Raw genomic sequence first — 72,089 nt, forward strand, 5'->3', positions numbered from 1 at the left:
AACGAATTAAAGTAATTCGATAAGTTAATTCGTCAAGGTAATTCGTTAAGTTAAAGGTAACGAATTAAGGTAATTCGTTAATGTGTATGACGAAGTGTGGAAATCTTAACAAATTGAAGGCCATTCGTGTAACTGTTATAACGAATGAGGATTGTTATAACAAATTAGAGTTGGTAATTTATAACGAACTGATTGGTTGACGAATGAGTTAACGAATGGAGAGCACGAACTAGGTTAACGAATGGAATGGATATTTATAACTAATGGAGAGGTGATTCGTTAAAGTTAAAAAAAAGTAATTTGGTAGGAAAATTTTTCTTGAACGCTTTTTTCCTGGATACTCCTCGTAAGTGAGACGTCATTCATGAAAATTTTGGCGATAATATTTATTTTTCGATAATTTTCGGTGGTTTTTTTGCAGAAAAATCGAAAAAAAATTTCTTCAACGAAATTTTTCTGGGATATTCCTAATGTATTGGGTACTCTTCTCTCAAATTTTGGTAATATATTTTTCGGCCGACTTTTTATGCTTTTCGACTGGCCAAGGGGGAGACCAAGTGTAATTTAAGGAGTTTGTTTGAGATTTGTGAAGACCTTGCTTATTTTGTCAAGAAAAAGGGGAGATAAAACTTTCATTTGAGTTTATTTAGCATGTATGTTCCTACATTTATAAGGTTTCTTGAAAAATTACTGCAAATCGGGTGGTAATTCATAACTGCGAAGCTACGTTTGACTGAGTTCAAGACTGCAATTGTTTTTCGATTGGTGATTGATTTGTTCAAGATTGAAACCTGACTATGTGGGATACGAGTTTCTGTCTGTTTACTTCTTTTTAAGGGGCTTTGATCCTGACTATGTTGGCTACGAGTATGCGGCGTATTACTTATGTTTAGGGGGGACGATTCTCAAACGGGTTGATCTTATTGCAGAATATACGAGTCTTGTCATTGGATTGAAGAATTTGATAATTAGAGGTTTATTAATGGAGGTTGGAACTCTGAATCATATGCCCAAACATTAGTGCATCTTTGAGAATTGGATGTGGAAGAGCTTCAAAGAGTTATTTGGGATACACGTTATCAAGAGAGGAAAAACCAAAGTGAAAGATGTTGAATGATCAAGTTGTTCATGAAGATGTGTGACGAGATTAAACGTAAAGATATGTTTTTCTTTACTAGTGCTGACAGATAGCTGATGACTTGTTGCTGATTGTTGAAAGATTGAACCATGTCATACGCCAGTGGATGATCGGGATGATCTCCAAGAGTTGCTCAGTTTGAGGGGGATATCAGATATAAAAAGCTACAAGTTATTGGTTTGCTGAGAAGACTTAAAGATTTGTCCGTCTGCACAAGCCCAAGAATCATCAGTCAAGGGGGAGTCTGTTAGTACATGGTTTGTGACTGGTGATTTGCAGTTAAAGTATTCAAGAGCTACGGAAAAGGGGGAGTCTGTTAGTGCACGGTTTTGATGTCTGTAGCAATCGAATAAGTTATAGGGTTGTCTAGTCTTTATATTTAATGTATACTTAATGTAAAATGGCCCATTTGATATGGATCGTATAGTGAATGAGGTTCGTTCGTTATAGACTAGACTGTTAGTTAAGTTTATAAGCCCATTCGTTATGTATCATAACGAATGAAGGCTGGTTCGTGAAGTTATTACCATTCGTTATGGAATCATAACAAATGGTGGCTAATTCGTTATGAAGATATTACGAATTAGACTTAACTTAACGAAATGGAGCTTTGGCCTATAAATAGGTTGATCCATGCTTATTTTTAGGTTATCACACACGCGAGAGATGTGAGATCCAAATCTAAGTTATTTTCTCTCCATAAGTTATTTCAACACCATAATGTATTCATCCATAATTATATATCAATAAAGTATTTATTTAATGTATCTATCGATCTCGTGTTGATGTATCGTATTTGCGGTTAGATCGTAGCTCTAGGACGTTTCATCAAGAGCAGCCATCTGATCAACCCATGAGAACTGTTGAGCAACCAAACCCCTTTCACCATCACCTGAGCTACCCCCAGCTTCTCCTCTAGCATTACCCATGGGAACCAGCACCCTTTCCATATTTCCTTCCTTGGCTGGATTAGTGCACTCACGAGCAAAATGACCCGGCTCATGACAGTTGTAACACCTTAGAGTGTCCTTGTTAAAACACACCTTCTGATTATTCGGCATGTTCCAATTGTTTCTTCTGGTTCTTTTAGTAAATTGTTTGGCCCTAAACACTGCCATGGTGATTTGCCAAGTGATATCCATTTCCTCTACATCAGGATGAATTTGATCGAGTTCAGCAGCCACTACAGGTTGGACCAAATCTCCCGCAAGAAAAGCATTGTAACAGTTCATGAATCTCGCCATTAGAGCGATGTTCTCTTGAGTTTCTTTTGAAATATTGGGAGTCTGACTGGAACTCGGACTAGGAGGGACTCCAGACAGTTGAGGCTGAGCATTAACATTAGAGGATTGACCAGGTTTGGCAAAGAACCTAGTGCAGGTTGTGGTGAAACATGAGAATATTGACCCCGACCCTGAGTGGACTTAAACATTGAGAAGTTGGCTTGAGGTTGAAAGTTCTGTTGTCCCTGAGTAGCCTTGAACATGGAGAAGTTGTCTTGTGAGATGAGTGCAATATTGGAAGCCGCATTGTAACCAGCTGCATTGTCGGAATTTGCATGATTTATGGCACGTTGTTTGTCGTCCATGTCACATGCTTTGATGATAGCCATAACCTCAGACAGTGTTAAGTTGTTGAGATCCTTCATCTTCTTAATGACAGCGACATTCATGTCCCAACTTTGAGGTAAGAGTTCACCAACTTATTTTTTGTCTCAGCAGCTATTAAGTTGATGCAAGCAGATCTCATCTCAGTCACAAGAGCTATGAACCTCTGAAGCTGAGTTTCTAACGACTCTCCTAAAACATGATTAAACATATTGAATTTTTGTCGTAGAAAATCTTGACGACTTCTCTTCATGTCTTCATTTCCTTCATACACCTCAATCAATGCTTCCCACAGTTCCTTAGCAGATTACAATTCTCTAAAACCCAAGGCAATCTCAGGTGAGTGTGCCATAATCAAGGTTGAGAGAGCCTTTTCATCCTCTTCCATTTTAGCAATATCATCATCATCATCATACATAGCAATTGGCTTCACAGCAATTTTAGTAGAGTTCTCCTTCTAGTAAGTAATGACTTGGGGACCCCTAACTATGCTTCTCCATAATTTGGCATCTTTCATCTTGACATACTTCTCGAATCGAAACTTCCACTCGCTAAACCCCTCATGAGACAGCAGACGAGGCACGCGAGTAGTGGTCCCCATTATGGAGTCCGGTTCTTAATAAAGTGAGGCATTGGATGACCCATTACTATTCATTAATTGATCCATTTAACTTATCTAGTCCAAAAATAGTCTAAGTCCAAAGATCCAATTAAACCAGTACATCAGGCCCAAAATTTATTGATCAGACCCAAATATCTCTGACCGAGATCTATAGAAGTTGACTGAGAACCACAGGAGTTGACTGAGAACCACTAAATTTGACCGAAAACCAAGGAACGTTGACCGAAACCAAAACTGTTGACCGAGAACACTAGTCTTTGGCCGAAAACACTAGATCTTAAGCCGAGAACAAGCAAACTTGGCTGAAAACACTGATTTTAAGCCGAAAACACTTGGTCAATGGCCGAGAACTATTTAATGCAGCCGAGAAAACCCAAATCTACCCGAGAACTGGATTGATTGATTAAGATTTGAAACCAACTGAATCCCGTAAATTATGGGATTCAAATTTTTTTCCAAATTGACCAAATCTTTAACCAAAATAAATCCTTATATTCTTCTCCGATTAAAAACTCACCGGAAAGCAACAAAACCACCAAACCATTATATCTTGAATATGTTGATATCACAATAACGAGCCTAAATAGGTCTAAGGCTCTGATACCAATTGTAAGTCCTGTAGAAGGATCTTTCAGTATGATACAAAGTATCTTGATGTTAGTGCGGAAATCTAACACAAGATGATTCAAGACAGTAAGCAAGAACATGTAAAACACACAATGAAAAGCTTCAAAACACACGTTATTATTAACGTCAGGTGCTTAAGCACTTTGCTTAAAATACTCGTTCACCAAACAAACTGAACGGCCAACACTTCGAATGGACAACCAACCCAAACCCTATACAATATGATCTATATATAGGATAGCCAACACCCAAGCCCAAAAAACAGCCCAAAGCCCACTGAGATCCATAAAGGATCTCAGTTTACATATAAAACCCCAAAACTAAGACCAACTAAGTACAAACCACCAAGTATTGACCCAACAATATCTAGTCGCGATCAAGAAGAGGATCCAAGACCCGAAACCAAGGTAGATATTGATAGATCTTGGGTATACAAACAAGATACAAGATTATTGTTGAATATCAAAGCTAACCGTAACATAAAATGCATGAAGGCATGTTCTTTAATCTTAAAGGTTATGTTTTTATGAACGGTTTGCCTTAAAACTTAACCCTAGAGAAGATCGGGTCTAAATGAACCTTAAAGTTACAAACTTAATGTTTAAAATGGACTTAACGAACTTGTTGATGTATACGATTCATGTTAGAAACCCTAGATCTAGTAAAAATGGAAATTTAAGAAATAAAGGTTGAAAATTTATGGATACACAACCTAGGTCTAGCCTAAAACAGGGTTGAAAACGATAAAGGTTCAAGCTTTATGGGTGAACGGGCTAGACCTTAACCGAAAATGGAAATGGGAACATTTATGGGATGAAACCAAACCGTAATATGTGTTAAGGTCATGAGATGTAATGATAACGGCAATAAAAAGACCAAGTTGTTACAGCTCGTTCGCATGCAATGTTCATATTCGATTACAATGTTCCCATTCGAATACATTGGGAAATTCGATTACAATGTTCTCATTCGATTGGGAAATTCGATTACAATGTTCTCATTCGTATACATTGGGAAATTCGATTACAATGTTCCCATTCGAATACATGGGGAAATTCGATTACAATGGTCCCATTCGAATACAATGTACAATTCGATTACAATGGGCTAATCGAATACAACGCTCAGATTCAAATACAATATACAAATTCAATTTTCATGACTCATTCAATTACAATGACTCATTCAATTACAATGGACTCATTCAATTACAATGAACCATTCAATTACAATGAATCATTAAATTACAATGGACTCATTAGAATACATTGAAAGATTAGAATACAATGTAATCATTAGAATACAATGCGATCATTAGAATACAATATGATCATTAGAATACAATGTGATCATTAGAATACAAATGTATTCTAGTCATATACCATTCGAATAAAAAGTTATTCTAATACAAGTTGAATGCTAACACAAATGTATTCTAATTACATGTCATTAGAATACAAATGTATGCTAACACAAATGTATTCTAATACCATTCAAATACAAGATATTCAAATACAATGCTATTAGATTAGACCAGACTTAACCATTTCTGGTGCAACCTAAAGAAAGACAATAGGATGATGAAATTGATATGTGTAATTGATATACACTTAGCCGTGCTCAATTGAAGAAGGGAATCACTATTAACCCAGAAAGAGACCGGATACAGGTGAGTTTCTAGCCCCACTTCCTTATTATGTTTTTGGGGTTATGTGAACGTTAACACACTTACCTTTAATGGTAAGTGTATGCTATGATGAATTATGTGATAGTATGTATGAATGTTATGAATGAATGCTTGTCGGTGCGTGAACGATCTTCGGATATTGCACGTATCGTCAAGGAGTATGGTTGTTAGATGAATGATGTGAAGAAAGCCTAGAGTGTTCGTATGCTACGATGTAATTATCATATATGTGAGGTATGTGTAAGCAGGTACATGAATGGTATGTGAGATCTATGTCTGGTATAGTAAGTTATGATGGAAAATCCCTCTAACTACTATGGGACGTAGACTCGATATGTGATAGCGTAAATAAGGATTGTGAACCTTATTAGTGTTCCTTATACGGATATTATATAATTGAGCATGTGTTCCTTCTATGGAGTACCTTCTATGAACAATGTATATGGTTCCTTCTATGGATCAGGTATAGAGTTCCTTATATGGATAAAGTATAGTGGTCCTTTTATGGAAAGTATATAGGGTCCCTTATATGGGTATCGTTAAGGATCCTTCTATGGATAATATTTAGGGATCCTTTTATGGATAGTTTATATAGACCCTTCTATAGGTGATTCAAGTTGTTACTTCTATGAATGATAGTAATTGTTCTTCTAATAGATATTATGCAATGGTCCTCTTACAGATAATTATAAAATGTCAGGAATGAAGTTCGGTTAATTCGGAATATGTATCTTCGGATACGTATACGTGAATGTATGAGAATGTATTGTATGTTGCCTGCTTAAACTAGAACTCACTCAGCGTAGCTGATTGTTAGTATGCACGCATGTAATTATGTTTCACAAGCTGGCATGAGGATGACACATGGCATGGATTGAACGGCTGGCATATGAAGATGGAAGAAATTACGTTTTCAATATGATGTTGTGTGTTATGTTTTAAAGAAAAGATCGAATGTTTTGTATGGAATGATTGAAGTTAGCGTTTCCGCGAAAGTTTTAATTAACTTTGATTTGTAAGAACTGTGTTTATGAGTAAATTTAACATCCAAAGTAGGACACCGGGACCAAGGCCTATTCAGGCGGTGCTAAGTTGTGTCTCACCGGTGAGGATAACCGGAAACACTCCGAACGTATGCCTCTCTCAAATTCATACATGTGTCTACTTTTATGTTTTCTTATATATAGAATTGTTGTTTCAGTCGGGTCAAAGTAGGAAAAATTTAGCACACAAGAGGATATATCAAATGGGCCAAACGGGTTGGTTGTATTTAATTTGCATGCAGCGTCATATTTTTTCTCTCAACTAAGTCAATTTTCTTCTAATAATAATTATTTTGTTTTTGGTGATTGTCGGACATCGCTATGGCATCCTCTGGGCCGCCGAAGCAATCACAATTGGTTCCTCTGGTGCACTTGCATGCTTTGTTACTTTCCTTTTATTTTCATGAATGCTTATGCTTCTGTTCATTTTAATTATAAATCTCGTGGAATACACGTTTCCATTTGTGCAGTTATCACATAAATTTATCATTTCTTTCCAAACTAAAATAACTTCAAAGCTTTTTATATTTTTTTTAATTGTAGCATGTCCTCGTATCATCATTCCCGGGTTGTGTATAAAAGTTTATTAGTTACAAAAACCCAGACATGTACAAGTTTAAAAGTAGGTGCCTTCATGTTAAAAATTATCATGAGAGGATCAATGGTGAGAGTGTAAAACATTGTAAAAATACTAAACCCAAGTGTAATGTAGTTGGGTTTTACACCCGTCGCGAAGTGCGGGCTCCCATGCTAGTAACTTATAACCCATAAGTTATAAATTATAATGAGCTAAAATAAGGAATCCCAAACACCCCCTAAATGTTACCACTTGAAGCCATGCTCCCAACTTGACTTTCCGGCCACCAAGAACACTATGGTTCAGTTTTGAGATACAACCACCAAAACCACCGCCACCGTTGTTTAACACCACCACCGAACCATCATCGTCTTGCTTGCTAAATCAGTTAATTGTGACAAATTTTGTGATTTGAGACAGCCTTGTTCGTCGATTAAAACCCTCAATCTCAAACAAAAATCAACAAACTTCGATTACTTTAGACACCGCTCAATCTTCAATCCGACTGAAAACCTATAAAAAGAAGACGATGACGACAAGAATTAAGAATGGATGACCCAGTCGACACGTATACCGGTTCGTTGATCGTCACGGATCCGTCAGACCAAGCACCTTTGAGGACGATTTTGAGATCTGATGTCGTCATGGCGGACAGGATGGTGGTGACGGACACCGACGGCAGGGATGGATTTAGATCCAATGAAAGTAGTATTTGTTATAATATTAGCTCTAATTATAACATGATTATTGAAGTAATAATTGAACTTAGTAACAAAGAAACAATAAAGTAAAATGAAATGTGAGAATTGCAATTTTACTGGATACATCTCTTCTTTACTAACACATGGTATTTATAATACCAAATAACTATTCAAAAACACTATGTAGGAGACAAACATCTATAATTGGTTTGAAAATTTCATCAACCACTTGCAAGTGTCTTACCGACACTCTTATAACACTCCCCCTTGGATGACACATTTTCAAACTTCAGGGTCTTGAAGTACTGCCTCATTAAAAACCTTGCTAAAGAAAAACCCAATGGGAAAAAGCTTTAGCTAAGGGAAAAAGAGTGCAGCATATAGCTCCCCCTCAAGTTGCAGGTCGTTACATCGTTCGTACATGGCGCATGCCAATATCATGGACATGTTTTCTGAATGTTGCTGTGGGAAGTGCTTTTGTGAAAAGATCAGCTGAGTTGTTGTTGGATTGGACATATCTCATCTCAACCTGATTGTCTTTAATAAGGTCCCGAGTATACTCAAAGTATCTTGGTGGTATATGCTTTGTTCTGTCACTTTTGATATACCCTTCCTTCATTTGCGAGACACAAGCTGCATTATCTTCATAGATAGGAGTTGGGATTCGATCTTTCTCTAGACCACAAGAAATCAATATGTGTCGTGACATAGATCTTAACCATACACATTCTCTTGAAGCTTCATGCAATGCAATGACTTCAGCATGATTTGAAGATGTTGCGATGAGTGTTTGTTTCTGAGAACGCCATGAAATCGCAGTTCCTCCATTATTAAATACGTATCCAGTTTGAGATTTTGATTTATGGGGATCAGATAAATAACCTGCATCTGCATAACCAACTAACCCTTCTTTTGAATCGTTAGGATAAAATAAACCTAAATCAACAGTTCCTTTTAAATACCGAAAAATATGTTTAATGCCATTCCAATGTCTTTTAGTAGGGGATGAACTGAATCTTGCCAATAAATTAACTGCGAAAGAAATGTCAAGTCTTGTACAGTTAGTAAGATACATAAGTGCTCCAATTGCACTGAGGTATGGTACTTCGGGACCAAGAATCTCTTCATTATCTTCGCAAGGACGAAATGGATCATTGTCAACATTGAGTGATCTAACAACCATCGGTGTGCTTAAAGGATTTGCTTTGTCCATATTGAAACGTTTTAAGAGTTTCTCAGTATAAGTTGACCGATGCACAAGTATCCCATTATGCATATGCTCAATTTGTAAACCAAGACAATATTTGGTTTTTCCAAGGTCTTTCATTTCGAATTCTTTCTTTAAAAGAGCAATTGCTTCATTAATTTCTTTTTGTGTCCCAATTAAATTTAGATCGTCAACATACACAGCTATGATCACATATCCTGATGTTGTCTTCTTGATGAAGACACATGGACAAATAAGATTATTTGTGTATCCTTTATTTATCAAATAATCACTCAAACGATTGTACCACATCCTTCCAGATTGTTTCAGTCCATACAAGGATCTTTGTAATTTGATGGAATACATTTCCTTAGGCTTTGAGCTTATTGCATCGGGGAGTTTAAATCCTTCGGGAATTTTCATATAGATGTCACTATCTAGTGATCCATACAAGTAAGCTGTGACAACATCCATAAGACGCATCTCTAACTTTTTAGAGACTGCTAAGCTGATTAAATATCTAAACGTAATAGCATCCATAACAGGAGAATACGTTTCTTCATAGTCAATTCCTGGCCTCTGAGAAAAACCTTGAGCTACAAGTCTTGCTTTATATCTTGTAACTTCATTTTTCTCATTTCGTTTTCTCACAAAAACCCATTTATATCCTACATGTTTCATTGACTTTGGTGTAATGACAATAGGTCCAAAAACCTTTCGATTGTTTAGTGAGTTTAATTCAGCTTGCATAGCATCTTTCCATTTGTTCCAATCTTATCGATTTTTACAATCATCTACAGATTTTGGTTCAAGGTCATCATTTTCTTCCATGATATCGCTTGCCACAGAATAAGAAAATATATCATCAATATTTTCCATTTCATCTCGATCCCACATTATATGTGATTTACCATAGTTTATTGACAATTCTTTATTGGAATCATTTATTTCTTCCTGAGGAAATGTTATATCATTTATTCTTTCCTGAGGGAAGGTTTTGTCAATCATTCCTTCCTCAGGGTCAGTATCCTTCTCAGAACCCTTTCTTTTTCGAGGATTTTTATCCTTTAAACCGATTGGCCTTCCACGTTTTAAACGTTTTTGAGATTCATGAGGTGCATTATTATGGTTTTGCTTGCTTGGAATCTCAACTCGAGCTGGAGCATTAGCAGCTGGTATATGAAATTTAGTGACCCTGTTTATATCAGTAAATGCATCAGGTAACTGATTTGCTATTTCTTGTAGATGTATTATTTTTTGAACCTCTGTCTCACTTTGTTTTGATCTTGGGTCTAGGTGTAAAAATGATGGCACACACCATGATATATCTCTTTCATGCTTTTTCATTTCTCCCCCTAATGTCGGGAACATTGTCTCGTTAAAATGACAATCAGCCAAACGTGCTGTAAATATATCACCTGTTAAAGGTTCAAGGTATCTTATGATGGAAGATGTTTCATATCCAACATATATTCCCAACCTTCTTTGGGGACCCATTTTTATGCGTTGTGGTGGTGCAATAGGAACATACACAGCACAACCAAAAATTCTAAGACGAGAGATATTTGGCTCATTTCCAGAAACAAGTTGTGTGGGAGAGTATTTATGATTTGCACTTGGTCTCACGCGGATTAATGATCCAGCATGCATAATTGCATGACCACAAATAGAAACAGGGAGTTTTGTCCTCATTATTAATGGTCTAGCTATTAGCTGTAGGCGTTTGATTAACAACTCGGCTAAGCCATTTTGTGTGTGTACATGAGCAACAGGGTGTTCTACAACAATCCCCACAGACATGCAATAATCATCAAAAGCATGTGATGTAAATTCTCCCGCATTATCAAGCCTTACTCTTTTAATGGTATAATCCGGAAAATGTGCACATAATTTGATAATTTGAGCAAGAAATTTTGCAAAAGCAACATTACGAGTCGATAATAAAGAGATATTAGACCATCTGTTGGATGCGTCTATTAAGACCATGAAGTATCTAAATGGTCCACATGGTGGATGAATTGGTCCACATATGTCACCTTGAATTCTTTCAAGAAACATTGGTGTTTCTTTATCGACTTTTAATGGCGAAGGCCTTGTAATTTATTTTCAAAGAGAACAAGATGTACATTGAGGCATTTTATCTATTTTGTGGATCTTTTGACCTTTCAGTGGATGCCCATGTGTAATTTCAGTGATCATTTTCATCATTGTGGATCCTGGATGGCCTAATCTGTCATGCCATAAGTTTATGATACCAGAATCGCAACAATTTTCTTTGACTGCCATATGTGCTTGAGGCACATTTATATATGTATAATGCAAACCACAATGGACCATTGGCAATTTTTCCAATATTTGATCTTTGATTATGATATGCAAATATTTTTCATTACTAATAGTCCTTGACTGAGTATCATATCTATTATGATATATGTTTCTGAAACTCAACAAATTTCTTGTTGATTTTGGGGAAAATAAAGCATTTTCTATTTTGAGTTTTGTACCATTTGGTAATGCTAAATTAGCTTTTCCCACTCCTTCTATCAAGTTTGTAGGACCTGATATTGTATTGATGATCCCTTTTGTTGGTTTCAGTTTATAAAAATATTTTTTAGATCTAAGTATAGTATGCGTGGCTCCACTATCCGCTATACATATATCTTCTTCATTTGTTTGATCTTGTGCTCCGGTGATTTTCATTTTAAATCTTGAAAAATATTAAGAAAAAAAATAAGTTTATAACGAAGACATATGATATTTTAATAAGAACTTTATTTAATTGAAACACAAGTAGTACATGAAAGAGAAACTACATAATTAAAGATAATGAGAACACACTTAATAATTGCATCTAATTATAGTAGTCAAGCAACTTTGTTTCAAAGTTCCACCCCAAAGTCTTCGACGCTCAGCTCAGCATTGATATTATTAAGTTATCAACATGGTTCACTTCTTTCTCTTTTCATTTTAGAGAGGCTTGGTACAGTTCACACAGATGTGGAGCTGTGCGACAAGCCTTTGCCCAGTGGTTTGTACTTCCACATATAAAACATGAAGTGCCATTGTTTTCGGACCTACCAGCTTCATTCCATTTATTTTGGTGGTTGGAATTGGTATTGTGTGGGACATGATAATTATTGGCTCTCTGGTTACGACCACGGCCACGACCACGACCGTAAGAATTATTGTTCCATTTGAATGAAAGCTTACGATCATTAAAATGTCTTTTGTCAAAATGACCACGGCCACGTCCACGGCCTCGTCCTCGACTTTGTTCCCATTTATGACCAAAATTTTTATGAGAACTTTTGGGAGCAACATGTGCTTCTGGTATTGCTAATGAACCCATGGGACGAGATTGATGATTTTTCATCAATAATTCATTATTTTTCTCTGCTACAAGGAGCAATGCATTTAGATCAGAGTATCTCCTAAAATTCTGCAAACGATAATGTGTTTGCAAGTTTATGTTTGATGCATGAAACGTGGAGAAAGTTTTCTCTAACTTTTCTTCCTCTGTTACGGGATACCCACAAAATTCTAGCTTTGAGCAAATTCGGTATAAAGCAGAGGTGTAATCATTTACCCTCTTAAAATCTTGGAACCTAAGACTGTTCCATTCATCTCTAGAAGTATGAAGTAAAACTTCTCTTAGATGACCGAATCTGCTTTTCAAATCTTTCCATATCATATATGGGTTATCATAATTAAAATACTCATGCTGTAGTAATTCATCAATATGTTTATGGATGAAAACATCAGCTCTTGCTTTATCCTGGTCAGAGCAATCATTGTATTCTTGGATTGTTTCTAACACTTCCATAAATTTTAAATGTCTTTTGACATTTGCTGTCCAAGACATATAATTTTCTCCAGAAATGTTGAGTGCAGGGAATTCGAGTTTTGCTATATTTGACATTTTGTTGCTAAACATAATAGAGAAAATAATAAGATAAATATTAGAATCTATATATATCAATCAACAATGAGATACAATACATTGGTAGAGCTATAAACATATAAAAGAAAAAGAAAATGCCGAAATCTTCAGATGGGAGATTAAAAATTAGAATGAGAAGTAGTATAAGCATTATAGTGACCAACAGCAAAACCGGGTGAATCATTTTGAGAACTTTATCTTGGATAAATTTAATAACAAGAATGTTTGTTGTAAATGAAATGGGGTTAATGATTGGTTATTTATAGTGAAAATTTATAACCTTTTTTACAACGGTTACATTACCGTTTATAACGGTAACATTACTGTTTGTGTGTGTGTGTGTGTGTGTATATAAAATATATAATATTAATTATTTAAAGTAAGATAATAAATAAGATATTAAATACAGTTTATTTTATAAAATATATAATTAGTATACACAATAATAGAATAGAATTGTTAGTGTAAATAAATCTAACTTCTAAATGAGATATTAGTGTGCATATATAAATAAAAGTTAGAATAGTTATCAAATTTTAATAACAATGTTTATACACATTATTGCTATTACTTAGTATATTAGTTAGTATATGTATACGCATAGATATATATCTAATGTACATAATTAAAGAAGTGTTTATGATACTTATGTAGATACCTTTGTGTCTATTACCTTTCTTGGTTAGGATATAAGCGGCTCGTGCTGATAACGTGTTATAATATTAGCTTTAATTATAACAAGATTATTGAAGTAATAATTGAACTTAGTAACAAATAAACAATAAAGTAAAATGAAATGTGAGAATTGCAATTTTACTGGATACATCTCTTCTTTACTAACACATGGTATTTATAATACCAAATAACTATTCAAAAACACTATGTAGGAGACAAACATCTATAATTGGTTTGAAAATTTCACCCACCACTTGCAAGTGTCTTACCGACACTCTTATAACAGTATTATATATTGTATAGATGTTATATATATTAGTTTATAATGTAACTTAATTATAGTGTATGTATCATTTTGAATTGTTATTTTAAATACTAAAACCACCAATAAAATAAACTAATAGGTAAAAGGACCAAAGTATCCTTGACTTAACGTTAAAATCCTAATAAAGTTAATAATTTGTACGTAATTTGCAAGAATGTGAAACGTGAGTGGTCCAGTTGCACAATAAAACCTTTTTGGATCAAATTCGCATAATTAACCAAACCTCAGAGACAATTTTAACACTTTACTCAAAAATATATTTGTTATATTCAATACGCATCCTATACTACCCATTATGTATTTTTCCTACTTTTTATTGATAAAAAATTTATAAAACACTTTCTGAATTTTTGAATAGAACATAAGATATAGTTCAATATAAGTACCAGTATGCTATAAAGACATCAGTTCATCACATATTAAATTGTATATTTAATTGTTTAGTAAAGATGCCACAAATAATATACAAGTAAAATAGATACATTATTTATATTAACAGGGGCGGACCCAGTGCCAAGGCACGGGTGTCGGCCGTTCTCTGTAAAATTTTAATTTTCTTTGTTATACATATGATAACATCTCGTTCGATTCTTGTAAAATCTTGACATCGACCCCTGTAAGATTATGAAAAGGAAAGAAAGAAAAACAATAAACCAAAAAATGCCAAAAATTGTATTATTGGAAAAAATTTCCGACTGGTTATGGGTGGAAGATGAGAACAAGAAACTAGGAGGAAGAAGATGTTCTCTTTTAGTTTGTTTGTTAAAGTAGGGCTAATTTAGTAATTAAACCATAAAGCACATGTTTCATGACACCCTATTTTTTAACTTACCTTCTCTTGTAATAAATTTTATTCATTTAGGAACTACTTTTACCTATTTGCCTGTTTATTATTGTTCGTATTCAATTAATGAACAAAGACTTTAGATTCTTATTTTGTTTTTATTGTTGTATATCATTACTACATTTAATAATTTATATCAATAAAGAGATTATCATGTCGGTAGGACTACTAAGTTATAATTTGTGTAGACTATAACAAACTAATTAACTTCTTTTGATATAAGACCAAGTGTAGTGGGGCGATGAAAAGGGCGAAAAGAGGCGAAATCTTGGTGGAACACCGCCCCTCTGGCGATTTTTAGGCGAAAAGGGCGGGGGCGGATTGTTTTTGTCGCCGTGGAAGAAGAATAAATATTATTATTTTATTTTGTTTGTGTGTGGGGTATGTATATATATATGTATATATATAACATATATATATATATATATATATATATATATATTATAATACTATTTGTAGCCCCTACACTATTATAGAAATTCTCATTCCTTGCTGACTGGGCGCCACACGGCGCAATTCGCCCCCATTTGTATCCCCTCCACTACGCATAGCCTATAGATTGTTATTTGTTTTTCATTTCTTAAAAATAAAAACATAAAACTAAATGTTTTAATTTCTTAGAACTTTAGCATTTTCCCTTTTCTTATCTTAATATAAAAATGATAACTTTTTAGTTATAATGTTTTATCTTGATTTCTCTCGGGTTTATAAATAACAATGATTAATAAATAATTATATTTATCTGTTTATATAATATGTAGCTTATCTTTTTTTATATGTATACTAGTTCATATTTTATTTTGTGCATAGGAATGTCGTATTAATAATTTTTTTATACACAAAGCTTATTTATATATTAAATTTATATATAGAGCTTATGAATATTATATCGCATAAGTAAATTTATGTGTTATTGCCACTTGGCCCGTGACACATTGTCTGTCGTGATCAATATAATTTTGTTGTGTTTCTATAATCTGATTTAGTTTTATCGTTTTATTATGTAATCCGACCCGACCCGACTGGACACAAATGGACTTAAAACAAAATAATATATAGCGATCAATAACCAACCTGAAAAACTTCTGACCGCTGTGAAAATAAATCATAGATCCACCACTGTTTATATATCTGTACTTTAATAAATTATTACAATAAATTGAACATGGCTCAATAATAGAGCACTCATTTTACTAGTGAGTAGTATGGGTTTAAACCTCATTATCACCAATTTATATGGAAGACATGAGGGATGACTCTTGCTTGTCAGGGTTCGAGTCCTGATCTCACCCGGTTTTACCGGCTTCTCGTTGTCGTGCCGTTTGGCGGGCGTGGGGGTAGGGTTTTATTCAGGGAATCCCTCAATAGGTGGACCGCTAGGGGTTCTGTACGTCCGGACTCGTGACCGGCTCAGGCTATCTTTAGCCAATGGGGTCGCGTACAGAGTACCCAGCGTTACTTAATTAGTCGATCCAAAAAATAAAATGATTGCAAAATGTGAACACGTGTCACCTCTGGTTCAATCATACCTTGACGGTCAAAGATTCTAGCTTTGTATCAAGCTGATAATGTCCCAAATTGTTCTCGTCTTAGTAACGTCGCACTCTGTTTTAACAAAATAATAATACAACATTCGTAACACTTAACATAACTTGAATGTCTTACATGCTTCAAAGAAATAAAGAGGTGCTTGAAAGGGAAAACCCAAGTAAGCACTTTATTAGGTGTATATTTTTTGACGAAGTTTTAACTTCTAATAAAGTGATTATGTGTGGACTCCTTTATGAATATGTACAAATTATTAATGTATTTATGGCTGGATTAAAGTGTTGTTATCATAACGGTAAAGTACAATTTAAAACTTTGATCGCATTGCCACTGTCTTTACTCTGTTGTATGATAAAGTTGATAAGGCAATTAATAGCATGGGTTATAGACTTATAGGGACATAACCATTTACAAAGCCACAAAGATATGGCAACAATATGTAAGATGCCTTGTAGTTTCTAAGTCCGCTTCGTAGCTTGAAGATGATGCAAATTTGAAGTTATTAGGAGGATGGGGAGACTCAATTCTCTTTAAAAAAAAAGGCGATAAATTGGAGGTGTAGGCCCCACATTTTTTTAATTTAGTTATAAGATTGTATGCTTTGTTTTAGCTAGTTAAATTGTCACGTCACTTATGTGTACCTTTTAACAAGTGAATTGTAGTTTAGCTAGATATTAAAAATATGTGATTGGCTAAAATTGTATGCTTTGATAAGGCAATTAATAGCATGGGTTATAGACTTATAGGGACATAACCATTTACAAAGCCACAAAGATATGGCAACAATAAGTAATATACCTTGTAGTTTCTAAATCCGCTTCGTAGCTTGTAGATGATGCAAATTTGAAGTTATTAGGAGGATGGGGAGATTCAATTCTCTTTAAAAAAAAGGAGATAAATTGGAGGTGTAGGCCCCACATTTTTTTTAATTTAGTTATAAGATTGTATGCTCTATTTTGGCTAGTTAAATTGTCACATCACTTATGCATACCTTTTAACAAGTGAATTGTAGTTTAGCTAGATATTAAAAAAATGTGATTGGCTAAAATGGAATGAACCCCACCTTTTTTAGCCCTCTTAGGTGTTAAGGGAATGGCGAGAGGAGAGCGGCTAGTTTGGCACCTCTGGGTTATGCCGTTAAGCAATATATAAATGTCTTTTATGCCGTTAAGCAATTTATAAATGTCTGTAAACCATTTTTTGAAAATGGGTTTATAGACATTTATAAACCCATTTTCAAAAAATGGTTTACAGACATTTATAAATTGCTTAACGACATAAAAGACATTTATATTTTTAATTTAGTTATAAGATTGTATGCTCTGTTTTGGATAGTTAAATTGTCACGTTACTTATGCGTACCTTTTAGCAAGTGAATTGTAGTTTAGCTAGATATTAGAAAAATGTGATTAGCTAAAATGGAATGAACCCCACCTTTTTTAGCCCTCTTAGGTGTTAAGGGAATGGCGAGAGGAGGGCGGCTAGTTTGGCGCCAGCATGTTGTTGTGGTTGGCAATTGGTCAAAAGCTTAAGTGGATGACGCAAGTCGCCACCCCATTTGGTGCACCCATAATATTGAGCCTAATGCAACACTAGTCATGCTCTCATCTTTTGATAAGATAAAACCCTCACTGTAAGATTAAATATATAACATATATATTTATATATATTTATGTATAACCATCATAATCATTTATATTATAATAGATCAAAATATTAATTATACCTTATTATATATTAGTTTGGTAATTGTTGATGGAGCGTATTACCCAAATAAAGGGTTTCCCCTTGGGTGTATATATAGAGAGATAAATATTAACATCATAACTTAATCACACACACATAACAATTTTGTGTGCCTCCTTTCTCCTAAAACCAGGTTCCTCTCAAGAACCCTAATATCATCCTTAACTATACATCCTTAAGGGGAACTCGATCAAGTTGACAACCATGTCGTCTACATCCTTCTCTGTTGCGGTTACTACTCTCACTGATGTAACAGGTTCGTAGGTTTAATATTTATCATGTTTTCCATTGGCTTACATGAAGAACTGATCAACATGTGGTATCAGAGCGATGTTGATTAATCAGTCGATCATGTTTTCCCTAAAATCTGGAATTGAGTCAAAAGACATAGACTAAAACTTGATAAAACCTAATTTTATCGGTTTCTTTTTTCATGTTCTATTATGAAAAACAATATATGAAACTGTTTAAAATCGCTAAAATTCATATTTACTTAACCCTAGTATTTTCAAAATCTGTTAAAATTATGTTTAAAGATTTCGATTCCAGTTTTTGTATATGTTTAATAATTAAAATTTTTGACGATGTTCTTCGTGTTCATCTTAATTTTTGAAAATTATAACATATTTTGGTTCAAATCTGGATTAAAATATGTTAAAGTTAATTTAGGGATATAATTTTTCAAATCTTGAATAAGTTATATTTTGGGTATTTTCTTAAAAGATTTGAATCCCACTAAAATATGAAATAGATATAATTGTTAATCCTTAAAATATTTGAACCAAATCTTATAATTATCCTTTTAGTTTTTAAAATCTGTTTAGGGATCAACGAGTTTACAGAATTAATTTTATGGGTTTTATTAGTTTTTGTGTTTTCAGTTTAAATAGGATAATATTAATTTTTTGGATTTTAGAGTTCTCGGAATTTAAACTTTATGGCCTTATACAGGTTTTTTTGGAATAGTTTTTCAATCTTTTTCCCGCAAACACGCTAATTTTCCGAAAACTCCTTACATTACCCGAAAACCAATAATACTCGAAAACCTTTAAACCAAGAACCCATATCATCCGAAAACTATAGTTTATCCGAAAACGTCATTTCTCGAAATCCTTAATTTTACCTAGAAAGTTTTTGCTATTAACTCGTTAAAATGTTTTGTAAATACCTAAATATTATAAAATTTTACAAAACATAAAGGTTTAACTTGATTGAACTTTTGATGTATCACTTATGCCCAAAGGTGATGGGTTACATTTACCATATCATTCAAGTCTAAGTGAAAGCTTTTGTTAGTTTTTGCATAACATGATACAAATGTCTCAATTTTGCTCAAAGGTGATGTGTTACATTTTTATCTAGCGAAACTAACCCGTGCATAATTAAAATAGTTGTCTCACTTCTGCCCAAAGGTGATGTGTTACAATTGCTTTGCATACATACTTAAATAAATTTTAATTCTGCCAAAATGTGATTTATTTGTTGTTTAAGTAGAATTTTTAATTATAGTCTATTAGTTTATGTTAATAATAGATATATCACATCTTCAATAAAATTTAATAATCCTCACATTAATTATCATTCATTAATCTAATGATCATAAATTTTAATTTGTATTCTTTTAATCTTACTCACTATAACATTCTTCTATAAATAACGATTTCATCCAAATTATCCACTCTAATCTCAAAACACAATTGAATTTTGTCTCATATAGAGTTTTATTAACATTTAGCTCTTCTCGTTTGAATTTTCCCTCAAGACATGATATGACAATCATTCCGTTCTTTCTAATAAAAAACATTATATTGAAAATTAGAGCACAGCAAATGGAATATGTGTAACACAATGTTTCTTATGATAATCAAGAACTCATTTAAATAAATGCTATCACTAGAGTTATTCTAGATTTAGATTTTCCTAAGACTAATCAAAATAACTCATAAGATTCATGGACTCCTTAAAAATTCTAACTATAAGGTTAAATGGCAATAATGAATACATCATAATGTACAATATCATGACCCGTAAAATTAAGGGTTCACATATGAAAATTAGTACAACCTTATAGTACATTACATACTAAAATTTTTCAGTAGTACAATTTGGTGCTTTAAGAATCAACTATAACACTCATAAGTAACAAAGGAAAATGAGTGTGTTGATCAGCAACATATGTACAAGAAAATAAATGTCTGGTACTGGAAATAAGATGTTATTCAACTCACATCACTAAAACCTAAAAGAGGATAATTCTAAGGTTCATAGACAAAATACAAGTACTACTTCCGGCTTTAAGTTCTCTAAGGAAAAGTCGTATTGCAAAAATATGCCATTAGATTAGACATATGCATTACAAGACTATCCATAATTTAAAAGAACAACTAACTTAAATTGATAGTTGTATATTAATCATATTTAAGTCTACTAATCCTAATATTCTCATTAACACATGATTGGTTGAGTCTAGTTCTATATGTTTACCCGAAATCAACAAAAAACCAACACGAATGTTAGTGACAAATTTAAATGTTAAGGTTATTAGAACCACGATAAACTGTCTTCTAATTATGGTTTATGATACCTTACATATTCTAGAGATTAATCAGAATTCGGTATCAATACTTAAGCTATATTTTGACAGTTATGAGGTTTACATAGCCAATATAAAGTCACTCTTACCTTAAAATCTCATATTATTTTTTATCAATATTTGGATTGAAACATTTTTAAAATAGAACAAGATGATACTATATACTTTCATAACTTTTGTTATCATGCAAATAAAAACAAAATTAGCAAAAGTCAAATGATACGTATAAATTCATCCATTAAAACCAAATATCATGAGAAATCATGATATCGTTGATAAGGGTGATTTTTTATATAATCTTATTCTTAGTGATTTTAAATCATGTGTTAGATGCCCTAAACATTATTTTGCTTAAAAAATAAGTATGAGTCCACCAGAAGTTATATTTCACTTATATCCGTGGAACTTATTCTAATGGAATATTCAGACATATTTCTTTTATCCTTTAAAAAGTTATATACTCGTATTTAATCTGACTTCTATGGTTCATGGTTTTAAAGAGATCCATTCATATATACCTAATACGATTTTTTCTAAATATGTCCCTAAGTTTATTATGACATCTGGATGTTAATGAAATCAAATCAAATATAACATATATATGAGAAATTCCCACATCATGTACCTCATTGAAACTCCTTATGTAGTTTTTCTAGAGATATTAAATATCAGTGGGAGCCTTAAGTATCTCAATCATAACTTACAAGGTTTGCAAGAGGTGTGTGAGTAAAAACTTGATATTATCTCAATTACACCTCTTGTACAAGACACTGCTCCATCACAACACTATTTCATCAAAACTTATCTTTTTAGAATTTACTACTACTACTCTTACCAAAGTTTCATTTGGCTTAAACGTGGGCCAATTCAGATTTCTTACTAAACTAATCCTTACCAAGAGAAACTGCAACAACTTACATCATTAACTTGTTTCTCTATTAGAATCTATTGGTATTTAAATATTGACCATAAGCATGCTAATTTCCTAAGGGTTTCTAAGGTCAGTGGGAGCAATAAAAGTCCTTATAATGAATTGTTAAAAGTACAAGAGGCGGGGCGAGAGAGTCATTAAATTTTACTCCAAATTTAACTCCAATTACACCTCTTGTACACCATACTGCACCAACTCTTACACACTTAGAATCCTGAAAATGATAGCAACCTAACTAAGAGCTACCATAAAACTGAGACTTTTAAAATTACCCAATAATCAACTCAGGAGGCCATCTAGGTTTTAAAACCTACTAACATTGATGATTATGTAACCTCCATAACTAAAGTTGAAATGGATACTGGAAAGTTTAATGATCCTATCCCTTATAATTAAATCATTAGCATCAATCACAATTGACTCCATAAGTCAGCCTAACGTTCTGAGATTTGGTTAAATCACCTAAAGGTGTTCATGACTAAACTAAATTCTAATACAAACGTTAAGACACTAAGAAGCATAATTGATCATTAAAGGTATTATTCAAGAGGGAATAAATCATCAAGATTCTTATAACCTATATTATAAAACTTTTCATTGAGGACCATCACTGTTCAAGTAGCCTATAATAGTTAAAGAGCTACGTTAGAAGAACATTGACGCGAGGTCGAAGATTCACTAAAAAATAAACCGATTACAACTAATTAGATAGCGTTAAGCGGGTATCGAACACAAAGAGTTTGTGGAAAATGTGTTACTAAGTAGCTATGAAATTTATCTATATTAAACTAAGTGCAAAAATTAAATTCAATGATTTGATTTGGTTGTTTGATTTTTATAACAAAAAGAACTAAAGCAAATAAACGAGTTTTAAACAATATGAGAAGCAATGCTCTCCCCCGATTTTAGGTTTTCAATATTGATAATGCTAACGTGTACTTTTAGGATGAACTACATAGACATAGTTCGTGAGATTGTGTTTGAAAGTGATTAAGGAGGACTAAGTACTTGGATTATAAAAATGCAAGGTTGTCACTCGATAACCAGTTTAATATATTTAACCCTAATTCTCTTCTAATAAATCTCGATTTCCTATGGCACAAAGAACGGATAGTCAAGAACATGAATTTATACTATATTAACAATTACAAAACAAACTCACAATCACCAGAGAAATACAATCATATGATCAAATTACTATCCCACAAATAACATAAACGATTCACAAATAGTCAATTGAAACCTTACAATTCAGAAGAGAACATAAAGAGGATTAGCCAAGCATCATTAGGTTCATCATCCTTTCGATTAAAGTAATTAAATGAATCACAAAACCAAACTAATGATTACATTCCACCAACTATTGTTCTTGCACTCTCAAAATCGTCCTTAAGGTGTTCTAGCATGAGAGACATGTGAAAAGACACCAAAAAACGGAATAAAAACCACTTGAAATCGGCAGTTACGGCTCGGACCGTGGCCCACGGTTCACACCGTGGGTCACGGTGATGTTCTTGAAAAGTTGAACCGTGGCCCACGGTTCACACCGTGGGCCATGGTGGCCTCAACGGTGCTCTTTCTGCCACGGCACGGTCCTTTCTGTTAAGTTTGTGAGCCATGGTGGACTTCAGCTACATACTTCATTTTTTTCCTTCTTTTCGACCTTCTTGACTTGCCGGTTCGTTTGGTTTCTTTGTTATACACCATAATGACTCCGGAACTTCCTTTAAGCCCGAAATTAACCACAAAACAGTAGTTATCCATTTCCCATGAAATTAACACTTGATGAATGGAATTTTATCTTGATTAAGCACACTTACGGGTCATCCTCCGATGCACTCGTCACATTCCCACACTTAACCGTTTCTTGCCCCCAAGCAACACCTCAAAAATTATTTTTATCATTTTTAACTTATAACCACCAATCTTACCACAATTCCGGTTCGGTCAAGGTCCCAAGTCATACCTATTCCCTCATTTCTATCGGTTTGCACTAGTATACTTGATTTTCTAATTAAACCATAGAGTTCTTGTAACATCCTACTTTTGATTATAATAATAAATGAAATTTCCTTATTTGATAGTGTGTCGTTTATTGGTTTAGACAATTAACTAACAGAAGACGGGCTTGGACTTTAGAAGTTGGAATAAGAGATGGAATGGGCCTTAGGTCCATGGGCTTAAGGGAGTATAAATACCCCTTAAACCCTAACCTTTCCATTTTATCCATCTCTACACCATAGTCTACACCTTGGAAAACACACACAAACATTATCCTTTAACAATGCAAATCGTTTATTTAGGTTCAACTCGTCTAAGGTACGTTTATAATCTGAAATCATTTATTTAGGTTCGAATTCATCTAGGAAATATTAGATCTGTATGCATATGGTAAAAACGAATCCAACAATGCAAATCCTACTGAAATTCGTTAACGTTTGCTAGGTTAATTGTCAACCTATAGAACCCGTAACAAAGATGCACAAATCGCACCCTTTAAACACGAATGTATGGCTTATTGGACACCTAGGGTTTGTAGGCGATGTGATTGCGAGTTCAATGATACCAAATCATGTTATTTCACTAAGAATCGGGGGTTTAATCGCATATATGAGGTCTGTTAACTGTTATTGTTCTTGACGATTTTGGGTCAAAGTCTGGATAAGAACTGTTGATGATTCGTTAGGGTTGGGTGATTCGTTACCCGGTCATAACGAATGGGACTCATTTGTGTGACTTGATAACGAATCAGCCCTTAATTCGTTAACTACCCATTCGTTAAATAAGATAACGAATCTGGTGATTCGTTATAGGCTCATTCGTTAAATAAGATAACGAATCTAGTGATTCGCTATAGGCTCATTCGCTATGCTGAGATAACGAATCAAGTCATGTTCAGATAACGAATTGGAATGACGAATCAGATGGTAATAAGGGACAAATCTGGATAAGGAACTAAGGAAGGTTATATAACGAATTAGGCTTAATTCGTTATAGAAAATGAGTTAGCAAATTAGATAATAAATTAAAATCCAAATGGAAAATGTGTTAAGGCAGTTAATGAAAATAAATTTTTTCCAAACTGACCTGACAGCATAACCCCAGCCAGGGGCTCTGCCCCTTAGACCCCGCTAGGGCCTGTCGCCCCTAGAACCCCGCTGCCAGGGGCGCTGCCCCGGACCCCCGTTCGTTGTGGGTTATAATTAAACTAGACACATGATATAGATAGTAATAGTTAATTGATATATGTAATTGTTATACAGTTAGTCGTGCACAACTCAAGAAAGGAATAACTATAAATGGTGAACGTAACCGCATTCAGGTGAGTTTCTAGCCCCACTTCCTTGTTATGTTTTCGGGGCTGTGTGCATACTTGATGTGATTAGTTAATACACTTACCTTAAGTAGTAAGTGTATGTCTTATATGATTAATGTGTGAATGAATGCTTGATGATGCATGAACGATCTTCGGATATTGCATGTCTCATCAAGGGATAGTTTAAAGATATGATTGATATATATATATATATATATGATATACAAATGATGTATGTACGTATGGAAGTTATAATTACGAATGTAGAGGAATGTACGGTTAGAAAGGGAACAGACCCTAATAATATCCGCGAATGAAGGGAACGGACCCTAATAATATTCGCGAATGCAGGGGATGGACCCTAATAATATCCGCGAATGCAGGGAACGGACCCTAATAATATCCGCGAATGTAGGGAACATATCCTAATAATATATGCGAATGTTCGAGGACGGGGTATATGTATATGTGTATGTATAAAAGGAAAGAAAGAAGGTATGATAGTTTGAACGTACGAAGGAAGGTAAAGAACTATGTATGTATATGTACCTTCGGGTGCGTATATATGAATGTGTATGGACGTATTGTATGTTACCTGATTAACTAGAACTCACTCAGCGTAGCTGACTTTTAATATGCACGCAGGTGAGTAGAATGAGGCAGCTGGCTTGAGGGGGGCACATGGCGGAAGAATAAGAGTCTGGCATCTGAAGACTTGTTATGTTATGTTTTAATTTTGAAAGACAAGATGAATGTTTTAAGACATGTTATGACTTAGTATTGGAATGTTATGAAAGTTTTAATATTTCGTGAATGTTTTAATTAACTCTGATGTTTAGAACTGTGTTTATGAGTAAATCCAACGTCCAAATGTGAGGCACCAGTAACGGGGCCTTACAGTTCTAACCGAACCTAACATGCTTTCAGTTTTTACCCATACATAACACACATTTACACATTAAGCCTCTTCTTGGTGATCATACTTACATTTTCATAAATAATCAATTCTCCTCACATACGCTTGTACAATCGTCAAATCTCCACCTATGTAAATGCTTTGACATAAATGCAAATCAAGAGGGCTTAAAACAGGTTATAATGGGGCCAGGTGTAAGGGTATGGAAGAGAATATTTAAAGTAGCTCAAATGATCCGATCCGACTTATTACAAAGCAACTAAGTAAATAATGAAATAACCAACTATATACAACACTAACTTCTCTCTCTTTTTTTTTCACTATATAAGACTTGAACATTGCATACTTGAACATTGAAAACACAAATTTATTTTTTATTTATTTTTTGTAAGCATAAAAAACATAATGCTTAATACATCCTATTGATAAATACTAAAACAATTACAAATAAAACTATTAAGTCGGATCGTCTCGCAATATAACACCGGGGTTGATTGAATGAAAAAATAGGCACAACAAAGTTTTCTAAAGGAACCAACCCCATGCCCCTCTCATTATCCACGTTCATATATGTAATGTATGAGGCTCAACCCCCAAAACCGACACTTGAACACATCCAGACGATGCTTAACTTAAGTGCCCCTATCACTTTTGCACTCATGCCAAGCTAAGATCTCGAAATGGATTAATTGTACAAGTTCTATGGGAGAATATCAACCTTCTCACCAATCATTACTTTCTCAATTTACAAGTTTAAACAAACATGTTATGCAAGTTATTACACAGAAAGCATGCTAACTTTGATTAGAAAACTACATAATCTCCTTTTAAAAACAATTAGGCACATGTTATTTAGGGAATTGTGACCATAATAAGGGACCAAAACCTTACCCCGCCATCTTACCACTTTCCGGTTTCTTTAAAAAAAATTTTAATTTTTCATATTTGTTTTTATTATTATTATTATTATTATTATTATTATTATTATTATTATTATTATTATTAGATCAAACGATAATTTTCAAACAGACGAAATTTTACTCATCCCCACACATGTAATACATTGTCCCCAATGTACGGTTTTAAGAAAAATGAAAACAAACTACATCTTAAAAATAACCTTCTTTTTAACACAACCCATAATACTTAATCATAAGTATTCCGTCCTCCACACATCCACCCAAAAATAAATAAAAACAAAAATGATAACAACTATACAGAAATATACAGAACGATGTTCACCTGGTAAGACGAGACTCAATCAAGAGTAAGGCGGTTGGGCCGGCCCGTAGATGGACGTCATGAAGTCCGAAAACTGCCCAAAGTCAAACGCCCCATCGCCGCCGCTACTGCCTTCTCCTTGCAGTGGTGTTGGTGCCATTGATTGCATAGGATTTACTTACATTGAGTGATGAAGAGGTGGTTCGGCATAGCATACAAAGCCATCATACGGTGGTAAAGTCGTGTAATCCACAACTGGTGGATCCGGTAGAACTGGTTCCCCTGCATGCCATTGTTCATGCATCTGTCGATTCTTATCATCCAAATATCGCATGTTTATCTCGTGCTCCCACCCGTAAGCTTGAGCACGGTTCCACATCTCCATTCTCCCATGTCTCTCCTCTTCGGCCCGCTCAACATAGGCCCCCATGAAGGTCTGATGGTCAAATAATGCACGCTACTCATCCGAATTTTCATACGTTGAAGCTTATGCCTTTCCACCACTTCGTTCATTGACCCCACATGGGCCCAATTATTACTATACGAGTCATAACCAACCGAATAATCCCAACCCCCGTGTTAAGAACTGCTACCACCACCCACATCCATGAAATCTGGCTCACCTACTTCCTCCACTTCTTCCACATCCTCATCTACCTCAGCTTCTACATCTTCTCTTATCACTCTCCACCTCACATTATCACCCACAAGCTCGTGATGTCTATCAGTTTGTGTGTATACCCACCCCGGTAAATCCGACAACTTGAACTCTTTGAACTCCTTGGTCATTCCCACCGAATCCTCATTTATCACACCATGATTCTTTAATAATGTCATGATCAGTCAACAATGCGGTATTAACTTCCGCTTGTTGCTTTCCCGGCCGATCCAAATGTTGTGCATTATTAAATATCGGAAAGAAGTGAGAGGCTTCCCGAACATTAACGCGTACAACACGGGAATATCACTGTTCCTTACTACCGAAATGTCCCCCCGACGGGGCTCCACATTGTATAAACAAATAGACATCAACAATTTTGCCTCAACCTTTAGGTCCTTTCTCCTAATCTGAGTACTCAAACCTCGACCTCCTTTAAGAACCTTTTCTAGCATGTTGTGCCATTGTGGATGCTTTTCGGGACTTTCAAACAAATCTTTGACATAAGGGTACACATATGAGTTGCTTGGTTTATTGTCAAATAGAGCGATCTGATTGAGCGTGTCAAAGGACATCACAACTTCATGTCCACCCACCGTTCCATTCAATCTCATGTCGGACCCCTTCTTGTATGCGGGACATCTCAACGTGGACACCCACTCTTCAATTTCTCTATCATACAAAGTGTTACTCTCTCCATCGTAACACTTAAGAGTTGCTTCCCAACCTAAGTCCTTAAATCTTTCAACTAACCCGAATGCCTCAAACCCGGGATCCGTTACCTCTTTCTCGCACATGTACCCCTCGATTCGATTTTTCAAAGTGGCCATTTTATCAGTGAATAACTCCACTTGTCATTCCAACGCGTAATTTGAAAACACCCCACCTCTCCAAGTGGGTTTTTCCGTTGGTACATGTACTCGTGCTTGTTCTTCATGTAGTTTTTGCCTCTTTGCTTGGGTTGCTCGACCGCTAGAAGATGATGCCTTCCCCTTTCCCTTATCCGAGGTTCTACCCATCTACACACAACAAACAACCCAAACAAGCCAAGTTAAGTCAACATATACCTCCCCACACTTGCTTGTTACTATGATTGTGGATAATCACTCGTTAATCAATTTACCAAAAATTTCAAGAATTACTTCAACACATGATTTCCAACTTATCAATATAACAACCATATGTTTGCAACATTTATCCACTATCTACAACCATAATGTACAACCATTATAATAATTACTCAAACAAGCAAGTGGGTATATAGTTCAAATCAAATCTACCTTAACAATTTTTCAATATGTACAAGAAAATTGACCAAGAACATACCTTGAGAGTTGAATAAGATGAACACTAACTCTTTCTTCACACAACAACAAAAACCCCCAAAATTTCTTAAGAAATTTGTCAAACCTTTTCCTCAACAAACGGATTAACACTTAACAATGAGTGGAATTAGTCTTGTTATTGTTAATCCTCACGAAAATCCAATGAAAATAGGGTCAAAAATCATTGAGTTTGGTGGTGATATGAAGAAGTTAAGATGTTGAGAGTTAGGGTTTGTAGAGATGAATTGGGAAGAAGATGGGTTGAGATGGTGATAATAGAAGTAAACAATGTAAGTTAGGTGGAATATGTGTGTAGATTGGTTTAAAATTAAATTTTTATCTTGTTTTTTTAATCTCAAACCCGGCTCTATGATGCAGTCCCGCCGAACCGTGGTCCACGGTGTGCCAGACTCTGTTTTTCCGTCTCAGGTGGACCGTGACCCATGGTTCACACCATAGGTCACAATGTGATTATGTCAAAACGAACATATGGCACCGTACCGTGGTACGAGCCTTCACCGTGCCTCATGGTTAACCACCGTGGGCCACGGTCTACACCGTGGTCCACCGTTCACTTAAATTTTTTTTATATCCAGAAAAAGAACCAAAAATAACAAAAATGATCAAAAAAATTACTTACCAAATCAAAATCTAAAAATTAAAATTAAAATTACCCTACTCCCCATGAAAAACCTGTGTTGTCCCCAACACGGTAAAGAAATTCATAAAAACTTCCCCACACTTGATTTGGACAAACTCCAAAGTGAGAAATGTAATTTTTAAAACCAAAGTTGACAAAAAGCAAGACTAAAATGTACAACATGCATGGACCTTTACTAAGTAGAAGCATCCGGTGAGCTTAGGAAAAAACTCACCTTGTTATCTTCAAAGCATATTGAGATCTTTACCTTCTAAGTATGGTTTGAGTCGATGTCCATTCACAACTTGTTTGACTTGATTTTGCATATCTTCAATCTCCACATCACCAAACTTCCCTACTCTTGTGATGATATACGGACCCATCCACTTACTTTTTAGCTTCCTGGGAAACAATTTGAGTCGCGAATTGTACAACCATACTTTTTGCCCAACTTCAAATGTTCTCTTCCTTATCTTAGCATCATGCTCCCTTTTAAACTTTTCTTTATACGTCGAGGCACATTCATACGCTTCATCCCGGATTTCCTCTAGTTCACTCAACTTCAACTTCCTCAACTTTCCGGCTTCATGATAATCCATATTAACACTCTTAAGTGCCTATAATGCCTGGTGAGCCAACTCCATTGGTAAATGGCACCCCTTTCCATACACCAACCGATAAGGAGTGGTACCAATCGGTGTCTTGTAAGTGGTTCGATATGCCCATAACGCATCATCCAACTTAACCGACCAATCTTTCCTATCCACCCAAACCGTTTTCAACGGCGCCAAAATTTGATGTGAGGTCGAAGACTCACTCAAAAATAAACCGATTACAACTAATTAGATAGCGGTAAGCGGGTATCGAACATAGAGAGTTTGTGAAAAATGTGTTACTAAGTAGCCATGAAATTTATCTATATTAAACTAAGTGCAAAAATTAAGTTCAGTGATTTGATTGTTTGATTTTTATAACAAAAAGAACTAAAGCAAATAAACGAGTTTTAAACAATATGAGAAGCAATTCTCCCCCCCCCTCCCCCCCCCCCCCCCCCCCCCCGATTTCTGGTTTTCAATATTAATAATGCTAACATTTACTTTTAGGATGAATACTTAGACATAGTTCGTGAGAGTGTGTTTGAAAGAGACAAAGGAGGACTAAGTACTTGGATTATTAAAATGCAAGGTTGTCACTCGATAACCAGTTTAATATATTTAACCCTAATTCTCTTCTAATAAATCTCGATTGCCTATGGAACCAAGGACGGATATTCAAGAACACGAATTTATACTATATTAACAATTACAAAACAAACTCACAATCACGATAGCAATACAAACATATGATCAAATTACTATCCCACAAATAACATAAACGATTCACAAATAGTCAATTGAAACCTTACAATTCGGGAGAGAACATAAAGAGGATTAGCCAAGCATCATTAGGTTCATCATCCTTTCGATTAAAGTAATTATATGAATCACAAAACCAAACTAACGATTACAATCCACCAACTATTGTTCTTGCACTCTCAAAATCGTCCTTAAGGTGTTTTAACATGAGAGATATGTGAAAAAACACCAAAAAACCGGAATAAAAACCACTTGAAATCGGCAGTTACGGCTCGGACCATCCACGGTTCACACCGTGGGTCACGGTGATGTTCTTGAATATTTGAACTGTGGCCCACGGTGGCCTCTACGGTGCTGTTTTTGCCACAGTACGGTCCTTTTTGTTGACTTTTGGTTAATTGGACCGTGGACCGTGAGCCACGGTGGACTTCAGCCACACACTTCATTTTTTTCCTTAATTTTTAACCTTCTTGACTTGCCGGTACGTTTGGTTTATTCGTTATACTCCATAATGACTCCAGAACTTCCTTTAAGCCTGTAAGTAACCACAAAACAGTAGTTATCCATTTCCCACGAAATTAACACTTAATGAATGGATTTTTATATTGATTAAGCACACTTAAGTGTCATCCTCCGATGCTCCCGTCAAACATTAAAACAACTTTCCCTAAAAATCAGCTTACATATTTATATTTTCATAAAACAACCTAAAAGTTATTAACTGAAGGTCAAATAACATTTATTCTATAGGTCAATAAAATCCATATATGGGTTAATACAAACATCAAAATGTGATGAAATCTTATACAATTATTTTCATAAAAAAACAAGTGGATTAATGTACCTACCTTAAAATGAGTGGGAGCAACTAAAAAAACTTGTCCTTATAAAGATGACATTTTTCTGACAAGTATATATTACATAAGTCAAAGCATTGTTCACACACTTTGATATTATAGATCTCAGAGATATTCCTTACACATGTAACAATCAATACTGCTTTACTTTAGAGGATAATAGGAACACATAGATTATTTCCTTATGCTTCATTAAGTAGAAGCCTTATATAAGTTCAAGTCTATACTCGTTTAGATATTACTCAAATTTGCAACACACTAGATATGTCTAGAATAATGTGAAGCATCTAAAAGAGTACTAAGATATCTTTAAAAGAAACGAAAGACTATAATTTAAAAAGAGGAAGTGATAATTCAAACCGGTAAATTACTCTAAACTTTGTCATATTCAGAGATAAGAAAATGTATTTTTCAGGATATATTCTTATGTCAGTATATAAATCTATCTCATGGAGGAGTCATAATGAACTGATAACAACAATCTAAGTTATAATGACATAATATGTTGATTAATCACAACACAATTAGCAATAAATGTTATTGAAACTTTATCAGTGGACTCATAAGTTTATTAACTCCATATAAATAATATATTGAAGATTTACTGTGATAAAGTCAACTAGCATGTTTTCTTAAATAGTAACAGTTTGAGAAGTGCTGCATTAAAATTTCGATATGAAATTAATTATTCGTTTATGAGAGAATTGAGGAATCTAAATTTTCGTATCGAATACATTCATGATATGCTTAAGGATCCAATAACTAAAAGTCCCACCCATAATATTATGAAAGCGCTTATAATAATGACGGATTATTGATGACTATGCGCAACTGCAAATCATACTATGAATGATTAACTATTAAATTTCCTCATCGGTTTTGATTTTATACGTCTCTTAATATGTTCTGCATGCATAAGACATATAGACGAATTAATATACAAATCAAACCATCTGAAGTGCTTACTTGAAAATTTTGATCATAACTACTTAGGTTTTAAAAAAGGACTGCAGTATGATTAATGGGGGTCTTGAGCTGATGTTCAATTTAATGACTGTATTTTTCTGCTCCAGTAAGTTTAAAGCTAAAATGAGTGTTAGTTCCTGATCGGGCTTATCTAATATTTATAATAAATGATTACTCGGCCAATTGAGAGAATGTAAGATTAAATATATAACATATATATATTTATATATGACCATTATAATCATTTATATTATAAGAGATCAAAATATTAATTATACCTTATTATATATTAGTTTGGTAATTGTTGATCGGTCATATTACCCTTACTAACTAATAAAGGGTTTCCCCTTGGGTGTATATATAGAGAGATATATATTAACATCTTAACCTAATCACACACACATGAGAATTTTGTGTGCTTCCTCTCTCCTAAAACCGGGTTCCTCTCAAGAACCCTAACACCATCCTTAACTATACATCCTTAAGGGGAACTCGATCAAGCTAACAACCATGTCATCTACATCCTTCTCTGTTGCTGTTACTACTCTCACTGTTGTAACATGTTCGTATGTTTAATATTTATCATGTTTTCCATTGTTTACATGAAGAACTAATCAACACTCACATGATTGATGTAACAAACAAAAACCAGATCACTAAGGATTTATGTATCTCGTGACTATAGATATACATGTTCGAGTGATTACTGTTCTAATATCCTCTTCTCGAAATTTGATAGCATTCTTCTTATGTTTTCTTTCTCCTTTTTCATAAACGTTAAAATAACTTAAACTTATCCAACAAGTTTTTTTTCGCTTATTCGGTGGAACAACCAACATCAAACGCATTTTTGTATGCTAAAGGATAAAGTATTTTTTTCCCCTTTTCTTCTGAATTATTGGGTCGAAGAAACAAATTTTAAGAAACATAAAATAAAATTTATTAGAATGAGAACCGAACGTGTAACATTAACGCCTTCTTGGATTTTAGACCCATTGCATATGCATAACTGTAATTAAAAGGAGAGTTATTGGAAAACTTAATATCAAAAAGTGATAAAAACTAGTATCCAAAGAGAAACACCCTTAATCATGTTAGCATCCTAAATTATAGGCATCATGTCTACACATACAACGCCCTGCTTGAGGTGCGCGCATATTATTTATATATGTGTAATCCCTCGGGTGAGCAAAAGTGAAATTGCATTAATTTTGACGTTATTTTACTAATCTCGTGAAAATAACGTTAAAAGTGGCGGAAGGTTAATCAGGCATCATGTGGTGGCGTTGATAGCCGAAAGACGAGGGTACATGCACCAATCAGCCGGTATCCCGATGATTGAGTGCTATGTGCTTTATATCCAAGGCTTGATGCAAAACTACTATCGAGCCGGGGGTCTCACCGGAAGCAGCCTCTCTATCCCTATGGGGTAGAGGTAAGGCTGTCTACATCTTACCCTCCTCGGACCCTAACATAGCTTTGCTATTGGTGGGATATACTGAGTACGATGATGATGATGATGATGATGATGATGATGATTGATGATGATGATGATGTCTACACATACAATTCTTCTCTTTTGTCAAAGCCGTGCTTATTAACGTATAATTTTATACCAATATTAATAGACACGCTTATTAATTATAAAACACCCTCTTTTACACCATTAGCATGTTTGAATCGTAACATGTATAAACCCTAATAAACAAACCATCAATAAGTTCCTAGATATTTAATCACAAGGAGTGTTATGAGGTAAGGCTAAGGTAAGCAATGACAATGGTAGAGACATGAGGAAGATATGAACAAGGCGTGCAAAGGTAAGTGACAGCTAATGATGATCGTTTTAAGCATATAAGTAAGTTTGTAAGTAAAAAAAGGAGATAGTGAAAGACTGAGTGAAGTCAGAGGGCTTATCATGTAATTTTCAAAAGTTGTGTTTGTGTGAGAGAGAAAGAGACAAAGTCTGACTCTGGATCACCACCCGACAAGCCATCTTAAAATGCCGCTTTCTTGTCTCCCTTTATCAGTTTTCCCATGTCATCACTTCCAACCCCTCTTATAATATACGCAAGCCCTATTCACCCCCTTCAACTTTTCTCTTATAATTTCTATCTGATACTTTGAATGTAATAAATAAAATGGTTATATAACCGTCGCATTTTCTCTGCCCCACTACTTCAATTATCTTTCTTTTTGGAACGGTAAATTTTATTACGAGTCGCTAGAAACCAGGACACAACCGACAAACAATTACAATTTCATAAGTGTATTGCATGGTTTCTCGTATTTCTCAACATATATATATATAGTTCTTAATTAAACATGGCCTCTAGGTTCGTCAATCTAAAAGTCGCTCAAAACGTGTCAAAGTGGGTAGTATTTTCTAATTTTTATTTTTTTAAATATAGCATTATTATTTATTACTTCGTGGATACAATATAATAGCTATTTTCTTAAAAACAATCTTGTTTTTGGTTATAAAGTTATTCGTCATATATGTTTTAAGGTGTTTTCTTTAGAATTAATTTGAGGAATGCTGCCTTTCTTGTTGAAACCTCCAAAACCACAAGTTGCATAAACAATTAGAAAAGTAAAAACAAGTCACTATAGCAAAATATCTATAAGAGTTAGATGGAGATTCGGATAAGAATAGAAATAAGAGAAATTTATAAAATTTGAAGACGAAGAAGGATATAAATACTCCAATGTGATTGCTCTAAGGAAGCATTCCACATATAAATTCCTCTCTAAGGATTCTTTCACCTCAAGTTCCTACTAATTCCATTCATGAATTCCCTTCTGATTATTGCAACTTTCATAACACAGTTTCAAGTATCGGTATTGCGTTCATTGCAGCTCTAGATAGGTTGTTGTGCATCTCTCACATGCTAGTACGCGAACCCAAATAAAAAAAATATATTAATAAGAGCATTTTCATCCCACTACTCATCCCTATCTCTATAATTACACTAAAAAACATTATATTTCTCTCTCATGTTTAATTAAATAATATTTTTTATACCTTTATCAAATTATCATTACAGTTTTCTCTATCCTCTACTCACAACCAATCCAACAAATATTAAAAAAATAAATATGGGCAAACAATGTTCCCCAAATATTTCCCAAAATTTACAGAAAATCACTACATTTATTTTTCCACCCTATAATTTACACTTACAACCCCACCCTATAATTTACAAACTTCTCACAAAATAAGAATGTTCTAACAGTTATGTATAATTATTTGTGCCGATAGTTGGTGAAACACATTTTCACCTAGTGACTGACTCATTTTTCAGCCAACTTTCAGAAAAGTAGAATAATCTATTTAAAACTACGAAACACAAAACAACTCTAATATCTTGCAAGAGTATACAGAACAAATATAAACACTTTCACTTTCTTTTATCAACGGCCCAATTCTTTAAATGTTATAGTATTTACGTATATAAAAACCATCAAACTAATTTATTCATATAGGTTTTTATTCTCTATCACTTACCTACATGAATGTAAGTTAGATTACTTATTTACTTTGCCCTTGAACATGTTTGGCAAATCTAGCTGGTAGCTGTTAACTGAAGGTTGGAAGCTGGTAGCTGTTAGCTGTAGCTTTTAAATATTTAGGTGTTTGGCAGAGTAGCAGAAGCTTTTAATAAAACTAGCTAGGTTCCTGCGTAGTGCGGCGGAATGGGCGAACAACCTAACATCAACCGCATAATCAGTGTCGGTACATGATTCACCTGATGACAGTGCATACATAACCTGAATGTAGACGTGTATCATGAAAAAGCAGTAAGCTTGTAAATGATGTCAAAAATCAACAAACAAAGCTGAAATATACAGTAATTTCAAATAAATAATTTTTTAAACCAACATATTTTGATATGAATCCCTTTCTGAACATGCACTGTTCTAATCTGAAACATGTTATGATCCCTTTCGACTCAAAAGCGCACCAACACGAATCGAACTAATTTAACCCTTTTTGTATAGACTCGTTCTGACCCTAATTTGGTCTTACACGTGACTCAAGTTCGTCTGACTCGACTCCTAATTTGGTCTCGAGCTCACCTAACTCGACTTTTTACCGATCCTACCCGATAATCACGTAGTATGTTAATTTTTTAAAGTTAAAGAAGTATAACAATATCATATTTAAATTAAAGAGAATAAAATGCCCGTTTTTATGATGTAATTTGTTTAAAAAATATTGACGTGTGAAAAAGTTAAAGCTCTCTCACCTGTAAAAAAGGGTGAAGTTTGTCACCCTTTTTTATTGCTCATCATAATTCGTAACGATCAGTACATATAAGACTATAAGTATAATAATGATTTAACTTATTTAAAATAAGCTTGATCAAGAAATAGTTATTATATATCCCTGATTTGTTTTATATTTATTATTAATGATAGAAATAGTTATTATCATTGATATATTAAATAAATTGTATTGATTTGTTCTTTATGTATATAATAGAAAACATGAATATTATAATAAACATATGAATAAAACATACTTGTCATAGCAGAGAGAGAAGCTACAGCTGATGAGAAAGATCCATACGACATGATGGTCAGCTTTGTCGAGTTCCCCTCTAGGATGTATATTAGTGATGAGGATTAGGGTTTTTGAAAAACAGAATAATATAGAGGGAGAGAGGGTGACGAATTTCTAAGTCATGTTTAGGGTTACGTTGCATGATGTTAATTAGCTTGTCCATATATTTATATACACCCAAGGGGAAACCCTTGATTAGCAAGAAATGGTAATTTGGTCCATCAACAATTACATAGCTAATATAATAATAAGGTATAATTAATTAATTTTGATCTATTATTATATAAATGATCATGATGACTGTATATAAATATACATATCAACATATTTATTCTTACATTCTCCCACTTGCCGAATAATCATTTATTATGAGCATTAGATTAGTCTGCAGATTTTAACACTCATTTTAGCTTTATACTCAAACCGATGCAGAGAAATACAGTCATTGAATTGAACATCAGCTCAAGACCTCCATTAATCATACTACAGTCCTTGTTTAAAACCTAAGTAGTTATGATCAAAATTTTCTAAGTAAGTCCTTCAAATATTTGATTTGTATAATAATTTGTCTATATGTCATTACGCATGCAGAACATATTAAATGACATACAAAATCAAAACTGAGGAAATTTAATAAAATGTAAATAAGTACAATATGCAATTAAATAAGGTCTTCAGTAAATCACATATTAGCAACATGGTCTTCAAAAACTTTAGGTGGGAGACCTTTAGTCATCGGATCCGCTAGCATATTATGTGTACTAATATACTCAATATAAAGTTTATTTTCCTCAACTCGTTCACGCACGAACAAATACTTTGTATCAAGATATAAACCAGCTCCAGTTGAACTGTTACTATTCGAGAAATTAACGGCAGCTGAATTATCACAATAAAGCTTCAACGGTCTAGAAATGGAATTGACTATTTTGAGTCCAAAGATCAGATTTTTAAGCAACATGCCATGACATGTAGCATTATAAATTATATATCCTGCCATCATAGTGGAAGTTGTCGTCAACTGTTGTTTATGACTCCTCTATAAAATGGGCCCGCCTGCTAACATAAAGATATACCCCAAAGTGAACTTCTTGTCATCTTTGCATTTAACAAAGTCAGAATCAGAATAACCTGCCACTTCCAAATTATCACTTTTTCTATAAGTCAATTTGTAGTCTTTCGTCATTTGAAGATATCGAAGCACATTCTTAGCCGCTTTCCAGTGTTCAAGGCCAGGATTAGTCTGATAACAGCCTAATATTCCCGAAATATAAGCAATGTTTGGGCGAGCACAAACCTGAGCATACATACGGCTCCCGACTGCTAATGCATGAGGCATCAATCTCATTTGCTCCTTTTCAACATCTGTTTTCGGACGTTGGAATGCCCCGAAAACGTCTCCTTTAATTACTGGAGCTGCAGTTAGGTTACAATGTTGCATTTTGTAACGAATAAGGACATGATCAATTTAGGCCCTTTGAGAAAATCCCAAGATTCCTTTGTGTCTGTTTTGGTGAATTTGATGCCAATAACATAAGAAGCATCTCCGAGATGCTTCATGTCAAAGTTATGTGAGAGTAATCACTTCGACTCTTGCAACATGTCTAAACTATTACTTTCCAATAATATATCATTTATGTAAAGGACAAGTATAGTAAACTCCCACTCATCTTGAGGTAGGTGCATTGATCCACTTGATTCTTTGCAAAACCTTGTTTCTTCATGACTTCATCAAACTTTAGGTACCATTGGCGTGATGCTTGTTTCAACCCATATATTGACTTTTTGAGCTTAGAGACTAGATGTTCTTTACCTTCAGGTTTAAAACCTTCAGGTTGTTTCATGTACACTTCTTCGTCTAAATTGCCGTTAAGGAAAACGGTTTTCACGATCATCTGATGCAACTCTAAATCAAAATGAGCTACTAGGGCCATAACGATCCTTAATAAATCTTTTGGAGAGACAGGTGAAAAGTCTCTTGATAGTCAATTCCCTCTTTTTGAGTGTAGCCTTTTGCAACCAATCTCGCTTTATAGCATTCAATGTTCCCATTTGGATCAAGTTTTGTTTTAAACACCCATTTACATCCTACGGGTTTGACACCGTTGGGCAATTCTACCAAATCCCAAACGTCATTTTTCCTCATGGAGTCAAGCTCATCAATCATCGATTATATCACTGCTTAGGGCTTCGTTATAAGAGATAGGATCAATAAGCTTTCCAGCGTTAGCTTCAGTCAGGTAGACATAATCATCAAAATTAGTAGGTCTTCTGGACCTGGATGACCTCTTGAGTTGATTAGCAAGTTCAGCACTGTCTTGGTTTGAGTGTTTGATGTGCCTACATTTTTTGTTATAACGGGCTTTAAGTGTGGAAAAGTTGGTGCAGTAGGTTCAATTGCATGGGGTACAAGAGGAATAACCGGAGTTACAATAATCGACGAGTCTTCCCCCGCATCTTGTAGTTCTTTCAATTCTTCATAAGGGTTAGTACTGCTCCCACTGATCTTGTAATCCTCCAGGAACACGACACGCTTGGTTTATATAATACGAGTGACATGGGAAGGACAATAGAAACGATAACCCTTTGAATTTTCAGGATACTCGATAAAGAAGCATGTAACAGTTTTAGGAACAAGTTTTTTTGGGAAAGAGATATAAAGTTTTGCTTAAGCAATACAGCCCCATACTTTCATATAATTAAGGCTTGGTTTCGTTCATGTCCAAATTTCATAAGGAGTTTTAGGGGCAGACTTAGAAGGAACTCTATTGAGTATATGAACGACTGCTTTTAAGCTTCAGTCCAGAGAAATAGAGGTAAATTGGTGTTGGCTAACATACTGCGTACCATATCCATAAGGGTTTGATTTCTCCGTTCAGCGACACCATTTTGCTGAGGAGTACCTGGCATGGTATATTAGTTCACGATCCCATGGCCCTTACCAAACTCATAAAATGGACCAGGGGCCTGACCCACATCAGTATGTCTTCCATAATATTCACATCCTCTATCTGACCTGACAACTTTTATTTGACGATCTAATTGTTTTTCAACTTAAGTTTTATGATCTTTAAAAGTTGTAACAGATTCAGGTTTTTCCTTAATGAGACACAAGTACATATAGCGGGAATAATCATTAATGAAAGTGATAAATGAAGTATGTCGAATTATGCCAGCAACGGAGTAAGGACCACTAATATCAATATGAATGAGTTCTAATAAATTAGAGCTCCAAGTGGCAAATTTCTTATTTGTTAATGTCATTTTACGTTTAAGGCATTTGACATGTGTTCCAAAATCGGTGAAATTGAGATGTGGTAAGGTATCATAAAGTTTAATACATAAACCAGTTTTCATTATTAATTGTAAAGTTTCCATAACCTTGACTTCAAGTTATTTATCATTCCCCAGTCTTAGTGTTCTTTGGTTTCTTTCTAGCTTCCGGATTGAAAGGAATCCCTGAGTAGAATTGGTCACATGAACCATAGGACCAGAATCAAACCACCATGTATTAGTAGGAACAATTAAATTATAGGACACAAATATCATAAAGAGATCATTACCTTTCTTAGCCAGCCACTCCTTAAAGTCTGAGCAGTCCTTTTGCTTATGAATATACTTCTTACAGAACTTGCAGAAAGGCTTTCTGATGTGTTTCAAAACACAAAGCGTTTTATCATGTTTTTTTGTTGTTTTGTGTGTAAACCTTTAACGAATATAACTTGTTCTTGTATGAAATTAAATGTTTGTGTTAGGGCTGTCACTTTTACCGAAACCCGAAACCCAACCCGAAAAAACACGTACCCGAACCCGAACTAACCCGACCCGAAAAACCCGAACCCGAGAAAAGGCTAACCCGAACCCGAACCGAAGTAATTCGGGTTGGTTCTCGGGTTTTATTTATAAGTTTCGGGTAAACCCGAATAACTCGAATAAACTATTAGAATTGAAATTAAATATATTTTTAGGTATAATTGGCTTAGTCTTAGCCACAATAAGCGGAGGAAAAGAAACTTACAAGGATTCCCTTAGTAACGGCGAGCGAACCGGGAACAGCCCAGCTTGTAAATCGGCGGCTTCGTCGTTCGAATTGTAGCCTGGAGAAGCGTCCGCAGCGGCGGACCGGGCCCAAGTCCCCTGGAAGGGGGTGCCGGAGAGGGTGAGAGCCCCGGTCGTGCCCGGGCCCTGTCGCACCACAAGGCGCTGTCTACGCATTATCAGAATCTGGACCTAATCGATTGTTGTCATTAAAACTATTAAAGATCGATTGTTTATTGTTAATTTATGTTTTTCGTTTATTTTAACAGCAACAGTAACCAAAAAACCAAATCACGCCCGATTGAAGATTATTATGGTTCGCGTTAATTTTACTCTTCTTTAAGATTGTTTAATCAAGTTATGTTGGTTTTTTATTTGATTATTTGTTTACGAGCAAAACATAATAGTTGTTTTAATTTTAGCATTATAGTTTTTTTATTTTATTTTTGTTTTTTTGTTTTGTTTTCTCGGATACTCGAAACCCGATTAACCCAACCCGAAAAAACCTGAACCCGAATTACCCGAACCCGAAAAACCCGTGAGAGATTTGGGTTGGGTTTCGGGTCAAGATTTAAAACTTTGAAACCCGAATAACCCGACCCGAAAAACCCGAAACCTGAAAAAGGAACCCAAAGAACACCCCTAGTTTGTGTATATGATAGGTCCCATGTTGAAGAGAGCGAAAAAATGAGATTAATGAAGAAAGAATCGGCTCAAACGGGAGTCGGATGAAGTCGGTATGTGCGTTTGTAGATAAACGAGTCAGAAAACGAAGAAACGAGTACCCAGGACCTGGCTGCGCTACACGACCAGGTCAGGCATCCAGGCCCATGCTACACGGCATCCCACATGTCCCCAAGGTTGCCAAGAATATTCAAGAATCAGCTACCCCGTCTATTTTGTCTTCTAGTGGGCCTTGTGGGCTTGTTTTGACCTATTTTATATTAGGAAGGAGATTTTTAAATATATATAAACCCTAAAACCCTATGAACGATTTTTATTCAAATTTTCAGCCACCACACCTGCTCTAGAGGAGAAACCAAGGAGGACAAGCTTACGGTTCTATCTTTTATCCTTCGGTTGTCGGTTTTGACTATTTATATCTATTTTATCTACTGTTCATTGATTATGGTTGGCTAAACCTCTTTGTTCTACCTAGGTTAGATGATTATTATTCGGTTTTGATGAACTAAATGGATTGTTTTATTAATATGACTTGAATTGCTATTGAAAGTTTGGTTTAATGATGAATTAGGTTGTGTTTAGTGGCTGTGATTTTATTGGTTTTATCTCATAATCTCGTGCTTCGGTTAATTGAATTGGTTTTGATTGATTGTTGCATGTTTAATTCTGTACTTTGTGTTTAGAGGTTGTTTGCGGTAGGTACAACCGTAGAGTTTGGTTGAGATTGTTAATTGATTGAATTCAGCGGGTAAGCAGCTTCTTATAGATCGAGAGGTGATAGGAAGTAAAGTCGTCTCATTGCTTTTACTTGTAAGGATTAGGATCGCGCGAGCGGGTTCGGTTCTTGTCGGGTTTGGGTTTGTGAGCGATTAGTTGGTCTAGTTTAAGTTAAACCAAATGTTCCTCTATCCTTGGTTGCGTAGTATTCGTTTCCATTAGGGTCGTGTGTCGGTGAGACCGAGAGGAGAGTCGACATTAGAGCACCTTAGCATTCGTTTCCCGGTTTATTCTTAAAATCAATTAAGTGTAAGTTAGAGTTTGTTGTTGAGACCGAGAGGTGATCTAGCTTTCTTGAGAGAACCTTAGTAGTGTCATCTTTAGATACCGGTGTCATGAGATCATTCAATCCATTAGCTCGTTAGACCGTCAATTTGATTCTTACCTAGGTAGAAGTTTTCTCCATTTGCAGTTAAGGTTCTAAGTTTCATTAAGTGTTTCGTTAAGTTAAGTTTATTAATTTAGTTAAAGTAAGTTAGGTCAAGTAGTTTAATTAAATTAAAAATCAAATAAAATATTGTTCTTAGGTGAGTCTTAGTTAGGGTTTAGTATTAAGATCGTTCTCTCGTGTCCTTGTGTTCGATACTCGGACTTCCTTAGGCTATACTATTTACGATCGGTACACTTGCTGGTTGTGTGAATTTTAGGTTTTTCGTTTATATAAATTTAAAGCTTAAGTTGCGGGTTTTGGTTTAATTATATATATATATATATATATTTTCGCACATCACTTTCTAGTGGAGTTCTAAGAGCAGGATGAAGCACCTGTATTAGTCCTATAAACTATAGCAAACTCCTTACTTGGATTAGTGCCCTTCCTCTTCTTGGAACTGGTGGCAAGGTAAGCAACTTCAGGTTTATCCTTCTTCATACGCTCTTCCTCTTGCACGCGCATAGCAATCAGCTCACTCATAGTCCATTTGTCGTTCAGGGTGTTGTAAATGATCTTGAAAGCTTCATAGGTGTAACAACTCGGATTTTCCAATTTACATTACCCAACTCGCTTTTATGTTTGGGAAATTTTATCAAGTCATTTCTATTATTTTAATATTTGGTTTTAAATATTTATATAATTATTAAAATACTTTGAGTTATCCTAGACTAAAACTTTAACCCATATCTGTTTCCACCTCATTAGTACAGGGACCAATCTGCAAAATCTTTATAATTTTATATCAAAACCCATATACCCGGTTACCTTTATCCAAACCCATGACCCATATCGCATACCAATATACCTAACTTGATTCCTTGAGCCATAATACTCGTCATAATCATGGAAATTGGATCGATAACCTTATACTTCTTACTTAATTCGACCTTGCTAACACTATAGATTAGGAAAGTGGATCAAGTTGATGCGTATTGTCTTATTTTAAGAACCGTCATTTGCATACGTGTGGATATAGTATATAGAGATCACAAAAATTCAATTAGACATTCATACACCATCTCATTCACCCTGCGATCAAAAGCCCTAGCTTTAATTGCGTTATTACAGCCGTTTGCTCTGTGTTATTGATTCTTCTTTGCCGTCGGCTTTATCTTTCAATTAAATAGCAAGTCTGGCATCGTTAAAGGTAATAAATTGGTGTAACGAGTTCGTCTTTTGACCATTAATCTATAACCCTAACGTTAACCAAATTAATAGTTAACAGATTGATCAATTGATTAATCTAGGGTTTTTTTTTGTAAATATGGTTCGTTGTTCGTCTAATTTATATTTTATCTATTTGTGGATGTATTCAATTAGCACCCCAGCGCAGCTGGAGGTGCGCGTTTTTGATGATTTGGATCGACTAGGTTGCACGGATTCGAGTCCCGGCAGCCCTGTTTTGAGGTTTTTATTTTTGGAATTTTTTTACTAATCGTATTAAAAGAATTAAATAATATTATTAATATTATAAAAACCTGTAAATAATTTATATTTTTATAAAACCGACATCCTAACTAATCTCGTTTCCAAATCTTGGTTAACATAATATACATACATATATATTATTTTTAAAAGGTTGATAAAGGTTTTTTAAGGTTAAAAAAAGATTGTTTATTTAAAAATATAATTAAATATATATTATACCTTATTGTAATTGTTTAAGTTAAGTACTTTATAAAAAATCACATTTTATATAAATATTACATATATTATTATTTATTATCTACTGTTTATTATTTACAATATTAATATAAAAGAAATCTTATTTAATAATAAAAATATATACTAAAGGTATTTTAGTAAGATAAATATTTTAAAGCAATCTCTTGATATAATCGATTCAAAAAATACAAATATTTATTTAGTTAAGTTTTTTATTTATAAATAATTTTATATAATTAAATATATATTATTTAAAACTTGTTAAGTTAAGGTAATATTATAGCATATAAAGTAAAACTATTAATATTTAACTTTCGTTAGAATACACCTAATCATCGAATCTTTATCTAATCTTAGTTCCGTTATTCAAATTATATTTATTTCCGCAAATATTCTTTATTATGATTTCTCGTCGGTGTTTTCCCGAATAGCTTGATCTACCTTTATCTTTCTTATTGAACCATTCCCTCTTGCTTATTTACTAAGGTGAGTATCTCACTCCCCTTTTTACTTATTTTAAATCTTTTGGGGACATATGCGTATTTACATTATTTATCTATTATCTAGTATTCAAAACCGCAATTGTTTAATCCTTGTGTGTATATCAGTTTATGCCTAACTTGCTATTTTCTTACTTGGTTTATTTGAACGCATTTTGGTGAAGGTCCTTATTATAGTATGATCATACGACTATATTTGGCAACCGATGCCCATTTTTATGGCAACGATTTAGTCCTTGTTTGGTAACCATTGTCCATTTATATGGAATTGGTTGAGCCCTCTCTTTATGGTTTGATTGATTGTGTATGTGCTATGGCTTAACTGTTTTTTCTCACATGAACAGTTTGCATCTTTCTTTATTTATTATATATTATTATTGTTGTGTCTTAAACTGGTGTTTTACTCACTCAACGTGTGTTGTTGACAAACCTTTCTATTTTATACGCATATGCAGGTTATTGAACTAGATGCAAGATTTGGTGAAGACTTAGTGAAGAATTTAAGTTAGAAAAATTTTAATCAAGATCATTTGTGATATATATTATATTGTTGTATGATTATGGATTTTTGTACTCTGTAGTTGAATTATTTTAATCATTTATTCGAATTAAATAGATATTGTCACTTTTAAATATTGCATAATAGTACCTTGAGAGTTGTGAACAATCAGCTCACGCCCCGACATTTCCGCCTTAGGTTAGGGTGTGACAGATTGACATCAGAGCCGAAGGTTTAAGATAGGTTGTTAATGATGCTTTAGTAACATGCTTAGGAGCTTCATACGTACTTCTCTATTTACCTTATGTGTTTATTTAATTGTTTACAGCTTTCCTATATAATTAATTATTTATTATTATATTGTTATGCGCACACACACAACTTCAAGGCTATGCCTCAACCTTCAAAGAAATTTTTTAAAAAATTATTTTAAATCAAAGTAGATTGTCTTTTATTTTTAGGAAATTCCTTAAGAATTCCCTACTTTTGTTTTTACTCTTCACCTTAAGGCAAGGTAGTGTGACAAGTTCATGTCGTAACCTGGAAGGGGGGGAGTACCATGAGTTGAGCCTTGGCAAACCGGTTTCGAGAACCCAAGGTAAGACGATATTCCTTACCTGGAGGATATCTTGTCCATAGTACTCAAGCTTATAGCCCAAAACGGGAACACAACTGTTATACGACCGACACCTTAGGTTATTTTAAACAGAATTCACGGCCGTTCGTGGCTAAATTCGGTTTTTTCGATTATTGTGTTTTATTATTTAAATGAAACTTGGTTTTAAATAATCCAAACTATGGCCTATTGGTAAATATCCATCCCAACTTTACACTTGCCTACTGGCAGTACCAACTACTTGTGCATTTGTTTTTAACGGGCCGCGACTAACGGATGTTAACTCCGTTAGTCTTTTTCTGACGTGGCCAACCCAGTTGGCAAAAACTTGATTACGTGGAACATGACGTGGCGGCTGACTGTGTGTTAGCAGACCAGTCATAATAATAATAATAATAATAATAACAACAACAACAACAACAACAACAAGAATAATAATAATAATAATAATAATAATAATAATAATAATAATAATAATAATAATAATAATAATAATAATAATAATAAAAACCCTAACTCCCCACCCATTTCTTTCCCACCCCAACCATCGTCTTCTTCAATCAAATGCCAAAGGGCTACCATTATAATTACAGTTACAATCTCATCTCATTTCTCGCAAAATTGTCCGTCAAAACCCAAATTCCGACTTCAATTGGATTATTATGAAGCACGTTAAGAAGCCGTTGCAAAATCCGATCCTACGGGAGAACGATACGCCGTCGCCAAACCCTAGCCCTAGCAAGCAGGTGAAGCATTCGAGTCGGAAACAGAAGCTGTTGAAGGAGAATGATCCGCCGTGTGAGATTACAGATGCGCCAGGTTCGCCTTGTGTTGGAAAAGTGAAGTCACCGCTTCCGCCGATGGCTAATGTGTTGAAGCGGAAGCTGAGTAATGATTTTATGGTGGAGAGTGGTGTGGCTAGAGCTGATACTGGAGTGAAGGTAAGTCGAGATCTGAAGGGAAGCCGTCGAGATCTGGAGACCATTGATGATCTTAATCATCGTCTTCTTCGTGGAGATGAAGATGAAGATCCGCCATTGATGGAAGAAGATTTGGGGGATCGTAAAGGTTTGTTCTAGTCTACAGCATTGAATCAAAAAATTTGATCATTTAACAAAGACTGGATTTGATTGAAGAAGACGATGGTTGGGGTGGGAAAGAAATGGGTGGGGGAGTTAGGGTTATTATTATTATTATTATTATTATTATTATGACTGGTCTGCTAATACACATTCAGGCGCCACGTCATGTTCCACGTAATCAAGTTTTTGCCAACTGGGTTGGCCACGTCAGAAAAAGACTAACGGAGTTAACATCCGTTAGTCGCGGCCCGTTAAAAACAAATGCACAAGTAGTTGGTACTGCCAGCAGGCAAGTGTAAAGTTGGGATGGATATTTACCAATAGGCTATAGTTGGGATTATTTAAAACCAATTTTCCTTATTTAAATGGTTAGTTGGGTGAAAAATTCATGGAACCCATGGGCACTGCTATTATCCATTTCTCACTTTGTTTATATTTTGTTGGAGTTCATCATACGTGGTGGTTCACGGGATCTCCAACTACTCTGAATTTTCTCTCGTTTATTCGTTATTTAGTTTGGTCGGTTAAATCATCATGTAACGCTCATGGGCTGACAACTCTATTGTATTGCTAATTCGTTAATTAGTTGTGATAATCAAAATGTCATGTAACGCTCATGGGATGTCCAACTCAGTTCCTTTATTCGTTAGTTTTGTTGGGCCATTCAAACAGCCATGGAAAGCTCATGGGAGGGCAACACACAAATTATTTTACGCTAGTTTGTTGTTAAGCTTACTTAATCTAATAAAAATTAACTTTTAAACTGACCTCATCTCCTCGTGTAGTTATCGCACATTAATCATATTGACTACATCGACTCCTAAGTATTTGCGCTATGTACCCCGTATCTTATAATCTTTTACTTTAATTCCTCACGATGCGACGCAAATACCCAATTTCCTTAAAATCAAGGTTATTATAAGTTATCTAAGACAATTAAACTTTTAATATTTAATTAGTTTCCTCAACTTATCCTTCATCTTATAAATCTTTATTTTGGTCCTCATAGAATGTCTTACCTAAGAAACCACTGTCGTCCTTGACATTGATAGTCTGGTTCTCATGACCACCACGTGTATAGCCAAGGAATTAACTGTTGCAACCTCGAAAATATAAAATTAAATTCAAAACATTAATACAACTAATTCAAATTTGTCCATTAACTTCCTTGATTGAAATTATAATTCATTTACCCCTACTCACCCTCGCAACAACAACAACGACAACAACAAGCGCAAGTCTAATAATAAAAACTATGTTGTTAATCAAATCAATCATCAACCTCGACAAAATCAAAGTATCCCAAGAAAGAAACTCTCCATCGGTATTCACTCGTTATGCCCCACTAGTAACTTTCATCATTTGACTCAATCCTCATGTCGTGTTTGCACCCAATTTAATCGCTTCGATCGTCCTTGCATATACTTACCCTACACTGCCTAATGCACAAGTCGTCCCGCAACAGCCTACCCCTCATGCTCAACCTAATGCCCCTACTTGTCACATCCCAACCTACGGCGGAAATGTCGGGGCGTGAATTGATTGCCCACAGCTCTCAAGGTACTATTATGCAATATTAAAAGTGATAATATCTATTAAATTTAGTTAAATAATCAAGTACATCAAACTCATATAAACAAGTACAATAAACATCCAAAATAAATTCTTTTATCTTCTTTTATAACATGCATCCTAAGTTGCTTCAAACAGTCTTGACAATCACATCACACGATAACCTGCATATGCGTTAAAAATACAAATAGGTTTTGTCAACACTAGGTTGAGTGAGTATAACACAGGATTTAAGACATAATAATAATAATAATAATAATAATAATAATAATAATAATAATAATAATAATAATAATAATAATAAGTAAAAGTGCAAACTGTTCCTGTGAGATATACAGCTAAGCCATAGCACATAACAATCAAAACAAACCATAAAGAAAGGGCTCAATCAATCCATATAAATGGACATTGGTTACCAAGCAAGGAATAAACCGTGCAATAGAAATTGACATCGGTTGCTGAAGTAAGCTAATAACGTTAAAATAAAGCAAGTAAGCAAATAGCAAGTTAGGCAGACTGATAAACACACAAGGAAAAACAGTTGTGTTTGAATACTATATAATAGAAAATATATACGAACACATATGTCCCCAAAACAGTTAAAATAAGTAAAAGAATGGGACTGAAATACTCACCTTAGCAGATGAGTAAACGGGAATAACAATATAATAAGGATGAGAATGGTAGGATAAGCATTGAAGCTAATGCCTAATAAATAATAGATGCGGAAACAAATAAATATAGATAATTAACGGATCTAATAAGCAGTCGAGAATCTAAATGATTAATTATTATTATTTATTATTATTATTATTAGACAAAATGGCAAAACACGTCCTTTATGTTTGCACGGGTTTTCAATGGACGTCTTTTAGCAAACTTAATAACAGAAAACATTATTTATACTTAAAAACTATATCACGTTTTGTCCTTTAATGCTAACCCAGTTAAATTTTTTGTTAAATCTGGCCATGTGCCTTGCACATGAGGGTAGTTTTGTAAATTTATACATTTTTTATTTAATAATTAATATAAAATCATTAAGATATTTAAAATAAAAACTCAATCTCTCTCCTCTCCTCTCCTCCCTCCTTCCTTCTTCAACCCATCAACTTCATCCTCATCTCAATCACTACTTCTCCGGCAACCACCCCACCTGCACCTCCACCTCCACCACCAACTCTAACTAGGGGGTATTTAAACCAACACCGCCGCTATCATCATTGGAGATATCAAGCGAAGAAGTCAAAAACTTGATCTGGGTCGGATATCGGATTTCATCGGAGCGGATTTGCCACCACTATCATCATCGGCTTGTATAATCAATGATAGGGTAACACCACTATCATCGCCTTGAACTACTGTGGCAACCAAATCCGCCATTCCCGCTTCGCCGTAGATGGGGATTTCCGGTGCTTCGCCGAGTTTCTTCAAGAACTAGAAAAATGAGAGCGGAAGGTGGTACCTGCAAATTCAGATGAAACTCGTTGAACATTATCAAATGGAAACCCTCATCCCCTAATCTTCCTACAACATAACCGTTCAAAACCCTCATCCCCAATTCTACAGACCCAGATTTCTCAAATTCGCTATGCAAACCCTAAATTAAACCCATGGCTTCATCACTTCTTCGACCCGGCCAATTACCCTCTATAATTTCAAAGATGTACAAAATACCATAGGTGGAAACCAGTTTGACTCATTCTTTAGGGTTTAGAGAGAGAGAGAGAGAGAGAGAATGAATGGGATGACTGTGTTGTGTAGCTGGTGAAAAACAAGGTGATGATGCTTGTTGTGGTAGTTGTGATGGTGGTGGTCCAATGATGTGGTGATGGTATTCTCATGTGGGTGTGGTGGGTGGTTGTCTGGTGTAGAGAAAGAGAAGAAAGAGAGTTGTTGTGGTTGGTGGTGACAAGAGAGAGAGATAGATAGAGTATTTATTATTTTAAAATACATTTATGTTTTTATTTTCAGTTTGTAATAAATAAATATGTAAGTTTACAAAACTACCCTCATGTGCCTTGCACATGACCATATTTAACGAGAAAAGTTAACTGGGTTGGGCCAAAGGATAAAACGTGATATAGTTTTTAAACGTAAAGGATGTTTTCTGTTATTAAGTTTGCTAAAGGACGTCTATTGAAAAAACGTGCAAACATAAAGGGACCAGTTTTGCCATTTTGTCTTATTATTATAAAATGGTATTACTTAGATTTGTTAAACCTTTATTATTTTTGTAGAACTTTTAATTAATATATTTAATATTATAAATAAAATTATTATGTAAAATTTTATATGTTTATAATATATAAAAAGGTCGATTTAAATCATTTAAAATAGGAAAATTGGTTTTTATTGGCCCCAACTTATTTAATTTTGTCGGCGTTGGTCCCAACTATCATTTTGGCTGGCAACCGTCCCAACTTTCACATACGTTGATTCCACTAGTCCGCGACTAACGGAGCACTAACTCCGTTAGGTAAAAGCTTATGTGTAGTCCTAGTTGTCAAAATCAAATGAAGTGGGCATCCTACGTGGACTGGCTGTGTATTATACATACTCCCCAAATCCCCAACGTTCGAATACATCAAAATCCACAAATTACACTAAAGCCCTAATTGAATTAATTTCACTCTCAAACCTTGATTCTAGATCAGCGACTTCTTTAACCAACCCAGCCCATCGATTGGTTAATCGGTTCTTTTCACCTAAATTCTCCTCATTTTCTGTTGTCAAAGATGATAACTTTAGGTTCAAATCTTGAATTTCAATTTTCATTGATGAAATCGTCTCATCTGTTACGGCTTTTTGATCATCAAGTTATTTGATAACTTCATCTTTCTCAACTGCAGCTTGATCAAGTGAACATTTGTAGCTTCCTAATTCGATCTCTAACTCCTTCACTTTCTCAATTTATTTGGAATTTGACCGTTCCAGTGACGAAATCGTGTCCTTACACACACTCAACTGTTCGTCTTTCTTGATAATTTCACTCACCGCATGTGTCTTAACATTCTCCAATTCGGATTTTTGTTCAACAATCTGCTCAAACGCAAGCTTCTGCTGCTGCAACTCGTACATTGCATCCTGCAAATCTTTCGGAACCAAACTCTTTTCATTCTTTAACTAAACACTCAATCCGCCTCTCGGTTTCCTTCTTCTCTTCAACCAAATCATCAATTCTACTATTCATCTCCGATTCATTATCCAGCCTTGTAGCACACTTCTTCTCTAAATCAGCAATCTTCTCGCACAATACTCCCTCTTCAGTTCAGTTAGGGATTTAGTGATTAAGGCTTAGAGTGAAATTGATTCAATTATGGCTTTAGTGTAATTTGGGGATTTTGATGTATTCGAACGTTCGGGATTTGAGGAGTATGGGTAATACATAGCCAGTCCACGTAGGATGCCCATGTCATCTGATTTTGGCAACTAGGATGACACATCGCTTTTATCTAACGGAGTTAGTGCTCCGTTAGTCGCGAACTGGTGGAATCAACGTATGTGAAAGTTGAGACCGTTGTCAGCCAAAATGATAGTTGAGACCAGCGCCGGTAAAAATAAAATAGTTGGGACCAATAAAAACCAATTTCCCTTTAATATATATATATATATATATATTATATATATATACAAGTTACTTAAATCTTATACATAAAATATCAGTTTTTATTTATATAACTCCCAAACTTTATTATATTTATATAAACGAGTTAAAATGTCGGTTTTCATAAAATATCGATTAATTATACTAATTTATAAAAAAAATGAGAACGTAAGAATCAATACCAGCTACAATACCAATCTACAAAAACAATGATTTATAATAACAAAAAAAACCTAAAACTTACAACAAAAGAATCAAAATCAAGAACAAGATAATAACAGCAAATACCAGCAAATACTTATAATTGCTAAAGAAAAAAAAATCTAATATTAACAACAAAATAGAAATTAACAAATACTTATAACGTCTCATAATTGAAAATTAGCAAATACAAACAAATAATAACAGCAAGCACCTATAAAAAAATAAACCTAATGATAATAGCAAATTGGTTCTCACTATTTTCATGTTAAAAATAAAATGTATTTGATCATGTTTCTTAATAATATAATATAGATATTAAAATCAAAAATATAAACCAAACAAGGGCTGGGGGGTTCGAACCCGCGACCCCCAGCCACCAACTCTTAACAATATTACACCAGCCAACTAGACTGGCATGAGATTTGATATAAAAACCATAACAAAAATTTATAAACAGATAAGAAATTAGACCCAATTAAGCTTACAAACCCTAAATCAATCAATCGTTTAATTCATTCATAAACGATCAATTAACCATAGGGTTAATGATCCAGACACAAGGACGAGTTGAAACATATAATCAATTACCTGATACACTGATTATGTGATGGTCAATTTGAATGAAACAAGGTCGGCGTATGCGAAGATCAAGAAAAGCAGACTAGGTCGATTGTAATGTAATTAAATATAGGCGTAAGAACGGCTAGGGTTGAATGATTGTGACTGCAAGTTTAATTGGATTTATATGTACGCAAACGTGTATAACAAGATCGGGTTTAAGTCGACCTAACATAAAGAGCAATACAAATCAGTTGCGATCGTTTTAGCATAATTAGAACGTCGGTGGTACCGTTTATGGTATTAATATCATAATACTTTATTCAATTTCCAAATTGGATACGAAAATTGAGGTCCAAGAGATCCAGATTTGTAATCGGGTTGATGATTAGGGTTTGGATTTGGGGTCGGGTCTTGGGTTAACCAGATTCCTTGATGGGTTATAGAATGGATTTGCAGTTTAGTCCCTAAGGTTTGAAGATGGGTACACAATGTGATAAATGTTCAGTTTGGAGGTATAGTTTGAAAGTTATTATTGTATAATATATATTTAATTAAATAATATAATAATAATTAAATTTTCTCGGCAAAGGCGATAAACTTCCCGAACATCGAAATAACTCGGGTTTTAAATATAGATATTAAATGTTGGATTTTCCGAGTTGTTACACTACTACCTGTGCTTGCTATCATTCAAGAGATCCTAATCCTCCCTGCGATATGTGCCCTCAGATTATCCAAAGTAATCAAGTTCAAATTATAGTACACCCTACTACGTTACCCATCAAGTCCAAACCTATCGATCCCTTGTCCTTCAAACTCCTCACGTCAAGCATAATCATTCATACTTAACCCATATCAAGTTTCGCACCCGCAGACTCAAGTTTAGCAAGCCTACTTTAACCAATCAACTCTCTTGCAAACCGTTCAAGCTTCAGTTATCCAAGCGATGCCGAATCTATCTACCTCGACTGCTCAAGCTCGCATCGATTAAATCATTCAAGATGCTCAAGTCCCAAGGTTTCAAGTCATGCGCAACTGAAGATTTAAGCTACTAGAAGACTTTGTCGCTCATCGTAATCTATCTTACTTGAATTTGACTTTTCTGCTTTGTATCGACTATTTAATAAATTTAGAATTAACGTTTTATGAATTATTGAGGTACTAATTAAGATTTTCTATGGTTATGCCCCCGAGTAAAGTTAAAATTATCGAAGGGTTGTTTTATAAAATTTTCCATTTTACATAAGTGCCCTAATCGGATTTTCATTTGGAGCGTTGTTTTAACTATTCAAAGTTCATTGTCATGGTAAATTTTTAAATTTTTATTTTAATTTTTTTCCTTTCCTCAAAACCTAATGGTTTTGTTATGGTATTCTTTAATTTCGGGACGAAATTCCCAAAAGTAGGGGAAACTGTAACAACTCGGATTTTCCAATTTACATTTCCCGATCCGCTTTTATTTTGGGAAATTTTATCTAGTCATTTCTATTATTTTAATTTTTGTGTTTAAATATTTATTTAACTATTAAAATACTTTGAGTTATATACATTTTTCACCCTACACTAAAAGTTTAACCCATAACTGTTTCCACCTCATTTGTACAGGGACCAATCTACAAAATCTTTATAATTTTATATCAAAATCCATATACCCGGTTACCATTATACAAACCCATGACCCATATCGCATACCCGTATACATAATTGATTCCTTGAGCCACAATACTCGTCATAATCATGCAAATTGGAGGATAACCTTATTCTTCTTACTTAATTCGACATTGTCAACACTACAATTAAGGAAAGTGGATCAAATTGATGCATATTGTCTTATTTTAAGAACCGTCATTTGCATATGCGTGGATATAGTATATAGAGATCATAAAAATTCAATTAAACATTCATTCACCCCGCGATCAAAAGCCCTAGCTTTAATTGCGCTATTACAGCCATTTGCTCTGTGTTATTGATTCTTCTTTGCTGTCGGCTTTATCAATTAAGCAACAAGTCTGGCATCGTTAAAGGTAATAAATTGGTGTAACGAGTTCGTCTTTGACCATTAATCTATAACCCTAACGTTAATCGAATTAACAGTTAACAGATTGATCAATTGATTAATCTAGGGTTTTTTTTGTAAATCTAGTTCGTTGTTGTCACACCCCAACCTATGGCGTAAATGTCGGGACGCGAACTGATTGTCACAGCTCACAAGGTTACTATGATGCAATATTTAAATGACAATATCTATTAATTAAATTCAATTATCAAACAAATCAATACAAACAAGTACATAATTCATACAACAATACAAATTTTATATCTCTTGATTAATATATTCTTCTACCTAAATTCTTCATTAAGTCTTCACCAACCTGCACTAAATTTCTATGATAACCTGCATATGCGCATAAAATATAATTTTGTCAACAACACATGTTGAGTGAGTAAAACACCAGTTTAAGACACAACAATAATAATATATAATAAATAAAGAAAGATGCAAACTGTTCTAGTGATAAAAAACAGTTTAGCCATAGCACAAAACACAATCAATCAAACCATAAAGAAAGCAAACCATAAAGAAAAGGCTCAACCAATCCATATAAATGGACATTGGTTACCAAAGCAAGGACTAAACCGTTGCCATAAAAATGGACATCGGTTGTCGAAGTAAGCAATATGCATTCAAACAAAGCAAATAAGCAAATAGCAAGTTAAGCTGATATAATGCTAAATATATATGTTTCCCTTGTATATTTTAAATAATATTTTAATATATATGTGAGGTCCCCTTGCTCGCGTCTCATTAGCATTAAGAAACAGACCACAAGGGACACACCACATGTAAGCCCAAGATGAAATTTTGCATACTCACATATGGTAATGGTTCGGTGTATTGCTTGATAACGGGGGTATGTCATGTTGTGGGGAACACTAGCTATAAAATAATTGTACCTTAATAATATCTAATGGCTGCTTGGTAGACTTTGATGCTTAAGCTAAGGTGGATAAACAATACCCTTGATCGTCTTAACTATTCATGAAAAAAATAGAGCAACAAAAAGTTTTAAATCTGTTAATTTTGAGGTTTATGTCAAGTAGGGGTGGTTTGGTCCGGTAAAAGCTGAAAATAAACGGGTCTTAATTGTGTAAACCACTGAGTAAAAAAATGTCGGATCATATTTATCCCGGTAAAGATTAAGGCATGGGTTTAAGTAGACAACAATACCGGTGATCGCGGTTTTTGCGTTTTTTTGAGCTTTAAAAATTAACCTATATGTTTGTTAGAATTTATTTTCCGATTCTGATCCAACTGTATCAAACTTTTTCAGGGACGAAAAAAGTATAAGTGTGGGGATATTTGATATAATGCTAAATATAAATGTTTCCCTTGTATATTTTAATTAATATTTTAATAGTTTTTGTTCGTTTTTAATCGATATTTGTATACTACTAACGTTTTTGTGTGTCATAGGTTCCGGGAGTTTATCGTGATTAAAAACGAGCTAAAACGAGCCGAAACGGAGATCCGGAACGCATCAGGAAGGAACCGGACAGAGAACCGATCTGACCGTCCCCCATGGAGGAGCACGCCGCGCCGCGCGAAGGCAGAAGGCTAAAAGCCCTTAGCGCGGCGCCTAGGGGCTGCTGTTGGGTTTTTAATTCGTTTTACTTATTGTCGGGCCTTGTTTTGGTTATTTAAACACATTTAACTTAAATCTGACAGAACCTTAAGCCATCAGCCGAATTAGAGAGTCTTTGGAGTCATCTTAAGAGTCTCGTGGTGATTTTGAAGGCAAGAGAACATCCGGTGAAGAGCTAGACGTTTAAGATCGAAGAATACGGGTTTTATCGCCTTTAATCTTCCGTTCATTATATTATTTCACCATGTTTTCAGTTTTGATTGTTTTGTTTGATTTAGACTTTAAGATGCTAGGCTAAATTCCATAAACTACCTAGGTTGTGATGAACCTTAGTTCGGTTTGATTTTATTTGGATTTTCGTTTTGTTATGGATTTTATGTTCTAAGTAAACGGCTGAGTTTGATTTAATTGATGCGAATGATTACTTGGTTTTGTTTACTTGAATTTATTGTTTCACATTGCCCTTGTTGATTGTTTCATAGGATAGGGTTTTGTTAGGTCATTTACTGTGTGTTCTTGGCTAGTTTGTGATTAATATGCATTAAAATCATAGAAACAATAAAATCAAGTAAATAGATAAAAGTGAACTGCCAGCCTAGAAAGCTGTAAGGTGATAGGTTGTGGATAGATCTTTGCTTGTCGGGATTGCTAGAATTTGTTCTTCGTAAGGAGACCGTCTAGATTTGATTGTCAGCTTAGTCTATTAAATTAATTGAGTCTGCTTTGCTATCTTTTGAATTCCGCGCTGTAAGGTAGGTTTTTGTCATAAAAGATACTTAGACATAAGCGATTAAATAACCGTAAGGAAATTTAATATAAAACTGGTGAGTTTTAAAACTTGTTAGAATTCCATAGGCGTCTTCTTGAAGTTCAAGGGTCCTGTTCGGGTTTTTTTTCAAGGGTCTATTTTATGATCCCGGTTCCATAACTTGCGTTTTTCCATTTAAATTAATAACCGTAACTTTGGGGATTCTGGCCTGGGTAGTTATTTTAATCATATGAATCAATCCAAGTTTTCTAAATTGTTTATTAGTTAAATTAAATTAGGTTAAGTTTAATTAATTAATTAAGTTTAAGTAATGATTATGTTTTATTATTATTTTATTAATTAGGGTTTGTCTTAATTAGTTTTATTAATTAGTTTAAATTCCTCCTCAAATATTATTAATATATAGTCGTGTCTTGTAGTTGAGTCTAATTTGCTAGTTTCGTAATTTAAAGAGTCTCGTGGGTTCGATATCCGGACTTACTTAGCTGTACTAGAGTCGACCGGTTCACTTGTCGGTTAGTAGCTTTAGTTACGTCTAAAGGTCTAGAGTATTACTTATTGTCTAGATTAGTATAATTTTAGTTGTTTATTTTATAACTACTTTTAGCACATCATAAGCATAAACTGATATACACACAAGGATTAACAGTTGCGGTTTTGAATACTATATAATAGATAAATATATAAGATACGCACATGTCCCCAAAAAGATTTAAAAATAAGTAAAATAGGGGAGTGAAATACTCATCTTAGTAAATAAGCATGAGAAAATGATTCAACAAGAAAGATAAAGGTAGATCAAACTCCGACGAGATAGCCTAATAAAGAATAATTGCGGAATATAAATAACTATGATTTCAACAATGAATCTTAAACTAGATAAACGTTCGGGATTTGTGATCGGTTGTACTGACGAAGGTTTAATATTACAATAATTTATTATTACTTTAATAGTTCTTTTTAATTAATAAAATACTTAAATAAATATTTATAAGTTTTGGGAGACCTTATATAAAGAGATTTGCTTTAAATAAGTGTTTCAAACTAAAAAAAAATACGTTTTATAGATTTATGTATATATATATATATAAATATGATGTTTAACCAAGGTTCTAAAATATGATCGATTTATATATTGGTTTTAAAGTATAATATTTGTTTAAATAAATAATATTAACTTTATTAAAATTACTAAAACTCTTTTAGATTAAAACAAAATTAATAAAAAAACGTAACAATCTGCCATGGCCGGGACTCGAACCCACGCCAGGGCCGGCTCAGAGAATTGTCAAACACGCATACGACCAACTGCGCTACTATGCCAGTTGATTTTAAAACATGAATAATATTTTATAAACAGACAGCCAGATGAACAACAATACTCAAGAACCCTAAAAATCTAATCGATTAATCTGTTTAATGTTTGATTAGATTGATTTAGGGTTATGATTAATTGATCAAAAACGACCAGATTACAGGAAACAATTACCTATAACACGGATGAATTGGCGTTGAATTGGCTACAACAGCCGACGGCCAAATGAGGCATAGAAAGGGGTCTTGCATCGCGAGCACATAATTAAACAAGGGGGTTTCCATGGCGATGGGCAGGGGAAAGTTACTGGAAGATTAATTGCATATTATGGACGATTACATGAATATGATTTAGGGTTAGGGTCGGTGGAACGAATAAGTAAATTCGTAAATATCTTGATCCTGATTTCCTTAATTATTCACGTTACTTAGGCCGATTTGTCAAGATTAATAAAGATCACAAATAAATTCCAAGTTAAGTGCGAGAATTAAGGTTCAAGAAACGTAATCGGGTCATGGGTTGCTATATGGGTCGGGTTTTGGTCCTGGATAACCAGTTTGATGATATGGATTATAATAACAATTACAAAAAGAACCCTGGAGTTAGAAAGTGGGCACAAAAGAGGCTAATCTTTATGTTATGGGTTAAATTTGTCATAAAGTGAAAGTTCTACATATATATTATATATTTAGTTAAACAATAATATTTTAATAATAAATTACAGTCGATAAACGCGATAAAAACTTCTCGGACATCGAAAATGAGTCGGTTATTTTAATAAAATGATTAATTCGAAAAACCCGAGATGTTACAGTTGTCCGTCTAATTTGTATTTTATCAGTTTGTGATTGTATTCAATTAGCACCCCAGCGCAGCTGGTGGTGCATGTTTTTGATGATTTGGAGCAGCCAGGCTGCGCGGGTTCGAGTCTCGGCAGCCCTGTTTTGAGGTTTTTATTTTTGGAATTTGTTTTACTAATCATATTAAAAGCATTAAAGAATATTATAAATATTATATATTATAAAAACCTGTAATAATTTATATTTTTATAAAACCGACATCCTAACTAATCTCGTTTCCAAATCTTGGTTAAAATTATATATATTATTTTTAAAAGGTTGATAAATGTATTATTAAAGGTTAATAAAAGATTGTTTATTGAAAAATATAATTAAATGTATATTATACCTTATTGTAATTGTTTAAGTTAAGTACTTTATAAAAAATCACATTTTATATAAATATTACATATTTATTATTTATTATCTAATATTTATTATTTACCATATTAATATTAAGGAAATCTTATTTAATAATAAAAATATATATTAGGACGTTGTAATCGACCCAACCATTGTATTCGAATGGCTAATTGTAAGCGAGCCCCCTTGTATTCGACCATATTGCATGCGAGCCATATGTATTCGAGTACCACATTGTTTCAAACCTCAATGTAATCGAACTCCATTGTAATAGAATGGACATTGTGTAATCGAGTTGCCCGATGTAATCGAATCACAATACTACAATCTATCGTAATAGCGTATTCGAGTTCTGCTCTTGTGTTCGAATTAGGCCGTCGTATGCGAGTTAGGCTATTGTAATCGACTACCCATATTTTACTCGAACTCTTGATGAAATCGATTAAGTATCAGGTATTCGAACTGCGCTTTGTAATCGAATGAATCCAAGTAAGCGAGTCCTTCGATTGTAATCGAGTGACCTGTAGCTCGGTGTATTCGAATGGGCTGATTGGTTACAGTTTGATCCTTTGATCCCGTTATCATCAAAATTCGTGACCCTAACACCCTATTACGACTCGGTATTAACCCATAAACATTCCCGTTTACATTTTTGGCCAAAACTTTAACCGAGTAACCATAAAGTTTGAACCTTTAAGGCTAAAGATGTTCAAAACTAGATCTATGGTTTCTTTAAACGAGTCGTTCATAACCATAAGTTCGTTAAGTCCATTTTAATCATCAAGTTTGCAACTTTATGTTTTATCTAGAACTGATCTACTCTAGGGTTTAATTTCATAGCTAACAATTCATAAAAACATAAACTTTAAAGATCAAGAGCATACCTTTACTCGTTTTTAGGTTATGGTTTAGCTTGGTGATGAACTTAAATCTTGTATCTTGCTTGTATAGTTAAGATTTATAAGAAACTAAGTTTGCTTGGCCTTGGATCCTTCCTCCCTTCTTCCGGCCGTATGTATTGATGTGTGTGTGTGTATGTGTTTTGAGTGTGTAGAGAATAAGATGGAGAGAAATGAGGATTTTAGGGTTTTAGGGAGGTTTAAGGGAGTATTTATACTCTCTTAAGCCCATGGACCTAATGCTCAACCCATCCCTTTAGTCCATCTTTTATTCCAAGTCCATACTCCTTATTGATATTTAATTGTAATTAAATACTAACACACAATAACAAACATAAATTCCATTGTTTATTTATTATAAATTTAGGATCTTACAGGTGGTATGAATATCTCAGGATCATCTTGATAACTTAACCATTGAAAATTTGAGTGAATAAAAATGATAAAGATTTAAGTGAATAAAAATGATAAAGGGTTTGTGGTATTTATGTGTATTAATAATGTGTAATATTAATTCATTTTAATTTTCTAATGGCTGAAAATGAATAATTTTGTGTGGAAAGTCTTTGTTGTAGAATGAAGTCATGCACCATATCCACATGGGTGGTGATGATATTGTCATGTGATTTAAAAGCTATATACCCTACTCATATAGATATCACGTCCCCTCTAATAAAGCATATATGTGCATTGAAATAGGAGGAGAGAAGCTATACAAATTGTCAATTTTTTGAAGGATAAATCATATATTATTAGGTATAAATTAGTAGTGTGAACTGGGTTGCCGGTGGGACTCGACATTAATTTGGTCGGCATTGTTGTGTAGCATGTACATGGTGGTAATTCGGTCTTGTGTTATAGTAAAGGAAAGAGAGTACTTATAGAATAAAATTGTAATATGCCCAAATGAATGTCAACACATGTTCGGTTTGTTGGTTTTTTTTATTATTCTTCTACTATAATTCAATTATTATTTAAAAACGTAGTTATTTTATACAGTTAAAACTAAATTAACAGTTAAAAGCTTTAGCATTTCAAAAATAACTTAGTAAAATAACATAACAACACAAAAACATTAAAAAAAAACATATACAAATATACAAGATAAAAACAAACCGATTAAGTGAAACCCCTCCACAACAATCAATCTCGGACCTTGAACACGACCACTAGACTAAATGCTATTGTTGTTATATGTTATTTAGCTAACTTTAAAACTTAAAACTAGTGACGGTATTGTTCAGACCGACCACTAATTTTAATATTATATAAAATACATATAATTACAATACTGTGTAGTGTATATGATTTACTCGCGTGCCATTATGTGTTTTTATAAATAATGACTTAACTGTGGTGTTGAGTGACACAATATCATCTATAAGTTTTTCTTTCGCGCCAAATCATCAAATGTTTCCTTAGTGGTAAACAGTTCATAGAAGTTCAACTTATTCGTGAGAGTAAGTCATCTATCATGGATCTTTACTAGAGATGAAAATGATATTTATTAGTAAATCAATCATATTTATTAGAAAATTTGTTTGAAAAATGATACATAGTATATTCTTGAACGCACACTCACGATGGCCAAAAACAAAAGACATGTAAACTTTAGTGTTGTCGAGGGTTGTATCGACTGACTTTTGTCATTGACATACTTGTTGGGCGGTGTTTGTATGCAAAGTCCTTACCATATTACAAGAGAAAAACCGATGGATGAATGGATGGTGTCATGGTGTGTTCGTCTCATTTTATATGCTCGACTTCAAATTGTAGTTTTCCACAATTGAAGATCTATCACACTTCATAATCACCACTCGCATACCTTCACATAACCTTGTTTCCCTAACACCTAGCCACCTTTTAATATATTATAGTAGCTAGGCTATTAACCTGTGTACTACACAAATGGAAATTAGTAAAATCATCAAGTAAACATATATATTTATTTATTAGAAGATATATAAAATTTGTATTACTATGAACGGATAAATTTACACATATATATTTTTTTTCTAATTTAAATAAATGGGAGGAATGGAAAGTTGTGGGAAAATTATTGTTAGGATTTAACAATTGATTTTTTTGTTTTTTAGTAGACTAATTTATTAGTAGGCCTATAGGTGTATAAAATTAGATTATTAAATAACCATTGAAAGTAAAATATTGCTTAAAAAGATAATATAAAATATACTATTTACATACATAAAGTTACAAACAATGAAATTACATTAAAAATTAATAAAAAAAACTTCACAAGCTTTCAAATATTTACTTGTAAAGAACATTTGTTGTTTTGTTTGTAAACCTACCTTCTTTATTTAAAATAGTATTTTAAGTTAATACGTACACTTGGATCTTCATAACACGACATACAGTTGACCATGTGTAAAAATTAGGTGGGCTGAAATGAAAGAACAAGTAATGAATAATACACACAACTCATTAATTCAATATATCCTAAAGGTCTACTAAATGTCTTCAAGTCTGGCATAAGTATCACTCGTAATAACCTGTAACATGTATGAAAATAACTTGTCAACAAAAATGTTGGTGAGTAATCATAAGTTTATAATATATAGTATTGTGGAGAAATGTAATTCACAAGTCATTGAACTAAGTATTGAGTGTATAACAAATAAAGGTGTCCATTATTGATAATGGTTGTGTCGGTTCGTTAATGAGAATAAACGATGTTCATTATTGAGTGATGTGCTAAAAACAGTCAATAAATATTAACTAAATTAAACAAGTAATAAAAACTAGACTTAAGACTCAACTAAACAAAACACCAGCAAGTGTACCTATCAATTGAAATAAAGCTAAGTAAGTCCGGAATATCGAACCCACGGGACTCTATAAATTACGTAAATTAACTAATTGGACTCGACTTACGACACGACTATTTATTATTAATGTTTTAAGGGGGTTTTTAAACTAAGAAAATAAATAAGCAAATAAACGAGAAACGAGCAATCAAACACAAAATTGAAACCAATAAGAGGAGGAATCTACCTAGGTAAGAATCCCATGCATCAACAATCATCAAGCAATGGACAAATAACATGATTATGGAAACTGATTTCTAAACGTGTTCATCTAATAAACCCTAAAGGACCCTTGACCGAATCAAACAACATCCCAAAGAACAATTATTACAATCAGTTGAATTGATTTCCGCAAAGTTATCAAATAGGGTTAATTAATAGTATCTAAAGCAAACAATCTTACGAAACACTAAACCCTAGATAACTTGATAAGTTAACATGACATCATAAACATGGATCAACACAATAAGCAAGAATATTGTCAATAACTATCCTAGCATGCAATTGACCAAGACACATGAACAACTCCTCACCTTACAGCTATTGGAATTTAGCAAAGCATTCAAAATCCTAATCAACAATTAACAAGCTTCTATGATCTAATAGGCCTATTCAACCATAATAATCAAAACACCAAGTAAAGATTAAACATAAACCCTAAATCTAAATAACACAATCAAAAGATAAAAGATCTATGTGAAGCAATAGTTAACAATCAATCAAGATAATAAATACTTATACGCATCATGAAAACAAAACCATGTCTTTAACTATTAAATTAACAAAACAATAATCAAACAATTGTCCAAAGCAAGAATCAAGTTGAAAACATGTTCATCAAACCTAGGTAGACATGAAGTCTAGCCTAGAATCATTATTAAAAACGAATCCAAACAATAATCAAAGAAGAAAGACATGATAAATAATGAACAAGGAGCAAAAGTTAGAGCGATAAAACCCTTTGCGATTGATCCTTGAACACTTGTACGAAAACTCTCTCGATCCTCCTTAGTTCCTAGCTTCAAATCACCTTCAAATCCTTGGAAAACCTCTTGAAATCGGCTGCCAAAAGTCTTAGATTTGGCTAGGAATGCAACCCCCTTTATATAAAACGAGAAACGGGCTTGGGCTTTGCAAAAACGAGTGACCAGGGAGGCCTAGGCGCCGCGCGGCCGCATACTGCCTCTGGCTTCGCGTGTGGCGGCGCCTTTCTGATGGGAATTTTTAGATTTTTTTGTTTTATTATTTTATCTTGCAAAATCTTGATTAATCTTCTTCCTTGAACTCCAAGTAACGCTTAGAACCTTCTATCCCTTCTTTTCCTTGACTTTCAAACCACCATCTATATGCAAAAAAATCAAAACTCGTAAGTGAAGTAATCATATAACCAATGATGAGCAAAACGAGCATAAACTTTGCATGAAAAGATAGAAAGAATTAAGTTTAACATGCAAGACACCAAACGATATAAAACATGATAAACATATAATACTTGACTCAAAACCTAAAATAATAAATGATAACAAAACTCGAACTAAAACCAAACTCAAAACATTAAATAAACATAACTTTACAAGGGATTCGAGATGTATAAATAGACGTATATCATTGAGAATGAATGTGTGTGAGGGTTCGTTATTGAGAACCAACGGACGTGTGTTCACTGTTGAGAATGAAGACATAATTTGTCTTAAACACAGTTCTAAATATCAGAGTTAATTAAAACTTTACGCGGAATATAAAACTTTCATAAAAATTACATAATAATTCATATCTTGTCTTAAAACATTCTTGTCTTTCAACATTAAAAGTTAAACATAAAACAACTTGCGTCTTTAGATGCCAGACTCTTATTCATCCGCCATGTGTCCCCGCTCAAGCCAGTTGTCTCATCCTACTCACCTGCGTGCATACTAAAAGTCAGCTACGCTGAGTGAGTTTTAGTTAATCACATACCATATATACACCTACCTTCAATTATGCATTCGAAGATACATAATAAATACTTTACCCATTTACTTTCATTCATAATTTCATACGTACGTTAATACTTTATTACTTTCATATTATATAATTACTGTCCTTTCTATCTCAGATATTATTAGGGTCTGATCCCTTCCTTTTCTATCTCATATATTATTAGGGTCTGATCCCTCTTTCCTTTGTCTATCTCAGATATTATTAGGGTCTGATCCCTTTCTTGTCTATCTCAGATATTAGCAGGGTCTGATCCCCCTTTACTTCTCTATCTCAGATATTATTAGGGTCTGATCCCTTTATTCTCTATCTTAGATATTATTAGGGTCTAATCCCTTACTTCTCCATCTTCATACATTCCGTCTTTACATACCCGTAACATACATATACATTCTTTACTTATTCATACATACTCACATGTCATACATATACCTTTCATACACATTCACAATTCATATACATACCTCCCTTGTCAATACGTGCAATATCCGAAGATCATTCACGTACCGACAAGCTTTCGTTCACATTCAAGATATACATAATTAACATATAAATCATACACGGCATACACTTACCATTTAAGGTAAGTGTATTAACTACACATCGAGTATGCACACAGCCCCGAAAACATAACAAGGAAATGGGGCTAGAAACTCACCTGAATGCGGTTACGTTCACCGTTAATAGTTATTCCTTTCTTTAGCTGTGCGCGACTAACTGTACAACAATTACACATCAATTAACTATCACTACCCATATCACATTTCTAGTCTAATTATAACCCTCAACGAAGGGGGGTCTGGGGGCAGCGTCCCTGGCAGCGAGGTTCTAGGGGCAGCAGCTCCTAGCAGGGTCCAAGGGGCAGAGCCCCTGGCTGGGGTCGAGCTGCCAGGTCAACTTGGAAAAATTTTATTTTCATTAACTGTCTTAACACACTTTTCATTAGGATTTTTAAATTATTATTTAATTCTCTAACTCAATCGCTATAACGAATTAAGCCTAATTCGTTATCATTCGTGGTCTGATTAGCTGATTCGTTAGTCTGGTTCGTTATCTTAGTTCGTCATCTTGTCATCATCTGGTTCGTCATTCCGATTCGTTATCTGAACATGACTTGATTCGCTATTTCAATTCGTTATCTTAACATAACCTGATTCGTTATTCCAATTCGTTATCTGAATATCATCTAATTTGTTATCCTGGCATAGCGAATGAGCATATAACGAATGAGAAGGGTTCATTTGTCATGAGGACACGCGAATGTATCTAATTCGTTATGATTATCTAACGAATGACCAGCGATTCGTCTGGTATAACGAATTGGGCATCAGGCTTATCCAAATCGTTGACTTTAAGGTCAAAGTTAAAATTGATAAGAACAAATAACAGTTAATAGGTACGGGATTTCCAATTAACCCTTATTTCGCGATGAAACAACACGAATCTGGTGTCATTAGACGTATTGTCAGCGCCTTCAAACCCTAACCATCAATTCATTCATACATCGCGTTTACACAGCCCGATTTGGTCATTTATAACATGGTTGCTAGTTTGACAAATTAACCCATTAATCGTTAATGTTTTTCAGCAAGAATCATCATGTTTAATTTGTTTTTACCATATGTATACAGATCTAAGATTTCCTAAATGAATCCGAACCTAAATGAACAAGTTTACATTATAAACGTACCTTAACGAGTTGGTTTACGAACACGGTCTAGTCTTGATGTCGTTTTGGTTCGTCACGACGATCTAGCACCAACACGCTCGGGTTTTCACCTTCGGATCTTGGCTAGGGTTATAGGATAATGTTTGTGTGTGTTTTTGATGGTGTAGGATATGGTGTTGAGATGGATAAAAATGGAAAGGTTTAGGGTTTAAGGAGTATTTATACTCCCTTAAGCCCATTGACATAAGGCCTATTCCACCTTTTATTCCATCTTTTAAAGTCCAAGCCTATCATCTTATAGTTTATTAAAACTAACACACGACACTTTATTGAATAACGAAATTTCATTTATTTATTATAATAGAAATTAGGATGTTACAATTTGTAAATGGAGGCTTCTCATGCATTTAATCCGAATTCACAGGTATGGGTCTCACCAAACCCAAATATTTCTTAAACGGGTTATAACATCTCGTAAATTAAAAAGTAATATCACCAATATTTGATATGAAAATCCTATAAAATAAGGGTATACTAAAAATTAATATATTATTTCTTTAAAAATATATATATATATTATTTCTAATTACAAAAACAATTTTATAGTAAAAAAAACAAACGAGTCATGTGTCTCACCAAATCCAAATAGCTTTTAAACTGGGTTATAACATCCCATTTATTTATAAAACCATTTTATCATCAAACACTAAGTATATTATTCACTTCTGTACAATAAATAAAATTAAAATCTAAAAAATATATAAATAATATAAACGACTAATATAAAACAACATCCGTAATACAAAAGATAAAAACTAGTAGGTAAATATAGTTAGGATTGCACCACTTGGCTCTGCACTCCTTTCATTTCAAGGTGCATAAATAATTGGTAGGAGTATAGTTGTTTGCCTTTAAAAAATCTAGCAATAAACTTTTATTGTTTTCTTTTATGGAATATATTTATATTGATAAAGTTAAAATATAAAGGGAGACAAAAATTAAAAGTATGAGAAGGATTTTTGACCTTATAAAAAACCTCTTAAAAATAATGCAAAATAAAAAATAAAAACATCATATCTCAAAATATAAATAAAAACGAAAAAAATTAAAAAACTAAAATGTTTCCGCCATCATTCCCGTAAAAAAAAATAAAAAAATACAAAAAAATAATAAAAATTTGATTAAAAGATACAATGCCGAGATCAAAGACACAATGACGAAAATGAACAAAAGACATAATTATAAATAAAAAAAAGACACAATAGATCGTAACATATAACACACTGCCGGACAAAATATAGCACAATCTTGAGTAATATAACACAATATAAAGAAAAAAATACACAATGTAAAGAAAAAAAACACAATCAATGACGAAAATACACACAAAACACATGATAAACAAAAAGACACAATGATTTTTTCACCTACCAATGTCTTTTTATGAGAACGAGAAAGACTGTGGAAACATTTTTGTGTTTTTATTTTTTCGTTTTTTTATTTAATTTGAGTTATGATTTTTTTATTTATTTTCTTAAAAAAAAGTTAAGGGTTTTTTGTGTGGCTATAAATCATTCTCATCCTTCTCATTTTTGTTTCCGTTTGTAGAATAACTTTACCCATATTTATATATAACATGCTATAAATATTTTTTTTTTCCAGAAAGTTAGAGCTCAAACCTCAACTAGGTATACGTGATCATTTCAAACTCTCGCATATACCAACATGGAGAAGAAACTTAATAGAAAAGATGAAGATTTAAATATATATATATTTTTTATAAATATTTTCGGAAGCGGAACTTGTGTTTAAACTTGGCTTTGCATATACGTAGGATGGCAATTGGGTAATCCATTTTGCAACCTATCTTGCGCCATGTTTCTGTAACCGTGTTTTCATAATTGTCAAACGGATTTGAGCCTTAAATCGTATTCTTATATCTATTAGTTTATCAAGATTATTGCATTTCACAAGTTGTTACTATCTCTAATTCTTTTGCTTTATTATGTATTCTTGAAGTTTGTTTTTTAATGCATAAATTTGTTCTCAAAACATTAGTTGTAGGTATGGGTGATGAGCAAAAATTGGTTAATCAAAAGGCCAAAAATGGAAGGCTTATAAAAATTTTAACAGGCCAAGGGCGCTCGTCTCTGGTAATGGCTGGCTCCTCTTCTGTTTAATTTGCTATTTTTAGTTGTTTTAGATGATTGATTATGTTAATAACATGGTGCTTGATTTGCTTCAGTGAATCTTCCAAGCATAGACACTATATGGCGGTTGCAATCTATTATTACATTAAATAAATAATTTCAACGTATCCTCCACGACTTTCACCTTTTTCACTTTCCCTTTACTGCTTCCTTTTCTTTTTCTTTGAATGCATAGTCATGATTTGTTAATCGAAGAAGAGCCAAAGCGTTTTCGATTGAGGGTAGTTTTTGGGTTTTTTAATATATAATTTGTTAATTGGACCAATGCTCCTCTTTGTTGCCTCTGCTTGCTCCTTTATCGCTGTTTATATGCTGGATTCTACACCACATAGATCAGAAAATCGGCTTCACGGATCTTCATCGCCAATTACCTTCGATTGTTTTCTGGTTAGTTTACTCTCTTGAGCAAAAATCTAGATCATAAATGTATAATTGGGGGTAGTTTTAGGGTTTTTGTTATACGCAGACAAAACTTAGGGTCTGTAATTGATCTAATTCATCTTTTTATGTTTAGTTCAATAGAGATTATGTGACTGTTTGAATGTGTGATTTCTGCCGCGTTTGAACCGAGATTTGGTTTTTTAGATAAAATTTAAGCACGCATCGGATGATAAGAATCAATCTGGGGAATTGCGATAAAAAGGTGGGCGCATCTCATAGCAAGCAATTAGGGCAACCAAAAGTCACTTTTGAGGGTGGCATAGAAGATCACAGGGATAACGATGTAGTTCTATGTTAAAACGATTACGCAGGTTGGTTAAGCGGTTAAAGCATGTTTCGCAACCTCGGAAGGGCCCTAAAATGCAGCCGGAAAATAAGAGCTTCCATTCTCCATCTGTATGTTATTCTTTTGTTCTTTCTTTGATTTCGGATCTTATTGTTTTAATTATATGAACCTATTTTGTACTCTTTTATAGAATAAGTTTGTTTTTCATTTGTTAAGAATTTTTAGAATGCTTTCTCTAAAAAGGGGCAAGAGATGATGGTTGTGTCAAACAAATGGAATTGTCATAGATTTTTAAATTATTTTTTAATTAAAATTGTTATAAACATTATTAGTGTCATATGCATTTACATAAATGCTGCACTTTTAAGTCTACTATCATTATATAATAGTTAATTATTATTATTTTTAGCAGCAATAGCAAGTTTAAAAGTTTATTTTCTATTTCTTTCTAGCAAAATTTTTCGTCATTTTGCAGGTTGTTTTGAGTAGACGGACGACTTTCATCTATTATGCGCTTAATCATGGCAGCTCTATCACATATTTATCGATTTGCTTCTGCTCAATTGGATTTCAGGTATGTATTTGTTTTGTAAATATTTTCTGTTTCGGTTTTTGGTATCAAATGTTTAAACGGGCCGGTGGCAAAACTGTGATTTACTCTTTGTTTTTTTTACCACTATATCCTTGAATGAAAACCATATTAAAGTTATGGAAATGTTTTTTTTCCTTTAAATCATATGTATCAAGTTGTTGAAGAAGTAGTAAGAAAGCAATTTAGGCATATATGTAAAGTATTTCAAGAAAGGAGAATTCATGGTCAACAAGTTGCAATAAAAATACAACTTCATACCACCTGTAAATCTGTAATTATGTGTGCTTCATCTTCTCTCTTTGCATATATATCATTTTTGTAAAACTGTGTATGTAATTGTTATGACTAACATTGCTTATTTTCAACTTCAATTTGTATCATTTAACC

The 72,089-nt window shown here is 33.9% G+C and overlaps 1 protein-coding gene across 1 annotated transcript; it reads right to left on the bottom strand.

Moving 5' to 3' along the window:
* Positions 1 to 38,671: 38,671 nt before the first annotated feature.
* On the bottom strand, positions 38,672 to 39,566 carry LOC143613273 (secreted RxLR effector protein 161-like). The gene is made up of 2 exons (XM_077087031.1): positions 39,446 to 39,566; positions 38,672 to 39,048 (listed from the first exon to the last, which is right to left on the bottom strand). The coding sequence occupies exons 1-2, from the start codon at positions 39,564 to 39,566 to the stop codon at positions 38,672 to 38,674; spliced, it is 498 nt and encodes a 165-aa protein (XP_076943146.1).
* Between the last annotated feature and the right edge of the window lie 32,523 nt (positions 39,567 to 72,089).

This window comes from Bidens hawaiensis, unplaced genomic scaffold, assembly GCF_021521415.1.
Source record: "Bidens hawaiensis isolate Kalapana, Puna unplaced genomic scaffold, B.hawaiensis_p1.1 tig00002265_1, whole genome shotgun sequence".
In the NCBI taxonomy this organism is placed as follows: Eukaryota; Viridiplantae; Streptophyta; class Magnoliopsida; order Asterales; family Asteraceae; genus Bidens; species Bidens hawaiensis.

Excerpts from the sequence above, each read along its gene's own strand:
- LOC143613273 (XM_077087031.1), bottom strand. The coding sequence starts at position 39,566 with ATGGCCCTAGTAGCTCATTTTGATTTAGAGTTGCATCAGATGATCGTG. Across the intron at positions 39,049-39,445 it reads TGAAGGTTTTAAACCTGAAG|CTCCAGTAATTAAAGGAGAC; the intron begins GTAAAGAACATC and ends ACCTAACTGCAG.